Source organism: Daphnia pulex, chromosome 2, assembly GCF_021134715.1.
Source record: "Daphnia pulex isolate KAP4 chromosome 2, ASM2113471v1".
NCBI lineage: Eukaryota > Metazoa > Arthropoda > Branchiopoda > Diplostraca > Daphniidae > Daphnia > Daphnia pulex.
The window spans coordinates 2,535,293-2,605,843 of NC_060018.1; the positions used below are offsets into that span (position 1 = coordinate 2,535,293).

The window sequence follows — 70,551 nt, forward strand, 5'->3', positions numbered from 1 at the left end:
ATATTAGCCTGGGAATTATTTGATTTTCACTTGTTTCATTTATTTAATTCGTTATATAATAGTTGGTAATTTTTTTTAAATTTGAAATGGCGGACCGTGTTATATAATAAGGTCAGCATCTTAACGTCATTGCTCCCTGGCCACATCTCTCCTGGGACCTCAATATGTGCATGTAATGGAGTCGATTGTAGGACGATGTAGAACGAGGTGTATGATCCGTATCCCTGCGAGACTACGTACGTCGGCCACATGTGGGAAATGCCCCATCCGTTTTAAACAAGTTGTAGGGGGTCATTGAAATGATCTCAATTTCAATGACCCGTATTGGCGGAGTTGAAACTCCCGTCACCCTTCACCGAATTTCTCCGGCCCCCACCCTTTTAAAGAAGCAATGACCCCCTACGACTTCTCTACAGGACAATTATCAGATTAAAATCGAAAACAATGCATTAGTATATCCAGCATAATAAAATCTGTTGGGGTCGGCAAAGAGAAATGCCATCCAATATCTTCACTAATTAATTAGCGTCCCCCTCACCTGACTTTGATTCCACGCATGACAAATTATTGTTTATTAAAAAAAAAGCCAGTGAACTCTCTGTTGGGTTTGACTGGGCACCAACCTTGATCCGATATTTTCCAAGAAGAGATTCCTCAAGCGTGGAATTTTGAAGTTGTTGAAATTTGTCCTTTCTGGCTAATGAGCGGAGGTCAAATCGAGCAATGAACCTTGGAGTTCACTTTGACGTTGGAGGATCGACCGGGATGAGTTGTGGGAATCATACAGCCAACACGTGATCGACGTTTGGTCATCCTCCCATCGCCGCTTGCATAATAAACATTTAGCTGGCCGAGAAAAGAAATATATATATCGTTTTCTCATGTATACGGATCTGAATGCAATTGAGTTACGTCACGCAACCCGAAAAAAAAATACATAAAGAAAGAAAGGAAAATGAAAATAGTAATAAAAAAGAAATACATTAGGTTCGTGCAATGTAACAAAAAACAGTTGTGTCATTCAATGACGTCTGTAACGATTCATTTAGCGTCCTGCCGTGAGCTGCGTTCAGGACAGAGCGCATTGACGTCACTCTATACACGATCGTATTGTCACTTCGACGGTAAAACACGTATACACATCATCTGCTGCGCACCTGTTTGATAAGTGGCACAAATGTTCCTAACCGGAACTACCCCAGAGCTCTGGGGTAGCCACTTTGTTGCTAACTCGCATTTATCTCCTTGAATATTCGATGTGTCCTGTTTAAATAGTTATCTGAAATCAGCTGAAATTCATATAAAATAAAATAAATGATTTTTGCGAAAAAATTTAAGGGCCCACTAGGGTTATACAATACTCGAGAGAATAATTCCGGTTCCATCTCGATTGCTCCGGTGTACCTGTCTTTTTATTATTTTTCTCGCGGGAAATTCAAAAACAAAAACAAAACAACCCCTAATCAACTGTTTAATGTCGTCTTTTGGATAGAGGGTGCTTCCTAGGAAGCTCGTTATGTTGTTGTACTCGGGTCCTTCTGGTTCAGAAAACCTGCCCATTAAAAATATAAAAACCCTTCAAATGTTGTGATACTCTAAACTAGTTTCATCTTCCACTGTGGACGATTAGGCGAGAGTGCAACTCTTTCGGTGGAGGGGCAAACTTTTATTGTTACATAACTTTTCGAGTTGCACGTCCAGCATTCAAAGGAACTCGAGGGAAATCGTCTTCCGGCCGTTGAATTCGAGGTTTTTGATCTCTTGCCCAAGCTGACGAATTCCACCAAGGTCCTGAAGTAACCAGAAAAACCAGTCGATTTCCAGGAAATTTTACCTTTTACCTAAAGAATGCGACGTGCACTAGAGACATAAAAGGAGTTGCTTTATGTAACACCGTACGTACCCCTATGACCTTTATTATATGGAGGAATGTAGGCTTACGTAACTGTTACAACTGCCACACGTAATATCCACGGGGAAAAGGGAAAAATTATATGCCAATTGATTTCCACCCTGCTTATTAAAAACCATTTTGTGGAATAAAAAGAGTATGCGTCATCCATTTTTTAACCCGTATGTTACAAAACGCTTGTTATTACACACAGGAAAGAGTCATCAAGCTTGTTGCAAATGGCCCTTATACTATCTAAAACAAAGCCAACAATGCAACAAATAACGTAACGAAAAATAATTGTTCATCTCCGGGTAGTCGCGAGTAGCTGCAGCAGACGACGTGATAACCTGGAATTTTCCGAGAACTCGGTAACGAGTCAACGGAAAACGTCAAATCAAACTCCTAAAAACAGGAATTTTTAATAGATAATAGATTGAAATTCTTAATATGATAAAATGTTGTAGCTGTATAGCTCTCGATACGATTTCGGAGAAATGAACACTGTGAGAGAGAGAGAACGAGAGAGTCGTGACTATGATGTATAAATAAATATCCTTGGTCGTCGCCAGCCGGTTACCGGTTTTGCCCCCTCACCCAATGTCCCAGTAGCAGTCTCTCCCGCCCTTGTAGCAGCAATGCCGGGCCGGTAGAGTGTCGTCGTTGCTAGGCAAGTTCCCGTAGCCAATCCAAAGTGTCAAAGGCACTTTCACAGTTTTTTTCCCGACTATCGTTGGCATCTCTCTTCTCTCTCGTCTTTCAAATAAAAATCTATCCCACTAAGCTCACAGCAAAGTCGTAACGAACGTTCCCCATGAACTCGTCGGTTTTACTAAAAAACCCGAAAAGCTTTATTCTACCGGGATTTATTACCCGGGCAATCGGGTTTGCAGCTGTCTGTCAAAACAGTTGAAATGGGTTGACCTAGTGAGCAGCAGCAGAACACACAGGCCTAAATGAAGACATTTGAATGAAAATTGGCGTAAAATCTATTTCAATTTTGAGTTTACATTTTATAGTTGACGAAATGAATGACGACAACAAGGCGTAAATCGGGCGGCGGAAATGTGTTTTTCACCCCCCTCTACCACCCCCTCCTCATTTTTCGATACCCTTACCCCTCCGTTTCAAAGATGGCCGCAGGACCACGTGGTCGATACCCAAAGGGCTTTTTCGAATGAATCAAGGAATCACTCTCGTCCTTCTTTTCTTAGTGACAGTGTCGATCCCGGCGTGAGTGCATCTCTATTATCTCATCTACAGTTGTCGTCCATTTTTTGGAGGTTTTTAAATTGATTTCTTTTGTTTTAAAAAATCCGATTCATTCGCCACAAGAATTTCAGCTCTGCTCGCCAGATTTATCTGCCGTCTCATCAAGCAAGGTATTTAACCAAAAGAAAAAAGCTTATTATTTAGCTGCCATTATTTGTCTGGGGTTATTTAGATTGCAATGAACGATATGTTGTTTGGCTGGGATTTTTCTTGAGGAAGAAGAAGGTGAAATTCCTCCATTTCCCTGAAAAGATTTTTTCCCCCCTCTTTTTTATTTTTTCCCTCCAAAAATGAATGGCCGTGTGCTGCTGCTGCTAACGCGCGTTCTCCGACCTTCTTGGAGGATTAGAATTTTCCCCCCATTTTCTTTTCTTCTCCATTTTGGCGGGCTCTACAGGCCAAGGAACCTTCACCGGATGGGGGGGAAGGGGAGGGGTGTGTTTTGGTATTCCCAAGCTGCCTTGCAAGGTAGTGTTTGTGTGTGGACATTCCACCCACCCACCCTCCCACCCACCATAGTGGGCGTTAGTCTAGACTTGTATCACTTGGTGCAGCAACGATTTCTACTACGCTAAATAGATCCGCACCTTTACATTGCTAATTACCTCGATTAATTACCTGGGGGTGGATAGATTGAATCAAATCTTGCTGGCGCTTTCGAGATTTACTCATCGCTCTAAGGTGGTCGCATTTTTGGGGGGATCTGCTTTTCTTGGATGGCGGAGGGTTACATCGCATCGCTCAGTCCATAAACAGGGGCGACCCACGTTGCTCAGCATTCAGTTCCGTTGGAGCTTCTAGCCAGTTCACAACAGTGCTCTGTTTACTACTACACTTCCTCACAACCGTGGCTCATTGCTTTAGAGTGCCCGCGCTACTCAAGTTGATTGTGTAACTTGTGTGAAAATTTTGAAAAAAACTATTCTTTCGAAAAAGAAACAACTATCTTACAAATTTACAAAACATTTCCGAATTGTACATTCGGAGTCTGCTTTTTTAAATTTCCTCGATTTTGAAAAATGTTTTCCCGAAAATTGTGCAGTGTTTTGACGCCTGGTAAACGCACGGATAAAGACGACGCATACGGTAAGTCGATTTATTGACGAGATTGTAAAAGTCCAAAACTCTGAAAAGAAAACGATGAATTGTAAAATTTTTCTTCAATCGGGGGCTTGTCTTGGGCGCGCGCATTCCACTGTCTCTTTGGCGCGCGCGCTAGTAAAAGTTGTCCGAGTTAAAAGACACTGCGCGCCATCTCTTGACCCAAAACTGAGAAAACCTTGACTGACTTTTTAAATATTCTGTTTATTTACTATTATAGTTGCCATGTCAAACGGAAGTCGTCCTAGTATGTCGTCAGCGTCTTCGCAGCAGCCATTCCTGACGGACCGAGAGACCTTTGCTCGCAGCTACCGAGTTGGTCACATCTTGGGAAAAGGCGGATTCGGCACCGTCTACGCGGGAATCCGCGTCCGCGACGGCCTCCCCGTGGCCATTAAGCACGTCCCGAAGAGTTCCGTCACCGCTTGGGGCCAAGTAAGTTGTCGCAGACTTTTTTTTCTGTTCCCTCGAGTTGTGTGATTTATTAAAAACACCAGCTGTAGCGGGGGGTTTCGCTTGTTGTAACCTTTAAGAGTTAAACGATACTCTACGGGTGGTAACAGCGCACGCTCGCTATGGGGCTGTGATCGTACACGACAAGCAACTTTTTAACTAATGTCATTATTTTCTTCTTTTTGCTTAACAGGTGAACGATACAAGAGTCCCGCTTGAATATTGTCTTCTTCGTCAAGTTTCACAATGCAATGGCGTCGTCAGATTGTTGGACGCTTGCGATACGGGCGACGTCTTCGTCGTCGTCATGGAGCGGATGGAATCGTGCAAAGATCTGTTTGACTTTATCACGGAACGAGGTGCTCTACCCGAAACTATGGCCAAGAATTTTTTCCGCCAGGTGGTCGAAGCCGTCATTCAATGCCATCGTGCTGGAGTTGTTCACCGTGACATTAAGGTAAAAAAATTATTTCACTTGAATCGTGAAATATTTGAAAATAATAAAAAAAATTGTATAATTTCCAATATTAACGTAATATTTTTCTTTTTGTTAACAGGATGAAAACATTTTGGTGGATTTGAAAACTCTGACCCTTAAGCTGATCGACTTTGGCTCTGGCGCCTACGTTAAGGACACTTACTTTACCGATTTTGACGGTGAGTTTCGACTATTTGGTTTTTCTTCTTCTATTTAGAAAAGAAAAAAAGATATCGGATAAGTGTTCGCAGCGTGTTGGCAACAAGTCCACCGTAGAGCTTCCTCTTCTTGGGTTTCCGCCCCTCCCCTCTATTTCACTTATTGTGTGGAGGTTAGCTATTTTAACAGCTCAGTCACACACGCGCACATTCCCAGACCGATGACGCTTTCCCCTGACCAGTATATCGCGAGGGGGTTCTTGGAGTTTTGGTATATATACCGTTGGCTCTTCATTTCCCTTCTTCGGCTATTTATACTCACGGAACAGTTGGCGCGTCACATGATGGCTAAGCTCCTGTTGCAGCGTGTAAGTTTTTCAGGAGAAAATCACCAATTTAAAATAAAAAGAAATTGTAGAAGGGGGCGTGGTTTGAGATAGCAACACACGGACAAACTAACTAACGTACTCGTTGACCCCTGGTCCAGCCTCTCGAAACAGGAAATCTGACATCCCTTCTCTCTTATCTCTCTCTTCTCTTTGGAGCCCTTAGCAACAAGACGACTCATTCAGTTATTCATGAATGAATTGAAATTTCATTTTCCGTATTTTTGTTTATTTTGCAGGAACTCGAGTTTACTCACCACCCGAATGGATCAACCACCGGAGATACATGGGCACGCCCGCTACTGTCTGGTCGATGGGCATCCTTCTGTACGACATGGTCTGCGGTGATATTCCCTTCGAGGAGAATGAGCAAATCGTCAGCGCCATTCTCAATTTCCCAACGTCGAGTACGGGACATCAGATTGTCTCTCGACAGTGCCAGGATCTGATCCGCAACCTCCTCGAGTACTCTCCATCAGACCGACCGAGTCTGGAGCAAATCCTGTCTCATCCGTGGTTCTACCCGGACGTGGAAGTGACGAAAGTCGACGATTGTTCACCCTCTGACTGTCTTGCCGCCATGGAGTCATCCTCACCAACGACGACTTCATCCAGCGCAGGATCCATACCTGTTCCGTCACCTCGTCGGGCCTCCTTCACCTTGGGTGGCTCTTTGCCTTACTCGCTGACACCATCCGCCTCGACAGCTTCGTCTTCACGCAACAGCATGACGGAAGAGGTTGACCTGCTCGACTGCGAGTACGCCATGGAGGCCGTCATCTATCACGAGGAGCAATGGGCTCATTAACAAGAAAAAGAGTTTCTTCAACAAATACTCTCATTCTAATGATGACCCCTAACTTTAAATAACCTTCACATCCATCACCGTAGTCAGCGGTGTTAATGGACCAAAGATCTTTTCCCGTCTCCTGCAACTCTTTTGTATAATAACGAAAAATGGTGTGGTTCACTGTCGGTAACATCTCAGGCCAAATGACAGATCTTCACTCGCCTGGCAAAAATCCTATAGACGAATGTCGGAAACGAGGAAGAAGTGTTGGTAAAATAACCAATGTGCTCAGGGTAAAACAATCGAATTGTGGAGAAGAGCGGTATGTAAACGGCACGGGAGACGTCAAAAGAGTTCCTATGCAATCCTTAAAAAGAGAAGTTTCAGTCCTGGCGTGTGTATTATGTAAAAAAGAAGATATCATGTATGCCATCGTGCCTTACTCCTGTAACTGACGTGCCGAGTGTGTGATCCTCGCGATTCTCCTGTCATTCGACTTTGAATTTATTGTACAGATATTCGGTTTGTAAATATGACGTGCCGTGTCAAAATTCGCCTATTTTTCTAGCCAGAAAATCTGAAATTTTTTTTTGTGTGTGTGTCAATCCCTAAACCGTTTTTCTGCGTGTGTTTATGTGTGTGTTTGTACGAAATCAAGTGTTTTTTTTTTTCGGTTTTGCTTGTGTGTTATGTGCCTCATGATAATATAACTGATGAAATACTGATTGCCTTTTGACGTCATTATTGGGAAATTCCGCTTTACTTGAGGCCACCGCAACGTACTGCGTAGTAGCCTCGCTTTCTAACGGCAACTGCTGCACGATTGAGGCCGTCTCCGTGCGCTCCCGACAGAGAAAATGCGGCTTTCTGGCTCCGTCACGCCGCCAGAAAGAAGTAGATCAGACATCGTAGTAGTAGCTTAAAAGAAACAAGGGGAAAACAAAAAGAGAGTCCGTAAGGATCGTGGACACACCCTAATTTTCTTGGAGATAATATTTAAAAATGGGATGGAAATTTCAGTTTGCCAAATAAAGTCAATCGGGCTTCTGTGTGGTCGATTTAACTGGGCGGCAACAGCCGGTCATAATATAATTGGCTGTGTACATTTATATAAATACCTTGAGACAATAAGTATTTTTAGAATTTTTTAAACAATATAACGAAGAGCGTCAAGTCAAGTGTGAAACAATGAAAGCATTAAAAAGAAGCAAGCCCATTACACGCGAATGAAATGGAGGGCGAGCAAGCTGCTGGTTCCGCCATTGCGACTTGATTTTTACCTTGGCCTCCAACAACAACCAACACTGCCAAGTCCCGCTTTCCCTACCGACACGATTGAATACAAACACAAGAGCCCAGACAAAGTGGCGATTCTTCTAATCCGTAAAATTTTTCCAAGACAAAGATAATTATTTTTAATTTTAGAAAGTTCAAGTTCTCTCGCAACTGTCTTCTACCTTGTAATTATCAACGCTATTTTTTCTTCAACCATTTTCCGGTATTCAAGACATCCAAAACAGTTTTGTATGTATACTTATGTGAATTCATTGCTTCCTATCCCTTTAATTGAAATTCTCATATTTTTGTCAACATTTTCTTTAATCACCATTTCTTTTTTAGAATTTGGCTGCATCATTGTTACGTAAACATCTTTTCCCCAGGCTACCGTAGAGTTTGATCGGTCCAAAAATGTCACTCGTATTGACGCTTTAAGCTCTTGTTTGTGGTGATGGAGAATAGATTAGAAAAGTGATCCTTAAGGTGCGCGTTACATGCCACATTTTCACTTGACGTCAATGGATAGAGGTTAAGGTGGGTACCTTGCATTATCAATAACCTAAAAAAACGAAAAAAAAAAGTACATTTCTATTTACATAGTTTAGATTATAAACACGACGAGCTATCAATAAACAAACCCAACACGCTGTGGTTTATAACCGTAGCAAGGTTATTTTGAACGACTCCAACCTTTATGAACGCGTAATTTTTTTTGGGTATTTTTTAAAAAAGAAATTTGAAATTCACGATATCTGCCAATTTCAAACAAGTATAGACTACTTTCATGGCTTCAAGAGCATGAAACACGCGAGCAGCCTTCTGCCAGAAAATTCGGGAATATCCCGCTCGAAATCCTCGAATATAGCAGGATACGAAAGGCGTTGCTTATACGTGACCAAACTCGTAAGCAAAAAGCTATGTCATTCCACGACATCATGGTTCAATTAACGTACCCCTACGAATTTGGTACTCGAGGAATCCATTCTTTCTTGCGCTTGCTAGACTGAAGCCGATCCGTATCTGCGACCATTTCTGGAATGAGTCGGTAGATTCTAAACAAGTTTTCCTTCAATTTCTCTCAAATTGCCTGGTGAAATAAAAGAATCAAACTTAAATATACCGCCTGGATTTCAATGTGTATTAAGTAACAAAACAGAAGCGAAGGGAAAAATTTGGTGAACCACTTTATGTCATCTTCACAAAAAAATACATTATCCACGTAGGCAAATTCACCCGATTTGGACAATGGAAATAAACTTCCTAGACGAAATTTCCACAAGTGCTATTTTGATTGCTAGGTTGGGCCGCCAATGAAAATGTTTCAAGTTCGTGTAAAACAAATAACATGAAGGTTAGGGGATGGGTTTGTTTTCATTTCCAATTTTGCAAGTCAAATTTCTGTACGGCGCGGTTCTTGTTAGGAAATCAATTCGAATTTCACTTTATCGATCTGATTCCGACCGCCGTAGGGAGTGGCCGCGTATACCGTTACGGATCAATTAAAAACGAGACAAGTGCCTGGTACGAGGGAAGAGAGAGAGAGAGAAGAATAAAGAGAAAAGAGAAACAAAATTCACGCTCGGCGTGAAAGGAGCCCAAGGTACCAAACCCACACACGGGCGGCCACACCTGACCTAGACATTTTCTTTTTATGATACACACGCAAGAACAACAACAGCCGGATTCCGGCGCAGTGAGAAGCCTTTCTATCTTCTGTCTGGAAAAAGTGTGTTACCTCCCTTGGAAAGGGGAACAAGCGCAACAACAACAGCAACAACACAAGCAACGCAACTCCTTTTTTTGTTTTCACGGTGAGACCACACCAACTTCATTGTCAACTTGCGAAAGCTCATCGCTGTGATGATGTAGAAAGCACAGTTATGTCACAGCTTCGAGTTTCTTATGTATGCAGCAGTGTTCTACTATAGAGCCCGTTTTTTTTTTCTCTCCCCTCGATTACACAGGTAGAAACGGGTTCCAACGTAGCCTGTGCACTATACTTACCTTTTATGTTGTTGTTCATTATCTCCCTTCAAATACAAAGACGCCTGAATTTCTTTCAATCGTGAAGAAATGAACCATCAGACAATCAATTGTCACGATGTGATAGACTATTATATTTATTCCCATCAAAAGCCAGACAGTGTATATTTTACAAAAAAAAAATTAGGAATTGGTATAACTTGGGGAAGAAAAAAAAAAAAAAATCAAACTATACTGGCCATTATACGCACGTAAAAGTTTGATTAGTCCGAGACGGGACTTTTTTTTTCTTTTCTCTCCACCGAGATAAAGAAGCCGGATCACATTGGATAAGGCTAAAATAGCTGAGCCTCACTTTCCTTCAAAGGCCGTCTAGTCTGGCACCCATCGCGACGTCACAAGGTGGGCTCGTTCTCGGTGGCTGGTTCTGTATTTGGTTTTTCCCACCTGGAGCGGCGGGAGCCGCCGCCGTCGTCGACAGGTCGCTGCTTTCCCAAGATGCAAAAGATGAACATTTTTATTTTTTTTTCCTTTTTCTCTCCTTTCAAATGCTTCGTGCCATTCCTTGGAGGCACTAGAGCATTGGATTGTCCAAATTTCTCCGGTTTTTCCTTTTGTTGTCGTTTTTTCTCTCTATATTGCGCTGCTAACTGTTTTGATGGTGCAATGCCACCGGGCAGGCAGCCAACTTATCACAGCATTATAATTCCACTGTACCACTCGTCCGTCGATTGTTTGTTTTTTTTTTGACTCCCCTTGTAAAATTTCTTGGCTTCATTACGAAATAGCTTTCGCCAGATTACGTGGAATTAAGAGATGAACGATTCCTGGTACTGCGTCCAAAAATTTCGTCATTAAAAACAAATAATTCAAACTGTCGTGCGGCGTAGTGACAAAAACAAAACAACAACAAGGGAGAGACGGATTGCGAAGACTCTTAATGTCCTTTTTTTTTCATCATCATCCCATGGGCAGGTGGTCAGAGCAGGTGATGAGCCTTTTTTTTTCTGGAGCGAGGTTGTCGCCGAGAATCATCCCAGTTGTTTTTTCCAGGTAGTGAAAAGTCTTCTCTAACCTGTGCATGTCTGCCTGTGTGTGTGTGTGTAATGATGGTTTTTTGAACCCCCTCTTCTCTTCTCTCGTTGGAGGTCTTGTCAACCGACCATCTGCCAGTCCAGACACAGGTGGGCCGCAAGTAATGATGGCCTCGTTTACGGCACGTTACGCAAAAAAAACATTTTGTTCTCTACCAACCGATTCCTGGACACAATGCTCGCCAAGATTTTTTTTTTCTTTCTTATTTCTTTGCAGGTATACCCGACTGTACCAAGAACTGTTTGGTTATGTTTCCCAATGTTTCCCAGGAACATTGGCGATATATACGTGCAGCCACCGTCAAAACCCAAGGTCCAGTAAACCCCCCCACTCGCTACCACCCAGCAAAAATTACGTACACGCAGAAAACAAAATAAAATCCCCCCACCTTCTTTTCCTTGACAACTGTGCACCGAAAGGTGCGGACATTGGACCGGGATTAGGTGCCGATAACCTCCCAAGGTCTCTCTCCTACCTGCCACTATTACAACTTGGAATATGGAAGCCACTACGGCAGCCGCGTGCATATCCAATACGGCCGTGATACAAAAACAAAAACAAAAAAAAATTTCAAATCAAATAACTAGACACAGGTTGGTAGTTTGTGTGTGGCTTTGACTTGACATTCGTTTGATGTACACACGCCCATCAATGTCCAAGAGAATTGCGCCAGCAGCCTGACAAGGTCAATACCAGGAATCATTCTCTTGGCGCGTGAACAGATTAAGGCTCTCTTATTTGATTTCATGGAATTTCCTCGACCCCAGTTTCTCATATTCTTGTCAGTCACTTTTTCCTTCTTGTTGTCGTCATTTCAATTTTTACGAGCTTAAATAAACCTGTCAGTGGAAAATTAAAATAACCTGATTGAAACGAGTTGGAATCGAAATCTTTCTCCCTTCTCCTCGTAAATGATTTTTAAATGTAATACAAGGGTAGAAAGAAAAACATTCCACCTGCCCCTCTCTATTGACGACATCTGCTTTTTAAAAAAGTTTTTCCCCAATGAGGTAAAGAGGCCGAGGACCAACCAGTTGGGAGTCGACGGTCACGGCCGCCGGACCAATTCACCCGTCCCTTTATTTCTCTTCCAGGTAAGTGTTCCTGATATTTATACACACCTACCGGGGTTTTTTTTCTCTTGTTATTTAGTTCACCTTCCTCCTTGTCGCTTCTCTATACCCAACATGGTCAATGACGCGAGCGGCTCGACACAAACCCAAGTCAACCGTAAAACACGAGGAGAAATAAATAAATCTGGGAGCTATTGAAAAAAAAAGTAAACCATTTCGTCTTTTGTCCGGTAAAAAAACTGAATTCTCTCTCTCCTTGAGAATGAATTTCTAGTGCTCAATGAGCGGTAACGCATCCCCCCACCTTCTCTTTTTCATGTTCATGGTCGGGTTACACCATCAAAAGAAAAAGAGCAATCGATGGACGAGAGCTCGTCACAATGCTGCCGTAAGCCTCTCTTCTTTTGATCCATTCCGAGGTCTCTTTTGTCATAAAATGAAACCTGACGTGGAATATTTGAAGACTGGGGCGACATGAGTCCAACGTCCGCCAGCGCGCGCTCAGAAACAGGATTCGAATGCATGCCATTCGCGTTTTGTGGGTTCCATCCTCACAGTTCAGCACCACCACGTACGCACAAAAAGACGCCCTCGGTCTTGGCCGTCGTCGCCGACTGATGCAAGCTCGCGCGCGGCCGATGTACTCGCGGCCTTGGAGCTGACCTTCTTGTATCAAGGCTCCTTCCCAGTGTAAACCACCACCACAGAACAGCATCTTCAACTGGAGACGTGGAATGTTGTCTTATTTCAAGTCTACAGCTGATTCTTTTTTTCCTTGTTAGATCCCTTTTTTAAAACAATGGATTTTTGAACGACGGAATGTCAAAAAGATTGGACGTGTTCTGGGAAGTGAAGGGGGAATAAGCCATAAATGGCATATAGATGGCAGCATGGCGACAAGGAATATCTCAAAAATGAGGTCAACCCAAAGTAAAAGGGGAAACTATTTTTCTTTCTACACGCAGGAATTGAGGAAAACCCAAAACGGCTTTTGACGGTTCAAGGGAATTCCCCTCGTCCCTTTACACCCAAACGGCAACATAAAAGTCCGTGCGTTCAGGTGCCAGGCACGGACGGGAGAAAGGGTCACAGTCGGTTTGTTTAAGGAGCAGCGCGATGAAATGAAGCGACAAACCCTTTCTGTTTTGTACAATGAGCGAGTGTGTGTATGTGTGTATGAGTAATGCAAGACGAATGCAAGAATGGGAAAAACCAGAAAAACAAACTTCTCGCTTTCGCTCTAACGGATGCTAAATGGATCGATCAATTTATGTTACGGGACTCTTCTCGCGGCAGAATAGGATCTTCGGGTCGTCGTATGAGTGCTCATGAGTGCTTCCTGCAACTGTTGTTTGCCTCCATAAGGGAAAGCAGGCTCACTTTTGATACGCTCGCTAATTGGTCGTGCGACTCAGCGCGCGGGATGGATGGTGTTTGTTCCTAAACGCATTTAAAATAGACACGGGGGTGGGATCATATCAGATGAGAAGCGACCAACTGATCCCAGTCAATCGAGGCCTGAAAGACTTCCTGTTGTAGCCAGATCTCGTAGTGGCGCTTGAACTCGTCGGTCAACTCCACAGGGTGGCTAAGTACGCTGGTTAGCCAGTTATCTATCGGCTCGTATTCCGGATCCTGCCGATCGAATGCAGTTTTATGAACTTTCATCCCTCTTTCGTCTAATACTGTTCATACCATTACCGCACATCCAGACGAATTCTTATCGTATCGGCGACTGTTGAAGCGATCAACGGCAGAGCGCAAAGCGCATTCCTCCGCCTGGAAATCCCACGGTCTTGCATCCAAGTCTGCACAAGAAATAGAAAGGAATTCATCAGATTGAAATATATCGCAAATATTTTACTATTTTAGCATTTTATGGTCTAACCGTTGCCGAATGCCCAGTCATCGTTCAGCCGATGACGCACTTTCTGATAGATGGCACTCATTGTTTTCATATTTGACTTGCGCCACTGACGACCCAAATATTTTGTTTGCATTTTCAATAGCTTTAACACGTACAGCTGCAAGAGAGCGTGTTTGACTTTCAAGGTTCGCTTTAGAATGGGCGCTGATTTGAACACAACCAACATCTAAACAAATGGAAACAATGTAAAAATTAACAAACCAGAATGAAATCTCGCATACAAAACAGAAAAAAAAACAAGCAGTCATCACCATGACTTGAAGAATGTAAATGAATGATAAGATTAAGTCTACACGCCTACATCGATAACGTACCATGATGCGCGAATGTTTCCATTTAGTCAGCTTATTAAGGATGCGCAGAAGGTTGACGCATGAGAAGAGATTGCGCCAGCAGTAGGGAAGATTGGTACCAATTTCCAAACTCTCGGCGGTCAACTCTGGCTGATCGCCAATGACACACGAAGGGAAATCCAAGATAGCGATGCTGCAATCACGTAAACCGTTTAGCAGCCGGAAAAGAATATCGACACACTGATGAATCATCGTCTACTACTTACTTGTTTTTGGCGCCAATGTAGGCCATAATGTTCTGATTGAAGAATTTGAGTACGAGTGGGATGCAGTTTGCAAATACCAAGTGTTGAGACATGAACTCGAACTGGTAAACATGATTCATTTTCAAGTGCTTCAGGAGAAGCAACAGGATGGCGGCTACGGCTTTTACCAAGATTTCCTTGTGTCGATTCACGTCAATACCCAATTTCATCGACTGTAAAACAGTCATCCTAGAGAAGAGGCAAAAAATGGCGCATTAATAGTGAATGGTAGCCTTGAGGCGCGAGGGAAATTTTTTTCGGGGTCGGCACAAATGGATTTCCCCGTTTTCTAAAAATGGCCATCGGTACAAAATTACGTTTCTTTTCTTAGAAAAACACTTACGGCATTTCTTCGGGCAGAACGTCTGCCATAATATTAATAGAGTCTGTTTTTGCCTTGGAGGTCGGAGCGGCGGCTAGAAGAATTTTCAGAAGCGCAATCATGTATTGAGGCAAGCTCGGCAACATGGCCTGTATTTCAGATTTTGAAAAGAGAAAGAAAAGAAATAATATATATATACATATTGCAAACAGAAAGGATCAGAAATTAGACCTGATAAAGGATTTCCGCCGGAGTCAACGCTATGTCCTCCTGCCCTTTGGAAACCGGGTTTTTGTTAATGTCCTCTTCTCGTTGGATTTGGATCTCCGTCAACGAAAAGTAAGTGTGCTATGCAAAATAATATCACCATTACTCACAATGAACGGATGGAATCAGTTTTACACGTGCCTTACCTGTTTCAAGACACGCACACCCTCATGAATTGGCAAAGGAAGTCCTGCTAATGATACTCGATCGTTGGGGAGCATGAAACCTACAAATTTCATTCGCGTGGTATCGAGAAATTGATCGATATCCTTTTGACGAACTTTCGGTGTCCATGGTAGTGCTAAAAGATAGAAAGGATATATTTTTTTTTGTTTTCCGGTGCTAATTTGTTCTTTATAGTGAATGCTACCCTTTCTTGGTGCTGGTGTCGTAGGTCGTGGGCTTGGTGGCTGAGGTATTTCTCCCGATTCTTCCATGGCTCTTCGTTCTTCTATTTCCCTCAACTCATCATCGGCTTGATCGTTATTGTCCAATTCCATGGTTAGTGATTCATCTAAGGAACTCTGTTTGACTAGGGTCTGCAAAGAAAAATCAAGATTACAATTTGTCACAAATCGAATGCTAAATAAAGGATAAGAATTTACCCGTCGGAAAGGACGGGCAGCTGGACCCGGTTTCTGATTTTGAGCTTCCAACAGATCAGCAGCTGATGCAGGAGGTGAAGCAGCGCGCATGGTCCGTGTTACTTCGATGGTATCTTCTATTGGCAATGCCAGACCTGCCTCGGTACGATACTTCCCTGAAAAGATGGGAGGAAATGATAGATGGAAATGATTATGGACGAAATTACAATTGGCACAAACCTTTCAACTCTCTCTGTTCCTTCATTCCACCAAGAGATACAAGCAGCACTTTCCATAACAGCAGCAATACTTTCTTCATTGGGAAATGCGGGCAAGATCCACTGCAGAATTTTGTGACCATACTGAGAAGTTTTACAGCTAACAGTTCATCGTTGATGGGCTGAGCTAATGAAATCATCGATGATCAAAAGAAACAATGAAGGATCTAATACAGAGTAACTCAATGAATGTTTTTTACCGATTTCAGCTCGAAACTCTTCTTGAATCTTCTTGAATTCGTCACTGTCCTCTTCTTGGGAGGAGCGGAAGACTTCAACGATCGTGTAAAATACCGACAGAATTACACGAAGATCCCAGCTATCTGCAAGACTGACAGCTAATTTTCTTATGGCAGTATTTGCTGCTCCACTGTTTCTGTACTCAGAAGTTTGTTTTTAATAAATAAACTTGTAATAATAGGATATGTAGTACTCACTCAATTTCATAGTTTAGCAGTTCCAGAAATGTGTGAAAAATTCCAGTTTTGTACAGCAAGAGAACATTGCTTCGAGTCCAATGCTGTTGCTCAGCATCACTCTGGACTTCACCCCAGCAACCTTGAGCAATGTAGAGGATTGCTCGAGCTGCTTTTATCCTCAAAGCTTTGTTACTCAGCTCCAGTTGTTCTGCTAGTTTAAGCAGAACACTTACCCTAGTGGAATCATTCAAAGTTTGCCAATGGGGTCTAATGTGGAAGAGTTCCATCAACTCCTCAAATGCCTGATGAAAAAAGAATTTAGTTGATCAGCATCTTTAGGTCAAAATGCCAGGCATACTCTGATATTTGATTGGAACTCTGGTCCTTCTGTGTAACTGTAAAGCTCAGCAGTTTCATTAGGATGTTTGTCAGCATCATCATAAACGAAATCCAAGTCGGGGCAGTCAATAGTTCCCTATGACGATAAAAATTCATACGATGTATCCAATTTCATGAAATAAATTTACAAACCTCTGAATCTTGACGCTGTCTTCTAAGAATCTCTCGCAATTTAGGTGGGCCTCGCCTGGCACCGCCGGCTTCATCCATTTTCAGACTTTTCGGGCCAGTTTATTTTTATACCATGAAACAAAATTACTTTTTGACATCTCCCTTCCCTCTCCAGAAAGGATATAAACAATCTCTCAGAATGTGGGGCCACCTAGCGGCCACGATTACAACTCGACTAGGGTAAATGCATCATTGATTTTGTCTCGACAGCGTTTACGACGCTTCACGATGGAAGCAAAGAACAGACGTCGAATCCTTGATTGGAGGAGGGGGCATTCATTACGATTTATCGCCAACCGCGCGACGTCCACCAGCCAATGCCTTCCAAACCAAACCTCGGCCAAAAACCAGAGATCTCCTTGTACGGTTTGAAATCATCTGGAACTTGGTCGATGATGGCAGACAATAAAAACGGAATATGCAGCTTTAAAAAAAATTGAGCTTGCTCCAAAAGCAAAACTGCGTACATTCAAACAGGATCAAGGATAATGTTTCTGAATCGTACATTTCGGCGAACGATCGATAACAGCAGAACCAAAAGTGTAATATTGCCTATACGTGACAAAAACATGGTTCGATTTTTTGGATTTTAGAATCCAAGAGAAACCAATCGATGGAAGCCCCTGGAGTCAAAACAGGTCACCGTTACGAAAATTCGGAAATCTCTAACCACAAGGGCTATTTTCCTCCTATTATACTCTGGAATTGGAATACATAGAGCAACCACAAACGACAGCTTGCACATCGATCGTCCTGGATTTCGACGATGTTATTACTATTCAGACGGTACGTATCTTTTTTAATTACCTCCATTACAGGAGAAACTCGAAAAGGAAAAAAATATAAAATAAAAAACTGAAAAAATCTGATAACAATAAATCTCCTAAGCCCATTAGCCATGGCTCAATGCAGCCAATAGGTGGACATCGTGTCTGTGAGCGTGGACCAAATTGTAACGCGATGCTTTAACTTGGAGAGGGTTAGAAAGGAGGTTGCGAAGGTTGGAAAAGCCCCGCCTGAACTGATGAAGTTACACATACACATGGTGGCAAACGTATGTGTTCAGCCGGGACTGCCGAACATGTAAGAGCCAAAGGACGGGTATCGACGAGAAACCTTATTTGGGTCACGTATGATACTCGACCTTTATTTCGTGTGTGTGTTTTTTTTCCTCTCTCCCTGAAGTTTAAAGACCCTGGGCTTGCAGTACTGTCGCACTGAACGGATGTCGTCAGACGCCGTGTCTGGAGCTGAAAATAAAAGCCTCTACAGACGCTCACGGTCGAGCTAAAATAAAAGAGAGACTGAAGAAAGAGATGAACAACACACCAAACGAGAGTCTCCTAGTCGCGGAGTAGGAGAGTCGCTGAAATAGAGAAAACTAGGGAGAGGAGAAACCGGTGAGATTTTTCAAACAGGATGGAAAGATGAAAACAGACGAGAGAGAGAGCAAAGAAAGTCTTGACTCATCGTGACCTTCTCCCGGAGAGATCTGGCGTCGTTTCTTGGTCAAAACTTTCTCTGTTGGTCTCCAAATTAAAGTCAGCAGACCTGATCTCTTTTTTCTCTTCTTTCGATTCTCCTCTTTCTATTGGATTTCTTTTTTTTTTCGTTTCTTGTCCGATTTAGGGCAAGCGGCCGCCATCGTGTCAACACGAGCGGCGCAGCTTTCGATTTCGTTCCTCTCAATACCGGAACGACAAAGTTTACGGCCAACAAAAATGTTGCACGAATCGAACCAACGACCTCCTTTTTTATCAGATCCAATAACAAAAAGGAACGAATGAATGAACCAGCCCCTCCCCCTCCCACGAAGTCCAATGACTAGGTATACGTCAAGTTCATTTGTTGTTATATGCATTCCTTTCTTTTTTGTTCAGTCTTGAAATAAATCTTAATTTCAATGTTCAGACCCTAATCAAAACCTCGTCGGCCGTCTGGAAGACAAGTGAAAGAACGCAGCCGGATATAATTCATTCCATGGTGAAGGACTTGGCGGATAGAATTCACGCCTGTATTTTCCACAATGCACGACTGCCATCAAGGTCGTCAAACGACATAAAACTGCGGTCAAGTTAGTTTCTTTCTCATCCGGTTTGACTGCTTGTGAAAATGAAGAAAACGCAACACAATTCTTTTGGGAATTCTCTTTGCGTGGATTACAGCCGAAGCAAAAAGCAAAGGCTGTGAGCTATTGGTTTCTTAGAAAAATGACTAATGCCCAGTGACTTGGTAGCCTGACTGATTACGCAAACACACAACAATTTCGTCTTCTACTTGACGAGCTAATATGAAAAAAGTCGAACTTTCATTCGACGAAATTGGACGCTAAGAAGCAACCATGTCGTCATTTAATATTATTTCGTAAATATAATAAACAATAATAATAATTTGAAACTTGACAAGCTCTCGACCCTGAGCCGCCAGAAATAAATAGAACTGCCAACCTTCACCCAGTTTTTATCTGAAATTGGCGCCGGATCGGATGACGTCGTCAAACTCATCGATTAAGTGCGTAACGCCTCTTGCGTGTAACCAACCAACTGGACACATCTCTCTCCTTACTGCGTGGGGATGGTAGGGCGTGAGTATACGTGTCGTATCCATCAACAAAATTTAAAAAAAAAGGCAGGTGATTCATACGAGTTTTTTCTTTTCGCTGTCTTGTCGACTTAAAATCACGTTCATTACTAACATACGAGGAGGAACACAAAAGAGAATCGTAGAGAGGGAGACATAAGGGAAAAATTTGATTAAAGCACACAAGACACATGTGACACAATCAAAATCATTCACTTCATTATTATCGTCCAAAATACAAGGCCAAATACACAGCATTAGAGCAGCAATAGCAGTAGCAATACTCGGCACTTTCACGCATACACACGCACACACAACATACACACGACAGAGCGTCAATAAAAAAAACGGATACACAGAGAAAGAGAGAGAAAGAAATTGAGAGAGAGGGGGAGACAGAGAGTCGACGGTCGGGGCAAGATGATTTTCGGATCTCTAGCGAGAGTGAGAAGAGAACAACGCAATAAAAGCTTACTACGATGCATTTTGGTCATGACAACGAGGACTACGGAACAAGTTTGGAGAGACAGAGACAGATGCTTTCTGCTGGGGAGAATTGCGTGTGTGATTCCCCTCCGGGAATTTAAGATCCTTCCGCGGACTCCGAATGATCGGCGTCTTCTTCGTGCTCGGGGAAACAACATTTTGCCATGGCAACATCATGACCCCAAAAGAGACAATGGTTTTAATCGACGAGGATGCAATGACGCTAGGTATTGAAAGAGAGAACATTTTTTTCTTCAAGGTGCCATCTACAATTTACTGAGAGATGGGATTTCTGTGTGTGGATCAGAAACAAATAGTATGCAATAATACAATTTGTTCTCACGTCACACAGAATAAAGAGAGAGAACGTTCGCAGAGGAATCATTTTTGCCAACAAAACTATAATGGACAATCTAAACAATGCTACACTTGTTCCTGTTGAGTCATAACGTAGGCCGCCAATCGAAACGAGTTTTTTCTTCAGAAACAAAAACAAAAAAATGGGCAAATTACAATGGGACTGTTGCTCTCATCGACCAATCATATTTTGTTAAAAAAGGGAAAGAGGGATGCATGTCTTTTTTTTTTCTTTTTCTTTTAATTCCAGGAAAAAAAAATTTGAAACAATGCTGTGGGAGACTACAGATTCTTCGTCGCCGCTGCACTTCTGTTTGGCTATGGTCAAAAGTCATCGCCTAAAATGTCACAAAATTATTTGTCTTATTTTTTTTTTGTCTTTTTAAAATACATTTGTTATTCTTTTTCAGATTTTTGGCGTTTCCATACGGCGACGTCCAAAGTGAAAACTTCGACCCAACACAACACATACACAAAAAAAAATGAAAATAAATAAAAAAAGGTAAAAAAAAAAAAAAAAAAATGGCCAAAAGAAAAAAAGAAAACTAACAAACAAACAATAGTAAAAACGTGAAAACTAGTCCAGAAATCAACGAATGAGCAACACACCCAATCTCCCCTTTATGATTATGTGTCTTTTTTTACCACCCGGAGGAACCTAAACTTCCATAGCGATAACTTTGCAGATAACGCGAGCGAGAGATCATCACGAATGAGCGAATGGGTATGGAAGAGAGCTTCGTTTTCTTCTTCTTCTACTATCCTTTAGCCCACCCCATGTGTGACGTTCCCTGCCTCGTTCGGGAGTTGAAGTAAGAAGCAAGACAATTCGTCAACGATCCGCAGAGATCAGAATTTGATAAGGAGATAGAGATAGTCCGTTTTTTCTTCTTTATCATCGTTCTTCTTTACTCTCAAGAAGAATAGCGTGCACTAGCGAAATAGAGAGATTTCTACAGTCTTCTTTACCCGTGAGTGTTTTGCTTTCCAAAAAAAGAAAAACCATTTCAAAACAGGGTACATAAGTCGACAACGGCTGATGACTTTTATCGTTTGCTGCTCCTCGAAATAGACGCGAGGGGGTAGAGAGGCAGTTGACGAGACACAAAGTAAAAGCGTACGGGGGAGAGCGCATATGCTGTCGATGGATTCTCACGACGAGTTTTCATCCGTGTCGCGTGAAATGAGAATGCCGGGGTAAAATACATGTCAGATAAAAGAGAAAAACGAAGAGGAGAGAGAGAAGAGATTGGTTGTGAGAGCTGGGGGTTAAAAACTCTCAGTTTCATTAGGAAGAAACGCCGTTAGGGTAGCACGAGTGATCAATGACGGGTAACCGGGTAGAGTATCTTCTTTGCCCAGCCGCTGCTGCTGGACCCGTCAATGTCGAAGCTAGAGAGCCGGTACTGCCACTGTGGGGTAATTTGGTCGCTACCGACATGCCGCCAGAAGCAGTCGCTGAAGACGTTCCTTGGCCAGTCAAAGCCAGTGCTTCGTTCATGGCAGCTCTTCGGGTTCGCATGAAGACCCGAGTCGTCACCGGTGGCCAAGCTCCTCCTCCGTTCTGTTGTTGTTGTTGCTGCTGCTGTTGTTGCTGCTGACTACTTCCAGCTGCAGAGGTTGATGTACCAACAGAGGATGTCGACTGCTGAACCATGACTGTCGTCCCATTTGATGAAGTCGTATCACCGAGGACCATCAAGTCACCGGTTCCGCCACTGGAACGGTCGCTGATACAACCGCCATTACCGCCACCAGGACCTCCACCAAGACTATTGGTCCCGCTACCCACGCTACCGGTACTCGACGTTCGCCAAGGTGCCTGTCTAGCGGGGCTCTCAACGGCCGTAGATTTGGCTGGCGTTCGTGGCAACCGACGTCGCAGCCAGCCATGCCGCAAGGCCTCATCGGGAGTCATCCTGGTCTCTGGATCCCAGTCAAGGCATCGGGAGATGAAGTCAACAAAGAGGGTTTCGTCTTCGGACCATTCTGCAGCACTGATGCCATTGGTGGCCACGTTGGCTGCACTGTTGGCGGTGGTAGCCTTGTATCCCTGGCCTTTCGCTTTAAGGGCGGTGGCCAAACTTCGGTAACCGGGTGGTCCACGCGGTTTGCCCCGTCTAGACGAACCGCCTTGAAGCTCAATTGTGCCGTCCGGCCTGGTCGTGGCCATGCAATATCGGGGGTATCCCTTAGAGCTAAAGAACATTTTGGCTCGTTTCGATTGTTCGATGAGCCTCGGTGGCGGCATGCCCAATAATTCAATCATGCAGGCCAGTTGGTCCGATTCGTCCTCGCCGGGAAGAAGAGGGTATCCGAGATGGAGCTCAGCCAGGATGCATCCCAGCGACCACATGTCGATGGGTAGGCCGTAGCGCAGGCCCAGAATGACTTCGGGCGCTCGGTAGAAGCGCGACTGGATGTACGTGTAGACCCGATGGTTCTCGTAGCAGCTCGAGCCAAAATCGATAACCTACAGACACAAGGAGATACAGACGAATAGAAGCGTAAATATGAGAGAAACAAGGAGCTACTGCTATACCCTGCTCGTTATAATTACCAAGATTACATTACAATCGGTAGCTGAATCGATTAGCAACGAGGTTGCCAAGTGACAAAAGAACCAGTTCTTCTCATCGAGATACATAAAGAACCAAGGTTTCAAGGAGGTAAACAGAAACTACAGACTCATCGAGAGGATGACTTACACATTTGAATCTTTTGGATGAAATCGCTGGATCTGTTTTTCAAGTGGCTCGTAAAAGAGGCCAGCAGCTACTGCGTGAGACTTCTAAACCCCCTAAATAGACGCGCAGATGCGTCAGAAAAATAGCAGACCAAAACAAGTTCTTTTTTTTTTGTTTCGTTTAAACCGAGCAGACGTTGTTGATTAAAAAGCAAAAAACCTCGCAGGAAATGAAGAGTTCCAAATCGGGAACTTGACTAAGGCGGAAGCTCCTTGCCTTCATCCGGGGCTATACTATACACAACACACCTGACAACAAGATGGCGATATTACCCTTCACTTCTTTTCACCTCCTTGGCAGTGGCCCCGTTCTACTTCTCTTTTACCAAAAAACTCATTCACACGAATCGGAAGCACCTTAATGTCTTTCGTGTGGCTGGATCACCTGGATGACGCTTTCGACCTCATTCAGCAACGGACTAACAAGATCGTCGTCGGTTTTTATCGACGACAATTCCAATCTAGGTCATCGAGAAGGTGGAGGAAGTTGGGAATCTGCCTGGACAGTCGATTGTCCAGGCAGAACCCCCGAAAGAGAAGGGGAAAACGAACAGAAGAAAAAAGGGGAATAAGAAGTAAAAGAAGGAAGAATAATAATTCCAAGGTTGGAGGGGGGCGGCTCCTTCTTTGCTTGGCAACGTTGTGTATAGTGAAAGTCTCGAGGTTTTCTGGAGGGGTGCGAGACTTGCAGGGGCGAAGAACTTCATGGCCACTATATTCTTTAAAATTCTATGCCCTTCACAAAGTTCGACCAACCAAACACTAAAAAAATATACAATTCTTGCTGATCTGGTGAGCAACTCGCCCAACAAATATGATATACCCAAGTACTGTCGAAATGGGCAAAAAGAGTGTGCGACTTGTGGAAGACTTGCTGCTGCTGCTCGGAGCGTTCCCCAATCGGCGCCACAATGACCGCCCTTGAACTGTGACGCCGTTTCCCAGGCTTGCGCTGTTACGACCCTTGAGCGCAGTTCACTTTCCAATTAGGAAGGAAAATCATAATGAACTGAGCATCGGCAGAGAGCCTATCTACAGTTCAGCAGCCACGTCTGATTTTTACAACCTCGTTCGTTGTCACGCTGTTGTCGGCCAAGAAACGCTTCCATCTAAAGAGAAACGTGAAAGCTGGCAACCGACAATATGATTTCTCTTTCTTCATCATCATCCTACAAATACATAGACGGCACAGCAACTCCTCGTCAGTTTCTTCAAGTTTTGTCTTGCTTAAGCCCGTTCTTCCTCCGCACCTGTTGGTGTCCATTTTTTTTCCTCCTCCTCGGCTTTCTCCCAACACAGCTGGCTGGGCTCAAAAGAAACCCAACAAAGAGACTAGACGAGGGTAGAAAAACCCCACCAGGTGGCTAACCGAATGTGTTGGAGGTAGTGTAAAAAGAAAGAAAAAAAGCTAAAGCCACTCGAAACCAGTTCGGCAGCCCCTCCGGGGTCACTGCAGGTCAGAGTGTTTCCTGGGAACAAGATATAGCGACGGATTCATCCTTAGAAGAAAGAAAAAAGGAATATTTATGATTTAAATCCCACCATCACTCTACCACCCTCTTTCTTCCATAAATCCCCCTTTTCTCAACAAAAGACTCGGGTACCAACAATTGTACCTTTTCTTCCAATTTTTTTTTTCACACGCTGAATATATAGTAGTTGGCCGTTTCCTAAAAAGGGGAAACATCTTGCACATTGATTGGGAAACGCAGCATCGGTCAAGTTGCGCGTGCTGCGCAGAGACCGGACAACCCCAGAGAGAAAATCGATTGGCCATGTCACAAGGAAACCTCTCTCCGAGATAATGAACTCATGTGCCATAAAAGTCCCTTAAATTAGGACAACTACGACGACGACGAATATATTTATATTGTAGACCTGTAAACAACATTCGGTCAACGGAAATGTGCTTCGGGAGTCTATTGCTCTCTAACAATGCGGATCAAATAAAGTCACTAGCAAGAAATGAAGCCCTCCTCCTCGCACAATAAAAAATAACGCGAGTGCGGTTTTCCATCGAACCCGGAACACAGTTAATCGAAAATTTTCATCATCCCGCTATATTTTTTTCGGCTTTCGAGTCCCTAGTGAGAACGTTTCGGTTTCTTTCCCAAGAGTCCCGTTTCTATTCCGTGTACAGGGAACCGATGCCGTCCAGTTCATCCGGCTGACCATCACATATTCTTAAAAACCTAGAACTGTACGCGAGCGCGGATGAATAATACAATATTTAAAAGATGTACTCACTTTGATTCCACTGCGGCCCTGCTGCTTTAATAGGACATTTTCGGGTTTCATATCACAATGGATGATGCGGTTGCGGGCGAGAGCCTCTAAACACTGAAGGAGCGAATGGGCAAACTTGCGGACCAGCTGCAGGCTGAAGCCCTGAAACTTGTTCTTCTTAATCAACTCGTAAAGGTTGATAGAGAGCAGTTCAAAGGTGATACAGACATGATTGCGAAAAACGAAACAATCGTGCAAATGAATAACATTCATCTTGTTATCCTTGTCTTGTTTTTTTAAATGTTCCAAAATCTTGATCTCCTCCTGTGCTTGTCGATGGAAACGGGGTTGATTACGAACCATCTTCAGCGCCACGTAGACGTGGTTCTTGTGGTCGTAGGCTTTCACCACCTGGCCGAAACTGCCTTTGCCAATGACTTTGAGCACCTCGTAGCGGTAGGCAACGTGGTCATGAACAACGTGAATATATGAATCTTGCTCGTCGTCATAGCCCGAATTGTGCGTTGACATTATGGGCCGCTTTTTAGCCATGGCGCCGATGAAGTAGACGTGAGGGTAGTTGAGGATCTCCTGGCATTCGTAGGGCGTCAGCACGTTGCTAAAGTACTTGAGCACCTCTTCCGGCTGTCGTGGCTTAGCTTTGGGTTTTGTCACCACTCCATTACCCGTTCCGTTGCTCTTACTGCCAGAAGAAGAGCTCTGCTGTTGTTGGGAAGGTGGACTGTCACTCGGCATTTCGGATGATTGAACGTGCGGAGTTAAAATGGGCAAGAGAGCGACTCCTTGTTGTGGATGAGCGTTCAGATGTTGCTGCTGTCCGTTGTTACCTAACGAATTCAACGACGGGTGAGTATTGGACGAGGAAGTGGGCAGAGGTAGAGAGTGATGAGGATGAGGAGGCACGGCGACGGGTAGAGACTGTTGATGCGGTTGCCACAGCATCGACGAAGAGTCGTCGATTTGGCCTACACCACTCAGAGACGGTGGAGGTGGATAGAGAGATTTAAAATGTCCAATCGTCCTTTCGTCCAGGCCGCAGAGGTGCGGCATAGAAGGAGAAGTCAGACGGAGAGGGTCCAACGGTCCACCCGCGAGACTCAAGGCGGCTCCGAGTTCTACGGAAGGCGCAAATGAGTTGTGCGGATGATGATGGTGGTGTTGTTGTTGCTGCTGCTGATGGAGATAGGTAGGAACACCGTTATTGCCTGTCGTGGCACCACCACCACTGTTGTGGTGCTGAGGATAAGCGCCGGCAATCGATAACGGAGCGCCGTAGGGCAATGTGAAGGCGAACGGATTGCTGTTTTCCTCCGTATAGTGATGCGGGATGGCCGATGGATTGAGAGCGTTGAGTTCGTCGTTGGTTGCTTGCTGTGCCGCTACGGCTGCCGCCAGTCCGCCCCAGCGCGTGTTCATGAAATAGCCCAGCGACATCGCCAAACTAACCCACGCACACAACACCCACCCTTTTCCCCCACACACAACAACAGCTAGGACTCACTTTAGCCTGGCTGATTCCGTTGCTTCTAGCTTCTGTGTGATGGGCACAGGCAAGAGAGGAAGGTGGATGATTCTGGGTTGTTGTCGAACATGCACACAAAGAGGAACACAAACTTCGAGCCTTCTGTGGGGAGAAAAAGGCTCTATCACAGACGCCTAATCATGGCTCCACTTTCTTTCTTGGTTGATCACGCAGACATTCTCCTAGTGTGCTTAGTAGTGGTGTGGTTCGATGAATGAGGTGGCTTTGACCACATCCAGAGCTCGAGCTGCTGTAACAAAGGTTGAGGACAGCAGCATACACTGTCTCATTGACTTTTGATGTGGCGTCTTCTGTTGCACCGATCCCATCGGCGATTTCTTGGGCTAGTGTGGATATCCTTGACAAGAAAAGGTTCCTAAAACAAGACAAAGGCAGATGATCAGCATGAAAATCTTGAAAAAAAATAAACCTGGGCGTCCACACTTGAAACAATTGACCATCTCGAGACCACAAACAGCATAGAAAACCCCGTAGGGTACAGAAGGGCCTAGCCTTTCTTTAAAAATAATATATATCTAGAATTTCACCCGCCATGTTTTTCTATCCCCCTTCCCATCTCCCTTTTTTCTAGAGGGGGTATTTTTTGTGTCTGGTCCCCTCCACCCCTCCCCCATATTATTTCGTTCCCCCCTCCCCACCCCCTCACCATGGCCCTGACTAGTTGGGAATCCATTCCACCCTCCAAACACAGACACACACAAAGAGAACCCATACAGCCCGTAGATTTTCCCAAACGAAGCATCCTACACACAAAATTCTGTGTGGCGTTTCTTTACCTTCAGAGTCGACACACAAATAACTAATTTTGGGTCCTTTTGGTCGACGAGGTTAAAACTGAAGAGACTAAGAACCAAGGCGTTAGGAAACTCAAAATGTCGGACTTTTTTCAGTGCTGCACGAGAAATTCCTTCTTTGGCCCCACCACACACTCACACACACACACACTCTACAGTTTTTTTTTGTTTTCAGGGTGGGAGAAGTGTCGTCGACCGGACCCAAACGCCGAAATCACAGACACACCACACTCTGCAGGCCACACATAAAAGACTGGAAATTCTCTTGTCTGACCGTCGAGGGCGCCACTGCGCCTTCGTGGCCCCCTGGTGTTGGCTTTTTTCAATATGGCCGATCTGTGACGTCAACGAGCAAGTCACCAATCAGAAGCGAGCTGAACCCAGTCTATACAGTTTCCCCTATATTCCATTGCAACCGCATTTTCTAGCCAAAAGCGGGCTGAATTTCCTGCCCTCTCTGGCCCAAAAAATATATAGAATTCTTTTCTCGTTGCGCTGACCATGAGCATGGCCGCCTTTATGAAAAAAAGAAAATCGGGCCACGTTATTTTCCGCAAGCGCGCTGCTCCACATATTCATCAAATAGTTTACTGCATTGAGTTTCTCTCTTCTAATACACAAATGTACGCACATCCTCGCCTTGATTACAATACCGGCAGTCTGTTTGTTTTCTTAATTTATTTGCATAAAGCTTATTTTTTGTCTCTCATTTTCTTAAATTTTTCGTCATCATCAAATAGATTTATATCTGCAATATACGGGCGAGAGATAAAGAGAAGAAAGCCATTGACCTTTTCTGACATCAACCAAGAGTGTCAAGAGCAGAATAGGGAAGAGAGGGATTTAAAACAAATACACACGAAAAGCACAAGAGGTCAGTGATACAAGAAAACATATGATTTAGCTTTCAACAGACGGAATAGCTTGACGTGTTTCTATCCTACAACTAGTAGAAAAAGCTAAACGAAAACAAAAACAAAAGAACGTGACAAACGAGAAAAAAGAGTGCGAGTTATGGCCATCACATCAGCTGCTGCCAAGGTACGGGGAGACGTTAGTTAGTTCCAGCATCCGCAAAACGAAATGGAGAAAACCACGACGAAAGATATTCAAAGGCACCAGGAGGGCAAGAGGAGCATCCGCGGCTATTTTGACAGAAAAGCTGTGTAACGAATTATTACAATCCTCATTTTTTTTTTTTTTTTTTTTAAGTGATTTCTCCCTTTCTCGCTTCACTGGACTTTGAACGCGGATGAATTTTTTTTACATGATTTGGCAGCCAGTTTGCGAGAATCGGCAGTGGAGGAGACGGGGGTACAGGCAAGTTCAATCCAATTGTGTCAGTCAGACGTCATTGCGAGTCTAAATTTAGACCGAGAATCAAAGATTAACAATTTTGCATGGAAAGGACTTTCTTCTGACTCCTCCCCTGATACACGCCTCTTGAGCTCCCTGCCACTGACGGGGGGAAAAAAAAAGGAAAGCTAACACGTAGACAAAACAACTGAGGAGTCTGGGTTAACTATTGTTAGTCCCGTTCGCACTGGTCAGGTCGTTGGTTGGATCTGTCGTCATACTGTCGCGACTGCTCTGTTCAACCGGCTGCTCCTCTTGCTGCTGTTTGGTGTTATCCATCGTCTCGTCGTCGTGAGGGTCGATGGCTTCCCTGCTCTTTTTCAACTTGTCCAGATACTCTTGTTGCGATGCAGCCAGCACTTGAGCCAAAAGTCCAGCATCCTCCCAGTCTGCTAAACCTTTAGCCAATTTTAAAGCATAAAATTAAACTGAAAATATCTGTTGATATAAACGTCAGTTACCAAACATGTCAGGAGGCAACTGTCCCAGGAATGAAGCCGTTTCAGCCAATTCAAAGCCTGGCCCCAATCCCCAATCGGGTTTACTGGTGTTCACTGGGTTTGAACTTGAAGTACCAGCGGCCGGTGACGCGATAGGGCTAGTTGATGCACCTTCACGACTACTAGAGGTTGTGGCGCTGCGTGAAGTGGACGCTCTCGGTGAAGCATTTGGAGACTTCCGCTGGTGTTCAACAAAAGATGGTTTGGGCGAATTACGAGCTGAAGAGGACGTCGTTGCTGTTGTTCTTGGGGAACGGAGCTCGCAGGCATTCGAGGAAGTGGTTGCCGAATGACCGGACCGTTGCTGCTGTCGACTGCGTCGCTCGTTTTCTCTAAGCCAGTCGAGGTAACTTTCACGGGCAACTTGCTCTTCAATAGCTTCATTTGTTGCCTCCCAATCTGTGGCTTTAACTTTATCTTCTAACATGGCTTTTTCAATTAAGGTCTCTTCACTTTGTCGCATGGCATCACCCATTAATTTCTTGTCTGCTTGACCAGGGACAAATCCTGGCAATCCCAGTCCTACTCCCACAGTGGCTTTGTACGGATCAACCAAACTGTTGTAGTGCACTCCACGATGATAAGACAATCGAATAGGTTCGTCATCAGTCTGATGTTTACCATGGAAAATATTGATCGGCTCTGTAATGGGTTAAATTTAAGTAAGCCTTCTATTTAGCGAATTTTATCGAAATGATAAGGGCTTACCGACGCTGTAGCAAAATACTTCAATATGTCTGTTGTACATTTCGCTCATAGCCTGCATCTCAATGTGATTGCCATGTACATTTTCCAATCTTTTTCTACTCACATAGGCGGCAAAGTCTTCAGTCATATACTGTGAAAAGTAGTCTCCGTTTGCGTCCTTTTATGACAAATATAAATATAGACGTAATGTTTCAAATTCATAAAAATACAACAGGACAATTACTTACAATATAGTCCATACAATGTTTGCGAACCATTGAGTGCATTTCTTGATCACCGTAGATTTGATCAGAAACGGCACGAAACAAGCAGGCTCCGTCTTCACCCATCCGCTTAATAATAAAACCTCGTTTCCGCATCTTTTTCTCAAACCATCTTTCCTTCTAATAATCATATTGGCATTGATGGAGTTCTATGAATAACACTTCTGTCTTAGGAAACATACCTGTTCCCATTCTTCTTCAGAAATGGGGACATTAGAAGATGAAGATCTTGCAGGTCCATATTCATCTCCACTGTTATATCCACTTCCTGATTCATCTTCATGGGAAGAAGGATCTGGTACTGTATGGCTTGGTGTGGGAGAACTTCCTGAGCTGGATGAAGAGGCAACACTGTGCATGGCTGAACTAGTACTAGGTATGGCAGAGGTTGATGAATTCCTATCTCTGTGCTTGGGGCGGACAGCTCTAAATAAAAAAAAAATATGCCTGTCAAATTTCAATGCAACAAAATAATAACTGAGATTAAATACCTATGGGGACTGACTCTCATTCTTCTTTTTGTTTGACTAGGACCACTCTCCAGGTCATAATCTTCATAGCGAGATGATGACTGGCTGCTGTGTCCGTGGCTGTGGGGATGGCTTGATGATGTTCTTCCAGACAGCCTAGACACACTGCAAGTTTCTGCTACCTGTAAAATTTATGTAAAATACATTTTAATAAGAATCAACAATGCTGACTTTTTGTCATCTTTGTCAATAATAGTTATCAATACTATTTGCTTTTATTCATTGAGCACTGCCTAAATGGCAAGGGTGTAATGAACAAAGCACCATTTGCTTCTTGTACATAAGTACTGGTTGTAGCTGGACCGGCCATTTTGTGTGGTTGTTTCAGATGTCAATTAGAAGATGCACTGAAACTTCCAGCCATAATTTCTTCCAAAGGCTGTTTAAATACTGGGGTATATTTATAAAAATAATTTTTTTACCTGTGGTACTGGTCCAATGTGTGAAAGGTGATTATTGCTCCCAACTGAGAGGTGTTGTAGGGGAGATCCATCAGTATTACTTTCGGATTCCGACCGTGATTGAGATGACTTCTTTTTCGGCAGAATTGTCATGATGCTTGTGCAAAGATCACTCTCTTTACCGAAACGCCCTTGAAATGTACTCTTCGACGATTTCTTTTATCTATTCAACGAAAAAGACAAATTTTCCACTGAAAGATGGCCGTGTCTATTTTTCTGTCTAAATTATTTAGAGGTTGCCATGTCGATGAATAAGCGAAAACATAGAGTTTCAAAATGTTTCAAATTTTCAATGGAATGAATTTTCGGAGTGATGCTATGAATAAAAAACATAATTTTTCATGTTTGCAAAATTGTGTTGAAAAATATTTTTTAGCTAGCTTCTAGCTAATATGTATTTTTCAATTTCCGAATTTTTGCTCGAAGAAGGCAACCAAGGATGTTAATTGTATACGAACATTCTGTCTGCTCTGCCAGTATTGTGACATTGACTTCGTTTTGATCGTGTGTCTGGAATTTTACTTTTTAAGTGAAACATTGCATAACTTCTGCCAGGAAGGAATAAAATCACCCTGCATATACCTTTCAGGTAGGTGAATTAATTATTGTAGCATTATTGTAGAACCTGTCGTAGGTTCCTTCTAGCATGAAGTAAGAAAACGAGCAGAAGATGTAAAGCACAAAAAAAATAAAAATAAATACAAATCGACCGACAGAGGGTGTTGACCGAGCTCGAGTTAATATTTCGCTCAAGGCGCAGTAAGTGCCCTTGTCTCAAGTAGTTTTGAGTTTTATAATAACGCGAAGGGACAGTGAGTAGAGTCAGTGGCATCTGGCCTGTGCGAACGCTGAAAATTACTAAACGAAAAATTCTAAAAGAGTAAACAGTTGCATCAGTCCATCAGACACATCCAAGCATAGTGGCAGTCAACATGGATAGCCAAGTACTGCTGGTTGTCACTGCTTTGATTGTGTACATTGTTATGGCAATTTGTGCTTTGATTCCAGTCTGCATTGTAGCCAAGAAATCTACCAAGGACTGCAACTTTAGTCGTGGTACAGAAAGAATAATTTCATTCTGTAATTCCATGGCTGGTGGAGTCTTCATCGCAATGTGCTTTCTAGGACTACTTCCTTATGCGCAAGACAAGACGAGGAAAGTGCTTGCAGACCTTAATATAACAACTGATTTTCCTGTTGCTGAATTCACATGCATTTTAGGATTTTTCCTTATCATGTCAGTCGAACAGCTCATTCTTCAATGCCAAAATTCAAAGAACAAGACCAATGGAGACTGGGAAGTCCCAATGGCTTTTGACGAAACTGATAGATCAAGTAAACTGAATTATTATAACACAGTCAGAGATGAAAGTGCTTCAGAAGAACTGCTTGGCAAAAAAGCATTAGAAGCAGTCTCACCAGAGAGTCCTTCGATTCTAAAGGAAATCAACATCCCCAGGATTTATCAAAATGTTCCTATGGTCACCTTTAAGGAAGAAGATAGCGATGAAGCACCTAGTCCTAAAAAAGTTCTTCAATTGGAACCAGCCCAAGGCTGCAGCCACCATCAAGTAGAAAGAATTCTCAAGAACAAATCTGGGGGAACCCTACGCCTAACTCTGCTGTACATGGCTATTAGCATTCACTCATTATTTGAAGGAATGGCCTTGGGCTTGCAGACAGAACAAATGAAAATCTTTCACCTGTTTTTCGCGATCGTGTTTCATGAAGCCCTCATCGCCTTTTCAGTTGGTATCACAATGGCAAGACAGCAATTGACTCTCCAACAAGGAGTCAAATATATTCTCATCTTCTCACTGGCTGTCCCTTTGGGGATTTGTCTTGGACTGGTCGTTCAACAAGCTCCCGGTACTGGTGGATCTGTCGCTTCTGCAATATTTCAATCTCTTGCAGCTGGGATATTCATTCACGTCACATTCCTCGAACTTATTCCGGCCGAACTTGCTAGTTCGAAAGACAGAATGGTTAAAGTTGCATTCCATTTCCTTGGATTTATAGCAATGGCGCTTGTGACCATTACAATGGGATCGCACCATTAAATCCGCAAAATTCGTTCTTTCGTGATGATCTTCATTTGTTTACATACTCTCTCTGTTTTTCTTTTACTCCTCGTTGACTCTGGCATGATACTATTGTCCACGCGTTCTCCAATTTTGAATTTGATAATCTTGAAATTTTTTCATGCTGTTTGCTTTTGTTTCTTGAACACTAGTCGCCTTGTGAGTTATAAGATCTAAAAATAAGTGCAATCAAGAAAAGTACGAGGAAGGCGGAAATAAAAAGAAACTTAATCGAAAAGATGCAACTGTTTTGATGAAAGCACACAGCTACATTCACAAACATTTAAAAACAAAATCTGTATACGAATTCTAGTCTTGCAAAGAGGAAACCGCTCACAACTGCATTCGGAAAAGATAGAGAAGTTCGTCGATTGGAGCCATGTCGACTTCCTCTTGGGATTCAGTGCTGGGTTTTTTACCGAGTTTCGGAAAGTGAACGGCCCCCCGCAGTCTGTTGCGGTTGACGACTGTGATTCTTTTGAATTGGGCCGGGGCGGATGTGGCATTAGCTTGCGCTTTACGTTCGCGCTCCTCCCGATGGGCTGTATCTCGCTTTATTTTCTCGAGTTCCATAGTCTTCTTTTTGTCAATCACTACTTTTGCTATGATTTTCTTGAGCATGAGAGGATCGCAAGCATCGACCATCTGCAAGACGTAGTAAGCATAGCGTTCGAGAGCGGCCAAATTGCTTAACGCATCACAACTGCTGCTTTTCGGCGAAATGAATTGCTTGTACATGCTAAAAGGAAGATTTGACAGAATGTTATAGAACTAACGTAAATGTGAAAATAAGTAATACCGGTGAATAGTGGCAAATATTTGGTCATTTAAACCGGACTGCATTCCACCCCCACTGACACAATTCAACGTGTTTGTTGGCGTTATTTTTTCCAAATTGTCTTCGCTGACATAGCTTTCACTCTGTTCGTTGGCGGAGTCGCAACAACAATCCATCAGTTGGCATGCTTGGAAAACCATTCGCGATTGGGCGATAACATTGCGTTCCTTGTGAGCCAAGCGACAGCGAATCAAAAAAGGATTTTGCATTACTTCAACAATCTTATCATCCTCGTCTCTGGACGTAGACGTGGACTGTCGAGCGCTTCTGGGTGTTCGTGGTGAAACCTTGTGAGATATGATTTCACTGAGGAAGGATCGATGCTCTTCTAGACCATCGAGCCAATGCTTCAACTTCGCTCGTTTTCGGATCAATTCTTGGTAGAGCATTCGGCTTGTTTGTATCTCAGCTTCCAGAATTCTTCTACGTTCAGCTACGAGCCTACCTTTTTTCTGTAATTCGAGAGTTTCCTGGTCATCACGAAGTTGACGTTGATGACATGAATGAGCTCGGGCAGCTACTTCATCAGATTCACGCCTCAGCCCTTCTCTCATTTTTGTTCGTCTCTCTTCTACTTCTTGGCACGCTCTTCGTAATTGATCGGCTGTGTAGTCTAATCTTACCATTTCGCGTTTGAAATCCACGAAATTTACTAAATAATCGGGTAAATGGGGAAGTTTGGTTTGCTCCCGTTTCCCACTCGCCTCTTCCTCCGCCATTTTACTTTCGGTCCTATCGATTCAACACATTCGCTTCCTCCGTATAGTCTTGACAACGTTTGTTTGTGATGTTTTTCGTCCGGATATTTTATTTTGATAAATAACATTTCTGATGAAAATTTTCAATCACTAGATCCCGTTGGGGCTAGTCCATGGCGAACAATGCCGTCCGTTTGCCATTCATCGGACGCGTTATCTACACATTCCACGCGCAGCTGGATGGAGAGTTGAGTCTGACTAAAGGCGATTTGGTCTTGGTAACAAAATCTTTTAGTTTTCTTTCAATTCAATCTAGCTTTGTATTCAAATTGACTATTGCATTTTTAATTTAAACATTTTTTCTTGTTTTTCAATCACTTCTAGGTTAAGCAGACCGAGGATCGCTATTGGTATTATGGTCAACTGGGCAGTGAAACGGGTCGTTTTCCACAGAACAATGTCAGTGCTATCACAGACCTGCCTCCACCCTTGCCTGATCAGCCTTATTTTGCAGCGTTGGCGAATTTTAACCAACAGCAACCCGGTGATCTCTCTTTCTCACGAGGTATTCTTAGTTTTCAGACCGTTTATGCAATTTTCCTGTAATTAAATTCACGGAAAAATTTTGTAGTTGCTTGAGCTTAATGTCGTGTTCGTGATCTAGGTGAAATTCTAGTCGGCCTTAATCGTGTTGACACGAATTGGTGGTTCGGTCGCAGTACTGACGGCCGAGAAGGTATATTTCCCACTTCCTTAGCTTGGCAAGTAGATCTGCGTCCTGCCCAGGTATTCGTTCCATCCTTCTTTTAGTTCACCTATAGCACATACGTATAGCAAGTCCTTTCACCAAGATCGTGTATTAATTTTAGAAATGTTTACTGTGTATTTCAGAATATATTAAATAGCACGCCGTTGGTCAGAAGAAGGGCTAGAGTCTTGCAACATTTAGTTGCCCAATTGCCTGAAGAATTGGATCTGAAAAAAGGAGATGAAGTCATCGTTACTGGCGAGGCAGAGGATGGTTGGCTCCGAGGAGAATCTCAAGGAAAGACTGGAATTTTTCCTTCCGGTTTTATTTCGTTCATAACAGAAGATTCACCAAGAACTTCTTTTTCCCAAGAAATCTCAGCTAAACCTGTCGTCATTATACCCGCCACCACATCCTACCCGATTCAAAAAGTCGATGACCACTTAAATAGAAGACCTTACGGCATCGCCAGTTATGACTTCCGGGGTCAGCAGTCCGACGAACTCAGTTTTTCAGTTGGTCAGACTGTCTTTTTATTTCGACATGTCAACGCTGAATGGATGGAAGGCGAAGCCAATGGTCGTAAAGGAATCTTTCCTACCTTGTTTGTTGACATCGTCGTTGACTGCGATGGCCCAACAACACACGAGCAATTCGACAAATCAAACAATTTTTTGCTAGATTATAATAAATCTAATAACTTGCTATTAGATACAGCTAAGAAATCGAATAACTTGTTATTTGATTTCGATCCTCTAGTAAATGGTGATAATTATTCAACGCTTAACATTTCCTCCAACGAAACAAACAACCGAGAAAGCAATCACTCTACAGCAACCTGGGGGGCCTCCGCTGGCAGTGCGCACACGAGCTTAGACAGTTTAATCGCTCGAAATCTGAACCTATTAGGATCGACTTCATCTAGCCAGGCCTGTGAGAAACAAAGACCAGCGTCGTGGTCCCAAACGCTGAATAAGCTGCAAATTGAATACTCAACCCAACCCGAGCGAAAACTGCCTCCTATTCCGCCTCGACGACAGGAAACTGAATCTCTTAGCCAAACGATACATCATCATGCCCCATCGTTACAACCGACCATAGAAAATTTGGAACTCGAGGTTGTTGGAAATGAACCAATTATAGGGATGGATAATTATGCCAACAGCGAAGCGTGTGGAAGCATCTCATCAGGAATGAGCGATAGTGGCGCCTCGCGACGAAAGAGCTACACAAGACCAGCTCCACCGCCACCCGCCGATTCGCCGAATCTGGGCCTCAGCCGTCAGGATTCGTCGGATTCCATCGGAAGTCACTTTCACTCAGGCCCGCAACCACTCAGACCCGCGCCTCAAATTCCGTGTGATAGTAAGTGGCTATAATTTTTTATATCGACGATTTATTTACAGTTAGATTTATTAAGGACGCTCGAACATTTTTACGAATTCTTTTTGTTATGTTAGCCGTTGTAAAAAGAAGTGTAAGGCGAAAGCTCTTATTTTTACGTAAAAACCACATTGTGAATTCAGCTGGTAACAACTGTTGTGCGAGAAATAGAAATGGTGGACAGAGAAGACAAGATAATAAATACCGAATCTATGACGATAAGGGGCGTGATAAAAAGTAAGCCAAAGCCAAGCAGCAGACCGTATCGCTTGGCACAGAACGTGGATAGAAAGATAGTGAGGTGGTTGTCGACAACAGAGTGACGTCGCGCAATTCTTTAATATTACAAATTTAAAAAAAAATCACATTTTTGAAATATGTCCTTGGATAAAAACGACTTCGAAAGTTTGCATCTCTCTAATAATGCGATTCTTAAAAAATCAGGTATTAAATACTTATCAATTATCTATCAATAAAAAATCGTTATGGTATGAACCTGTTAATTTTCTAGATGATAAACACTAATCGATAATAATTTTTTTTTGCAGGTGGTGATGAACGCGTGGAAGGTCGTCGACAGAGAATCGAAAAAGCAAAGCAGCGCAAAATGGAGGAAGAACAGCTACGTGATTTAGAGATGAGGTAAGCTTCAGTGATTAGTCAGTCTGATAGACCATTTTCAACTATTTATTTTCTCCCTATTTCATTAGAAAAAAAGTCAGAGAACAGCGGGAAAAAGTTGTAACGGAATTACTGGTGACGGAGCGCGAATATTGCCGTGATTTAAAGTTAACCTGCGAAGTTTTCAAGTTAAACGATCCTCAGTACCTGGAGATGAAAGGTGTTGATGTAGCAACCCTTTTCGGAAATATTTTAGAAGTATATTTTCATTTTATTTTAACCAAGCTTTTAAAGAAATACGTTAACTTATACTTTTTAAAGGTGATAGCCCTTTCCGAAGCTTTCATCGATGAATTGAACCGATGTAACGTAAACACTGAAGAATCGAATTCAACGAATCAATCAATCGGCAAGAGTTTTATTCAGACGGAACCTGAATTTCGTCGCGTATATAGCCTTTATTGCATTAATCATGATAACGCGCAGTTTCTTTTGGAAAAAGTAATTGTTGTTGTTGCTTTTTGCGCAACTTCTTATCTCAACAACTTACCCCTTAATCTTTTTTTTACTGCAGTACGAAACTCTGCCCAGCGTCCATAAAGTGTTGGATGAAGGGATCGCCACTCTTCGAAACGAAATAGTTTGCTTCAATGTGGGTTCAGTCATTATTAAACCTGTTCAACGCATACTGAAATATTCCTTGATATTGGGAGAACTGATAAAGGTGATCTATTTTTCTACTGTTATCTACGACAAAAATTTGATCACAGATGACTGAAGTATTTGTTTTTGTTACACAGCATACCGAGAATGATCACCCCGATAAAAGCAACTTGGTATTAGCCTTGGGACTGATGACTAATGTTGCCTCGCATATCAACGAAAGCAAGCGCAAAAAAGAAATTGTGCTCAAATATCGTGATTCTGGATTGGAAGAAAAGCTCAGTGCGAGAATCTCTCGTTTTAACATGGTAAACCGTAGAATTAAAAAATTAGCTTTACTGAATTATAATAACGTTGTTTCATTGAAAAGCACTCTGTGGCAAAAAAATCTTCTCGAATTGGCATGCTCTTGAAAACGTCACTTGGCATGGCTCCCACGGTCAGTTTTCTTCAAATGCCTCTAAATTATCGTCTGCCATTTCCAGATAATTGTTTGTTTAGTGTTAAGTACCCTTCTTTTATTTACAGACGAAGGACATAGCTTTCGAGGAAGTAGAACTTCGTTTCGGAGAACTGTTTCGTGTCATCCAGGCGGCTTTGCGAGATATCACTGCCGTATGTGAGCAACTCAAGGGCACTTCACAAATACAGTTCAATATATCAGAAGCTTTTGCTTCTTTCTACGGTGAAGCAAACAGAGTCCCACTGATCGACAACTTCCGTACAGCCCAACGTATAATTTACACACAGCACTGGAACTCATTTGTGAGTGCAAAAGTGTTTTTTTACGCCATCATTAGAATAATATAAGTAAATAATGTTTTATCATCTTAGGACGCTTACGTCATACAACATGTACGTAACCCTTTAACGGCTTTGTGCGACGCCTGCGTGGGTCCTGAAAGGCTAATTGTTAAGAGACGAGACAAATTGCTCGATTCAAACATCGCTAGCGAGCGGTTGGCTAGAAATAGAGATCCAGCAATGAGACGCACCGTGAGCTTTTTGTTTATCTATGCATGAAGTGATGTGACTTATTAATAGATGATTTGAAATTTAGTTGGAGGAAGAAGAAAACCTAGCTCGAAATACCCATTTAGCTCTTAATAGTCAACTTATGGAGGAGCTTCCAATCATTACAGAGCACGGATATAATATATACCGACGCTGCGTTTCGTCGTTTTTATATGCCAGGAAGCTTTTGGTTGGACGGATTACTAAATCTTTATTAGATTTAAATGAGGTATAGAAGTCTATTAGAATATTTGGTCGTTTTCTCCAACAAAAATTATTATTTCTTACCGATATTATATTTAGATTTCAGATATCGCCAGTCTTCAAGGAGAAATAGAGGAGGATTTCCAACTTTCCTACGGCAAAGCCGTGGATCGCTTATCTAGAATTACTTTTATTAATAAATCCTTTCGCCGTTCATCCACCAATGTTGTGTCAACCGATGGATCTGTTTCTCCCAATGATCCTGTGCCAGTACGGAATAGGCTTTCTTCTGCTTTAGGCAATCATAGCCCCGGAGAAGGAATTGTAGGTTCCATAATCATTAATATTTAGTCGATCTTTTGTATTTATTTGTCATGAATCAGGTTGTTCAAAGTCGAGAAACGGTCAATATTCTTCGCTCAAAATATCAACCCGAGCAATTGTACATGGTGACAGGTCGTTGTGAAATTAGGGATCCAATGGACTTGTCAGCTAATTCCGGTCTAATTGTCAGTGTCGTCAAACGAGAAGATCCAATGGGCAATACTGGCCGCTGGTTTGTTGATGCCGGAGGTAAAATCATATTTATAATTACAGGGAAATATATAAATTCTTATTTAACTAATAAGTTAATCCCTTTATATGTTTCGTCAACGTCAGAAGTGCGAGGTTTCTTACCTGCTAAACATCTAAATCTTTTTTCGCCACCTGCATCGACTCATTTAAGACCCGAATCCACTACGTCGGTGGCATCGAGTGTTGTGAGTGTTACCTCTTGTAATTCTAGCTCATTGGAAAAACTCTATTTCGATGAAGAAGAAGAACCAAGTTCTACAAACGGAGAAAATGTATATGATTTACCTCCTTCGTATGAAGAAGCTTTGGGAAACGAAGAAGCACAGTCTCCCCATCGTTACTGCGAAATAGATGATTTATTAGTTGACGAATCCAATTCTAAAGAGATGAACGCAGCGTATTACTCTCCTGATGAGAAGGCTGAGAGTCCTATTTACGCTATCATAGAAGACATCATTCCATCAAGAGAAAGCAAAGAGAAGTTATCCTCAACGGAGAATAATGTGCGTAATCATTTTGATAGCACATAGCTTTATCACATAATAATGCTACTGATAAATTGTATTTTTCAGATTTATAAAGTGGAATTTACATTCCAAAAAAGCACAATCTTAGAGATTGATTTGCTTGAAAATGAACTCGTCACTGTCCTTGCTAAGCACGATGAAGGTGGAAATGAAGGTGAAATAATATTTTTATTTATCCTAGAAAACAGTCAAATGGCAATATACTTTTTTTTCTAAAAAAACTCAGAATGGTGGTTGGTAGAAAACGATTCAGGAGCTCAAGGATACGCACCCGCTGCATATCTAACAAAATGGCCACAGACGTTGTAGTTCCTCATTTGATGAAACTCAAATGTTACATTTCGCATTTTATATGAAACTTCAAAATAACTGGTATAACATTTTATTTTGAAAAATTTATCTGTGTAATTTACCGGTATATTTACTTCTTCGTACGCAGAAAAAAAAACAATTCATATTACATATTTAACCAAACTGAAACAAAACTTTTTCATTAATCCCTCTAATAAGTATAATCACTAATAACCAATTGGAAGCAACTAATCATCAAGTTGAAATCGGGGTTCTTAAATGGCTGTCTTGATAAGGGAGAGAAGAGAATAACGAATTTAAAATTGCATCAATTCGCTATCACTTTGATAGAGCGTATTCGAATATCTCGTTTCCCAATTTGCACGATTTTTTTCTTGTGTAAAACTGCCAGTTGTGCCTTTAAAGATATAAATAAATTGAAAATCCACCGATCTCTGCTGCGAGAGCAAGTTTCTCTCTAGAACTAATTAACCTGCTTGTTTTGAAATCTCCTATTAATGTAAACAAAAAAAAATTTAAAATTACGGTGTCTTTTTGATTCGGTTTTAGCCCAACTATTGTAACCTTTATCTATTTTTTTTTCATCCAATACCTGACGTAAAAATTCATTACATGTGACAGGTTGCATTGGTGTTGAAGAAATACCAAAAAACGTCCCAAACATCTAGCCTGAAATATTTCCAAATCGTGGTAGAGACCTTTTCTATCACATATATTAGTATTTTTCGTGTTGAATCAGTGAAGAATACTCTATTTTACAATAATTAAAAGAGAAAACTCATTACACGTGTTAGGTTGCATTGGTGTTGAAGAAATACCAAAAAAAACGTCCCAAACATCTAGCAAGAAATATTTCAAAATCTTGTTGGAGACCTTTCCTATCACATATAATGGTATTTTTCATGTTGAATCAGTCTATAATACTCTGTTTTACAATAATTATAAGAAGAAACTCAGTACATGTGACAGGTTGCATTGGTGTTGAAGAAATACCAAAAAAACATCTATAGCCTGAAATATTTCCAAATCGTGGTAGAGACCTTTCCTATCAAATGTAATGGTATTTTTCATGTTGAATCAGTGTAGAATACTCTATTTTACAATTATTATAAGAGAAAACTCATTACATGTGACAGGTTGCATTGGTGTCGAAGAAATACCAAAAAAACGTACAAAATATCTAGCCTGAAATATTTCCAAATCGTGGTGGAAACCTTTCCTATCACATGTAATGGTATTTTTCATGTTGAATCAGTGTAGAATACTTTATTTTACAATAATTATAAGAGAAAACTCATTACATGTGACATGTGGCATTGGTGTTGAAGAAATACCAAAAAACGTACAAAACATCTAGCCTGAAATATTTCAAATCGTGGTGGAGACCTTTCCTATCACATGCAATGGTATTTTTCATGTTGAATCAGTGTATAATACTCTATTTTACAATAATTATAAGAGAAAACTCATTACATGTTGCATTGTGAGCATTTGAAGTTTTTTCTGACATCATTTTGTGATTTCAAGACTTTACGGTCACACCACAGGCTTAATACTCAACAACAAAATAAAAACTAAAGCTCAAAAGATTCAAAGGACTGTCCTCTATTACCTAGGTTTCAAATATTCAAACACCAAAATAAATTTCAAAAGTTATGAGCATTTGAAGTTTTTTCTGCCATCATTTTTGTGATTTCAAGACTTTACGGTCACAACAGGCTTAATACTCAACACCAAAATAAAAACTAAGTCACAACAGATTCAGGGGACTGTCCTCTATTACCAAAGTCTGAAATATTCAAACACTAAAATAAATTTTAAAAGTTATGAGCATTTGAAGTTTTTTCTGTCATCATTTTGTGATTTCATGACTTTACGGTCACACCACAGGCCTAATACTCAACACCAAAATAAAAACTAAGTCTCAAAAGATTGAAGAGACTGTTCTCTATTACCTAGGTTTCAAATATTCAAACACCAAAACAAATTTCAAAAGTTATGAGCATTTGAAGTTTTTTCTGCCATCATTTTTGTGATTTCAAGACTTTACGGTCACACCACAGGCTTAATACTCAACACCAAAATGAAAACTAAGTCTCAAAAGATTGAGGGGACTGTTCTCTATTACCTAGGTTTCAAATATTCAAACACCAAAACAAATTTCAAAAGTTATGAGCATTTGAAGTTTTTTCTGCCATCATTTTTGTGATTTCAAGACTTTACGGTCACACCACAGGCTTAATACTCAACACCAAAATGAAAACTAAGTCTCAAAAGATTGAGCGGACTGTCTTCTATTACCTAGGTTTCAAATATTCAAACACCAAAACAAATTTCAAAAGTTATGAGCATTTGAAGTTTTTCTGCCATCATTTTTGTGATTTCAAGACTTTACGGTCACACAACAGGCTTAATACTCAACACCAAAATGAAAACTAAGTCTCAAAAGATTGAGGGGACTGTCCTCTATTACCTAGATTTCAAATATTCAAACACCAAAACAAATTTCAAAAGTTATGAGCATTTGAAGTTTTTTCTGCCATCATTTTTGTGATTTCAAGACTTTAGGGTCACACAACAGGCTTAATACTCAACACCAAAATGAAAACTAAGTCTCAAAAGATTGAAGGGACTGTCCTCTATTACCTAGATTTCAAATATTCAAACACCAAAATAAAATTCAAAAGTTATGAGCATTTGAAGTTTTTTCTGCCATCATTTTTGTGATTTCAAGACTTTACGGTCACACCACAGGCTTAATACTCAACACCAAAATGAAAACTAAGTCTCAAAAGATTGAGGGGACTGTCTTCTATTACCTAGGTTTCAAATATTCAAACACCAAAACAAATTTCAAAAGTTATGAGCATTTGAAGTTTTTTCTGCCATCATTTTTGTTATTTCAAGACTTTACGACTTTTCTTCAACACCAATACAACCTGTCACATGTTCTGAGTTTTTTCTGATAATTATTGTAAAATAGAGTATTCTTTACTTATTTAACACAAAGAATACTAAAACATGTGATAGGAAAGGTCTCCACCACGATTTTGAAATATTTCATGCTAGATTTTTGGGACGTTTTTTTGGTATTTCTTCAACACCAATGCAACCTGTCACATATAATGAATTTTCTCTTATAATTATTGTAAAACAGAGTATTATACACTGATTCAACATGAAAAATACCATTATATGTGATAGGAAAGGTCTCCAACACGATTTCGAAATATTTCAGGCTAGATGTTTGGGACGTTTTTTTTGGTATTTCTTCAACACCAATACAACCTGTCACATGTTCTGAGTTTCTTCTGATAATTATTGTAAAATAGAGTATTCTTTACTTATTTAACACAAAGAATACTAAAACATGTGATAGGAAAGGTCTCCACCACGATTTTGAAATATTTCAGGCAAGATGTTTGGGACGTTTTTTTTGGTATTTCTTCAACACCAATGCAACCTGTCACATATAATGAATTTTCTCTTATAATTATTGTTAAACAGAGTATTATACACTGATTCAACATGAAAAATACCATTATATGTGATAGGAAAGGTCTCCACCACGATTTCGAAATATTTCAGGCTAGATGTTTGGGACGTTTTTTTGGTATTTCTTCAACACCAATGCAACCTGTCACATATAATGAATTTTCTCTTATAATTATTGTAAAACAGAGTATTATACACTGATTAAACATGAAAAATACCATTATATGTGATAGGAAAGATCTCCAACAAGATTTTAAAATATTTCATGCTAGATGTTTGGGACGTTTTTTTGGTATTTCTTCAACACCAATGCAACCTGTCACATATAATGAATTTTCTCTTATAATTATTGTAAAATAGAGTATTATACACTGATTCAACATGAAAAATACCATTATATGTGATAGGAAAGGTCTCCAACAAGATTTTGAAATATTTCATGCTAGATGTTTGGGACGTTTTTTTGGTATTTCTTCAACACCAATGCAACCTGTCACATATAATGAATTTTCTCTTATAATTATTGTAAAACAGAGTATTATACACTGATTCAACATGAAAAATACCATTATATGTGAAAGGAAAGGTCTCCACCATGATTTCGAAATATATTATGCTAGATGTTTGGGACGTTTTTTTGGTATTTCTTCAACACCAATGCAACCTGTCACATATAATGAATTTTCTCTTATAATTATTGTAAAACAGAGTATTATACACTGATTCAACATGAAAAATACCATTATATGTGAAAGGAAAGGTCTTCACCACGATTTCGAAATATTTCAGGCTAGATGTTTGGGACGTTTTTTTTGGTATTTCTTAAACACCAATACAACCTGTCACATGTTCTGAGTTTCTTCTGATAATTATTGTAAAATAGAGTATTCTTTACTTATTTAACACAAACAATACTAAAACATGTGATAGGAAAGGTCTCCACCACGATTTTGAAATATTTCATGCTAGATGTTTGGGACGTTTTTTTGGTATTTCTTCAACACCAATGCAACCTGTCACATATAATGAATTTTCTCTTATAATTATTGTAAAACATAGTATTATACACTGATTCAACATGAAAAATACCATTATATGTGAAAGGAAAGGTATCCACCACGATTTCGAAATATTTCAGGCTAGATGTTTGGGACGTCTTTTTTGGTATTTCTTCAACACCAATACAACCTGTCACATGTTCTGAGTTTCTTCTGATAATTATTGTAAAATAGAGTATTCTTTACTTATTTAACACAAAGAATACTAAAACATGTGATAGGAAAGGTCTCCACCACGATTTTGAAATATTTCAGGCTAGATGTTTGGGACGGTTTTTTGGTATTTCTTCAACACCAATGCAACCTGTCACATATAATGAATTTTCTCTTATAATTATTGTAAAACAGAGTATTATTCACTGATTCAACATGAAAAATACCATTATATGTGAAAGGAAAGGTCTCCACCACGATTTCGAAATATTTCAGGCTAGATGTTTGGGACGTTTTTTTTGGTATTTCTTCAACACCAATACAACCTGTCACATGTTCTGAGTTTCTTCTGATAATTATTGTAAAATAGAGTATTCTTTACTTATTTAACACAAAGAATACTAAAACATGTGATAGGAAAGGTCTCCACCACGATTTTGAAAAATTTCAGGCTAGATGTTTGGGACGTTTTTTTGGTATTTCTTCAACACCAATGCAACCTGTCACATATAATGAATTTTCTCTTATAATTATTGTAAAACAGAGTATTCTACACTGATTCAACATGAAAAATACCATTATATGTGAAAGGAAAGGTCTCCACCACGATTTCGAAATATTTCAGGCTAGATGTTTGGGACGTTTTTTTTGGTATTTCTTCAACACCAATACAACCTGTCACATGTTCTGAGTTTCTTCTGATAATTATTGTAAAAAAGAGTATTCTTTACTTATTTAACACAAAGAATACTAAAACATGTGATAGGAAAGGTCTCCACCACGATTTTGAAATATTTCAGGCTAGATGTTTGGGACGTTTTTTTTTGTATTTCTTCAACACCAATACAACCTGTCACATGTTCTGAGTTTCTTCTGATAATTATTGTAAAATAGAGTATTCTTTACTTATTTAACACAAAGAATACTAAAACATGTGATAGGAAAGGTCTCCACCACGATTTTGAAATATTTCAGGCTAGATGTTTGGGACGTTTTTTTGGTATTTCTTCAACACCAATGCAACCTGTCACATATAATGAATTTTCTCTTATAATTATAGTAAAACAGAGTATTATACACTGATTCAACATGAAAAATACCATTATATGTGATAGGAAAGGTCTCCAACAAGATTTTGAAATATTTCATGCTAGATGTTTGCGACGTTTTTTTTTGTATTTCTTCAACACCAATACAACCTGTCACATGTTCTGAGTTTCTTCTGATAATTATTGTAAAATAGAGTATTCTTTACTTATTTAACACAAAGAATACTAAAACATGTGATAGGAAAGGTCTCCACCACGATTTTGAAATATTTCAGGCTAGAAGTTTGGGACGTTTTTTTGGTATTTCTTCAACACCAATGCAACCTGTCACATATAATGAATTTTCTCTTATAATTATTGTAAAACAGAGTATTATACACTGATTAAACATGAAAAATTCCATTATATGTAATAGGAAAGGTCTCCAACAAGATTTTGAAATATTTTATGCTTGATGTTTGGGACGTTTTTTTGGTATTTCTTCAACACCAATGCAACCTGTCACATATAATGAATTTTCTCTTATAATTATTGTAAAACAGAGTATTATACACTGATTTAACATGAAAAATACCATTATATAAGAAAGGAAAGGTCTCCACCACGATTTCGAAATATTTCAGGCTAGATGTTTGGGACGTTTTTTTTGGTATTTCTTCAACACCAATACAACCTGTCACATGTTCTGAGTTTCTTCTGATAATTATTGTAAAATAGAGTATTCTTTACTTATTTAACACAAAGAATACTAACACATGTGATAGGAAAGGTCTCCACCACGATTTTGAAATATTTCAGGCTAGAAGTTTGGGACGTTTTTTTGGTATTTCTTCAACACCAATGCAACCTGTCACATATAATGAATTTTCTCTTATAATTATTGTAAAACAGAGTATTATACACTGATTCAACATGAAAAATACCATTATATGTGAAAGGAAAGGTCTCCACCACGATTTCGAAATATTTCAGGCTAGATGTTTGGGACGTTTTTTTTGGTATTTCTTCAACACCAATACAACCTGTCACATGTTCTGAGTTTCTTCTGATAATTATTGTAAAATAGAGTATTCTTTACTTATTTAACACAAAGAATACTAAAACATGTGATAGAAAAGGTCTCCACCACGATTTTGAAATATTTCAGGCTAGATGTTTGGGACGTTTTTTTTTGTATTTCTTCAACACCAATACAACCTGTCACATGTTCTGAGTTTCTTCTGATAATTATTGTAAAATAGAGTATTCTTTACTTATTTAACACAAAGAATACTAAAACATGTGATAGGAAAGGTCTCCACCACGATTTTGAAATATTTCAGGCTAGATGTTTGGGACGGTTTTTTGGTATTTCTTCAACACCAATGCAACCTGTCACATATAATGAATTTTCTCTTATAATTATTGTAAAACAGAGTATTATACACTGATTCAACATGAAAAATACCATTATATGTGATAGGAAAGGTCTCCAACAAGATTTTGAAATATTTCTTGCTAGATGTTTGGGACGTTTTTTTTTGTATTTCTTCAACACCAATACAACCTGTCACATGTTCTGAGTTTCTTCTGATAATTATTGTAAAATAGAGTATTCTTTACTTATTTAACACAAAGAATACTAAAACATGTGATAGGAAAGGTCTCCACCACGATTTTGAAATATTTCAGGCTAGATGTTTGGGACGGTTTTTTGGTATTTCTTCAACACCAATGCAACCTGTCACATATAAATGAATTTTCTCTTATAATTATTGTATAACAGAGTATTATTCACTGATTCAACATGAAAAATACCATTATATGTGAAAGGAAAGGTCTCCACCACGATTTCGAAATATTTCAGGCTAGATGTTTGGGACGTTTTTTTTGGTATTTCTTCAACACCAATACAACCTGTCACATGTTCTGAGTTTCTTCTGATAATTATTGTAAAATAGAGTATTCTTTACTTATTTAACACAAAGAATACTAAAACATGTGATAGGAAAGGTCTCCACCACGATTTTGAAAAATTTCAGGCTAGATGTTTGGGACGTTTTTTGGTATTTCTTCAACACCAATGCAACCTGTCACATATAATGAATTTTCTCTTATAATTATTGTAAAACAGAGTATTCTACACTGATTCAACATGAAAAATACCATTATATGTGAAAGGAAAGGTCTCCACCACGATTTCGAAATATTTCAGGCTAGATGTTTGGGACGTTTTTTTTGGTATTTCTTCAACACCAATACAACCTGTCACATGTTCTGAGTTTCTTCTGATAATTATTGTAAAATAGAGTATTCTTTACTTATTTAACACAAAGAATACTAAAACATGTGATAGGAAAGGTCTCCACCACGATTTTGAAATATTTCAGGCTAGATGTTTGGGACGGTTTTTTGGTATTTCTTCAACACCAATGCAACCTGTCACATATAATGAATTTTCTCTTATAATTATTGTAAAACAGAGTATTATACACTGATTCAACATGAAAAATACCATTATATGTGATAGGAAAGGTCTCCAACAAGATTTTGAAATATTTCTTGCTAGATGTTTGGGACGTTTTTTTTGGTATTTCTTCAACACCAATACAACCTGTCACATGTGCTGAGTTTCTTCTGATAATTATTGTAAAATAGAGTATTCTTTACTTATTTAACACAAAGAATACTAAAACATGTGATAGGAAAGGTCTCCACCACGATTTTGAAATATTTCAGGCTAGATGTTTGGGACGTTTTTTTTGTATTTCTTCAACACCAATACAACCTGTCACATGTTCTGAGTTTCTTCTGATAATTATTGTAAAATAGAGTATTCTTTACTTATTTAACACAAAGAATACTAAAACATGTGATAGGAAAGGTCTCCACCACGATTTTGAAATATTTCAGGCTAGATGTTTGGGACGGTTTTTTGGTATTTCTTCAACACCAATACAACCTGTCACATGTTCTGAGTTTCTTCTGATAATTATTGTAAAATAGAGTATTCTTTACTTATTTAACACAAAGAATACTAAAACATGTGATAGGAAAGGTCTCCACCACGATTTTGAAATATTTCAGGCTAGATGTTTGGGACGTTTTTTTTTGGTATTTCTTCAACACCAATACAACCTGTCACATGTTCTGAGTTTCTTCTGATAATTATTGTAAAATAGAGTATTCTTTACTTATTTAACACAAAGAATACTAAAACATGTGATAGGAAAGGTCTCCACCACGATTTTGAAAAATTTCAGGCTAGATGTTTGGGACGTTTTTTTGGTATTTCTTCAACACCAATGCAACCTGTCACATATAATGAATTTTCTCTTATAATTATTGTAAAACAGAGTATTATACACTGATTCAACATGAAAAATACCATTATATGTGAAAGGAAAGGTCTCCACCACGATTTCGAAATATTTCAGGCTAGATGTTTGGGACGTTTTTTTTTGTATTTCTTCAACACCAATACAACCTGTCACATGTTCTGAGTTTCTTCTGATAATTATTGTAAAATAGAGTATTCTTTACTTATTTAACACAAAGAATACTAAAACATGTGATAGGAAAGGTCTCCACCACGATTTTGAAATATTTCAGGCTAGATGTTTGGGACGGTTTTTTGGTATTTCTTCAACACCAATGCAACCTGTCACATATAAATGAATTTTCTCTTATAATTATTGTATAACAGAGTATTATTCACTGATTCAACATGAAAAATACCATTATATGTGAAAGGAAAGGTCTCCACCACGATTTCGAAATATTTCAGGCTAGATGTTTGGGACGTTTTTTTTGGTATTTCTTCAACACCAATACAACCTGTCACATGTTCTGAGTTTCTTCTGATAATTATTGTAAAATAGAGTATTCTTTACTTATTTAACACAAAGAATACTAAAACATGTGATAGGAAAGGTCTCCACCACGATTTTGAAAAATTTCAGGCTAGATGTTTGGGACGTTTTTTTGGTATTTCTTCAACACCAATGCAACCTGTCACATATAATGAATTTTCTCTTATAATTATTGTAAAACAGAGTATTATACACTGATTCAACATGAAAAATACCATTATATGTGAAAGGAAAGGTCTCCACCACGATTTCGAAATATTTCAGGCTAGATGTTTGGGACGTTTTTTTTGGTATTTCTTCAACACCAATACAACCTGTCACATGTTCTGAGTTTCTTCTGATAATTATTGTAAAATAGAGTATTCTTTACTTATTTAACACAAAGAATACTAAAACATGTGATAGGAAAGGTCTCCACCACGATTTTGAAATATTTCAGGCTAGATGTTTGGGACGGTTTTTTGGTATTTCTTCAACACCAATGCAACCTGTCACATATAATGAATTTTCTCTTATAATTATTGTAAAACAGAGTATTATACACTGATTCAACATGAAAAATTCTATTATATGTAATAGGAAAGGTCTCCAACAAGATTTTGAAATATTTTATGCTAGATGTTTGGGACGTTTTTTTGGTATTTCTTCAACACCAATGCAACCTGTCACATATAATGAATTTTCTCTTATAATTATTGTAAAACAGAGTATTATACACTGATTTAACATGAAAAATACCATTATATAAGAAAGGAAAGGTCTCCACCACGATTTCGAAATATTTCAGGCTAGATGTTTGGGACGTTTTTTTTTGGTATTTCTTCAACACCAATACAACCTGTCACATGTTCTGAGTTTCTTCTGATAATTATTGTAAAATAGAGTATTCTTTACTTATTTAACACAAAGAATACTAAAACATGTGATAGGAAAGGTCTCCACCACGATTTTGAAATATTTCAGGCTAGAAGTTTGGGACGTTTTTTTGGTATTTCTTCAACACCAATGCAACCTGTCACATATAATGAATTTTCTCTTATAATTATTGTAAAACAGAGTATTATACACTGATTCAACATGAAAAATACCATTATATGTGATAGGAAAGGTCTCCAACAAGATTTTGAAATATTTGGATGTCTTAATAGATTCATTGATTTTAAAGACTTTAAATAGTGTATTGGACATCGAATTAACATATCATCTAACAAGAAATTTGTTTAAACTTGTAAAACAATTTATATCGTCATTTCAAATTCATTGAAGTTGTGTTTTCAGTTCCTGGAAGATTTTCTATCAACTCTTATTTCTATTTCTTTTCCATCATGGATGTCTTAATAGATTCATTGATTTTAAAGACTTTAAATAGTGTATTGGACATCGAATTAACATATCATCTAACAAGAAATTTGTTTAAACTTGTAAAACAATTTATATCGTCATTTCAAATTCATTGAAGTTGTGTTTTCAGTTCCTGGAAGATTTTCTATCAAATCTTATTTCTATTTCTTTTCCATCATGGATGTCTTAATAGATTCATTGATTTTAAAGACTTGAAATAGTGTATTGGACATCGAATTAACATATCATCTAACAAGAAATTTGTTTAAACTTGTAAAACAATTTATATCGTCATTTCAAATTCATTGAAGTTGTGTTTTCAGTTCCTGGAAGATTTTCTATCAACTCTTATTTCTATTTCTTTTCCATCATGGATGTCTTAATAGATTCATTGATTTTAAAGACTTTTAATAGTGTATTGGACATCGATTAACATATCCTGTAACAGGGAAACCCTTGAAATTTGTAAAACAATCAGAATCGTCATTTCAAATTCATTGAAGTTGTGTTTTCAGTTCCTGGAAGATTTTCTATCAACTCTTATTTCTATTTCTTTTCCATCATGGATGTCTTAATAGATTCATTGATTTTAAAGACTTTAAATAGTGTATTGGACATCGAATTAACATATCATCTAACAAGAAATTTGTTTAAACTTGTAAAACAATTTATATCGTCATTTCAAATTCATTGAAGTTGTGTTTTCAGTTCCTGGAAGATTTTCTATCAACTCTTATTTCTATTTCTTTTCCATCATGGATGTCTTAATAGATTCATTGATTTTAAAGACTTGAAATAGTGTATTGGACATCGAATTAACATATCATCTAACAAGAAATTTGTTTAAACTTGTAAAACAATTTATATCGTCATTTCAAATTCATTGAAGTTGTGTTTTCAGTTCCTGGAAGATTTTCTATCAACTCTTATTTCTATTTCTTTTCCATCATGGATGTCTTAATAGATTCATTGATTTTAAAGACTTTTAATAGTGTATTGGACATCGATTAACATATCCTGTAACAGGGAAACCCTTGAAATTTGTAAAACAATCAGAATCGTCATTTCAAATTCATTGAAGTTGTGTTTTCAGTTCCTGGAAGATTTTCTATCAACTCTTATTTCTATTTCTTTTCCATCATGGATGTCTTAATAGATTCATTGATTTTAAAGACTTTAAATAGTGTATTGGACATCGAATTAACATATCATCTAACAAGAAATTTGTTTAAACTTGTAAAACAATTTATATCGTCATTTCAAATTCATTGAAGTTGTGTTTTCAGTTCCTGGAAGATTTTCTATCAACTCTTATTTCTATTTCTTTTCCATCATGGATGTCTTAATAGATTCATTGATTTTAAAGACTTGAAATAGTGTATTGGACATCGAATTAACATATCATCTAACAAGAAATTTGTTTAAACTTGTAAAACAATTTATATCGTCATTTCAAATTCATTGAAGTTGTGTTTTCAGTTCCTGGAAGATTTTCTATCAACTCTTATTTCTATTTCTTTTCCATCATGGATGTCTTAATAGATTCATTGATTTTAAAGACTTTTAATAGTGTATTGGACATCGATTAACATATCCTGTAACAGGGAAACCCTTGAAATTTGTAAAACAATCAGAATCGTCATTTCAAATTCATTGAAGTTGTGTTTTCAGTTCCTGGAAGATTTTCTATCAACTCTTATTTCTATTTCTTTTCCATCATGGATGTCTTAATAGATTCATTTATTTTAAAGACTTTAAATAGTGTATTGGACATCGAATTAACATATCATCTAACAAGAAATTTGTTTAAACTTGTAAAACTATTTATATCGTCATTTCAAATTCATTGAAGTTGTGTTTTCAGTTCCTGGAAGATTTTCTATCAACTCTTATTTCTATTTCTTTTCCATCATGGATGTCTTAATAGATTCATTGATTTTAAAGACTTTAAATAGTGTATTGGACATCGATTAACATATCCTGTAACAGGGAAACCCTTGAAATTTGTAAAACAATCAGAATCGTCATTTTAAATTCATTGAAGTTGTGATTTTCAGTTCCTGGAAGATTTTCTATCAAATCTTATTTCTATTTCTTTTCCATCATGGATGTCTTAATAGATTCATTGATTTAAAAGACTTTTAATAGTGTATTGGACATCGATTAACATATCCTGTAACAGGGAAACCCTTGAAATTTGTAAAACAATCAGAATCGTCATTTCAAATTCATTGAAGTTGTGTTTTCAGTTCCTGGAAGATTTTCTATCAACTCTTATTTCTATTTCTTTTCCATCATGGATGTCTTAATAGATTCATTGATTTTAAAGACTTTAAATAGTGTATTGGACATCGAATTAACATATGATCTAACAAGAAATTTGTTTAAACTTGTAAAACTATTTATATCGCCATTTCAAATTCATTGAAGTTGTGTTTTCAGTTCCTGGAAGATTTTCTATCAACTCTTATTTCTATTTCTTTTCCATCATGGATGTCTTAATAGATTCATTGATTTTAAAGACTTTAAATAGTGTATTGGACATCGATTAACATATCCTGTAACAGGGAAACCCTTGAAATTTGTAAAACAATCAGAATCGTCATTTTAAATTCATTGAAGTTGTGATTTTCAGTTCCTGGAAGATTTTCTATCAACTCTTATTTCTATTTCTTTTCCATCATGGATGTCTTAATAGATTCATTGATTTTAAAGACTTTAAATAGTGTATTGGACATCGAATTAACATATCATCTAACAAGAAATTTGTTTAAACTTGTAAAACTATTTATATCGTCATTTAAAATTCATTGAAGTTGTGTTTTCAGTTCCTGGAAGATTTTCTATCAACTCTTATTTCTATTTCTTTTCCATCATGGATGTCTTAATAGATTCATTGATTTTAAAGACTTTAAATAGTGTATTGGACATCGATTAACATATCCTGTAACAGGGAAACCCTTGAAATTTGTAAAACAATCAGAATCGTCATTTTAAATTCATTGAAGTTGTGATTTTCAGTTCCTGGAAGATTTTCTATCAACTCTTATTTCTATTTCTTTTCCATCATGGATGTCTTAATAGATTCATTGATTTAAAAGACTTTTAATAGTGTATTGGACATCGATTAACATATCCTGTAACAGGGAAACCCTTGAAATTTGTAAAACAATCAGAATCGTCATTTCAAATTCATTGAAGTTGTGTTTTCAGTTCCTGGAAGATTTTCTATCAACTCTTATTTCTATTTCTTTTCCATCATGGATGTCTTAATAGATTCATTGATTTTAAAGACTTTAAATAGTGTATTGGACATCGAATTAACATATCATCTAACAAGAAATTTGTTTAAACTTGTAAAACAATTTATATCGTCATTTCAAATTCATTGAAGTTGTGTTTTCAGTTCCTGGAAGATTTTCTATCAACTCTTATTTCTATTTCTTTTCCATCATGGATGTCTTAATAGATTCATTGATTTTAAAGACTTGAAATAGTGTATTGGACATCGAATTAACATATCATCTAACAAGAAATTTGTTTAAACTTGTAAAACAATTTATATCGTCATTTCAAATTCATTGAAGTTGTGTTTTCAGTTCCTGGAAGATTTTCTATCAACTCTTATTTCTATTTCTTTTCCATCATGGATGTCTTAATAGATTCATTGATTTTAAAGACTTTTAATAGTGTATTGGACATCGATTAACATATCCTGTAACAGGGAAACCCTTGAAATTTGTAAAACAATCAGAATCGTCATTTCAAATTCATTGAAGTTGTGTTTTCAGTTCCTGGAAGATTTTCTATCAACTCTTATTTCTATTTCTTTTCCATCATGGATGTCTTAATAGATTCATTGATTTTAAAGACTTTAAATAGTGTATTGGACATCGAATTAACATATCATCTAACAAGAAATTTGTTTAAACTTGTAAAACAATTTATATCGTCATTTCAAATTCATTGAAGTTGTGTTTTCAGTTCCTGGAAGATTTTCTATCAACTCTTATTTCTATTTCTTTTCCATCATGGATGTCTTAATAGATTCATTGATTTTAAAGACTTGAAATAGTGTATTGGACATCGAATTAACATATCATCTAACAAGAAATTTGTTTAAACTTGTAAAACAATTTATATCGTCATTTCAAATTCATTGAAGTTGTGTTTTCAGTTCCTGGAAGATTTTCTATCAACTCTTATTTCTATTTCTTTTCCATCATGGATGTCTTAATAGATTCATTGATTTTAAAGACTTTTAATAGTGTATTGGACATCGATTAACATATCCTGTAACAGGGAAACCCTTGAAATTTGTAAAACAATCAGAATCGTCATTTCAAATTCATTGAAGTTGTGTTTTCAGTTCCTGGAAGATTTTCTATCAACTCTTATTTCTATTTCTTTTCCATCATGGATGTCTTAATAGATTCATTGATTTTAAAGACTTTAAATAGTGTATTGGACATCGAATTAACATATCATCTAACAAGAAATTTGTTTAAACTTGTAAAACTATTTATATCGTCATTTCAAATTCATTGAAGTTGTGTTTTCAGTTCCTGGAAGATTTTCTATCAACTCTTATTTCTATTTCTTTTCCATCATGGATGTCTTAATAGATTCATTGATTTTAAAGACTTGAAATAGTGTATTGGACATCGAATTAACATATCATCTAACAAGAAATTTGTTTAAACTTGTAAAACAATTTATATCGTCATTTCAAATTCATTGAAGTTGTGTTTTCAGTTCCTGGAAGATTTTCTATCAACTCTTATTTCTATTTCTTTTCCATCATGGATGTCTTAATAGATTCATTGATTTTAAAGACTTTTAATAGTGTATTGGACATCGATTAACATATCCTGTAACAGGGAAACCCTTGAAATTTGTAAAACAATCAGAATCGTCATTTCAAATTCATTGAAGTTGTGTTTTCAGTTCCTGGAAGATTTTCTATCAACTCTTATTTCTATTTCTTTTCCATCATGGATGTCTTAATAGATTCATTGATTTTAAAGACTTTAAATAGTGTATTGGACATCGAATTAACATATCATCTAACAAGAAATTTGTTTAAACTTGTAAAACTATTTATATCGTCATTTCAAATTCATTGAAGTTGTGTTTTCAGTTCCTGGAAGATTTTCTATCAACTCTTATTTCTATTTCTTTTCCATCATGGATGTCTTAATAGATTCATTGATTTTAAAGACTTTAAATAGTGTATTGGACATCGATTAACATATCCTGTAACAGGGAAACCCTTGAAATTTGTAAAACAATCAGAATCGTCATTTTAAATTCATTGAAGTTGTGATTTTCAGTTCCTGGAAGATTTTCTATCAACTCTTATTTCTATTTCTTTTCCATCATGGATGTCTTAATAGATTCATTGATTTAAAAGACTTTTAATAGTGTATTGGACATCGATTAACATATCCTGTAACAGGGAAACCCTTGAAATTTGTAAAACAATCAGAATCGTCATTTCAAATTCATTGAAGTTGTGTTTTCAGTTCCTGGAAGATTTTCTATCAACTCTTATTTCTATTTCTTTTCCATCATGGATGTCTTAATAGATTCATTGATTTTAAAGACTTTAAATAGTGTATTGGACATCGAATTAACATATGATCTAACAAGAAATTTGTTTAAACTTGTAAAACTATTTATATCGCCATTTCAAATTCATTGAAGTTGTGTTTTCAGTTCCTGGAAGATTTTCTATCAACTCTTATTTCTATTTCTTTTCCATCATGGATGTCTTAATAGATTCATTGATTTTAAAGACTTTAAATAGTGTATTGGACATCGATTAACATATCCTGTAACAGGGAAACCCTTGAAATTTGTAAAACAATCAGAATCGTCATTTTAAATTCATTGAAGTTGTGATTTTCAGTTCCTGGAAGATTTTCTATCAACTCTTATTTCTATTTCTTTTCCATCATGGATGTCTTAATAGATTCATTGATTTTAAAGACTTTAAATAGTGTATTGGACATCGAATTAACATATCATCTAACAAGAAATTTGTTTAAACTTGTAAAACTATTTATATCGTCATTTAAAATTCATTGAAGTTGTGTTTTCAGTTCCTGGAAGATTTTCTATCAACTCTTATTTCTATTTCTTTTCCATCATGGATGTCTTAATAGATTCATTGATTTTAAAGACTTTAAATAGTGTATTGGACATCGATTAACATATCCTGTAACAGGGAAACCCTTGAAATTTGTAAAACAATCAGAATCGTCATTTTAAATTCATTGAAGTTGTGATTTTCAGTTCCTGGAAGATTTTCTATCAACTCTTATTTCTATTTCTTTTCCATCATGGATGTCTTAATAGATTCATTGATTTAAAAGACTTTTAATAGTGTATTGGACATCGATTAACATATCCTGTAACAGGGAAACCCTTGAAATTTGTAAAACAATCAGAATCGTCATTTCAAATTCATTGAAGTTGTGTTTTCAGTTCCTGGAAGATTTTCTATCAACTCTTATTTCTATTTCTTTTCCATCATGGATGTCTTAATAGATTCATTGATTTTAAAGACTTTAAATAGTGTATTGGACATCGAATTAACATATGATCTAACAAGAAATTTGTTTAAACTTGTAAAACTATTTATATCGCCATTTCAAATTCATTGAAGTTGTGTTTTCAGTTCCTGGAAGATTTTCTATCAACTCTTATTTCTATTTCTTTTCCATCATGGATGTCTTAATAGATTCATTGATTTTAAAGACTTTAAATAGTGTATTGGACATCGATTAACATATCCTGTAACAGGGAAACCCTTGAAATTTGTAAAACAATCAGAATCGTCATTTTAAATTCATTGAAGTTGTGATTTTCAGTTCCTGGAAGATTTTCTATCAACTCTTATTTCTATTTCTTTTCCATCATGGATGTCTTAATAGATTCATTGATTTTAAAGACTTTAAATAGTGTATTGGACATCGAATTAACATATCATCTAACAAGAAATTTGTTTAAACTTGTAAAACTATTTATATCGTCATTTAAAATTCATTGAAGTTGTGTTTTCAGTTCCTGGAAGATTTTCTATCAACTCTTATTTCTATTTCTTTTCCATCATGGATGTCTTAATAGATTCATTGATTTTAAAGACTTTAAATAGTGTATTGGACATCGATTAACATATCCTGTAACAGGGAAACCCTTGAAATTTGTAAAACAATCAGAATCGTCATTTTAAATTCATTGAAGTTGTGATTTTCAGTTCCTGGAAGATTTTCTATCAACTCTTATTTCTATTTCTTTTCCATCATGGATGTCTTAATAGATTCATTGATTTAAAAGACTTTTAATAGTGTATTGGACATCGATTAACATATCCTGTAACAGGGAAACCCTTGAAATTTGTAAAACAATCAGAATCGTCATTTCAAATTCATTGAAGTTGTGTTTTCAGTTCCTGGAAGATTTTCTATCAACTCTTATTTCTATTTCTTTTCCATCATGGATGTCTTAATAGATTCATTGATTTTAAAGACTTTAAATAGTGTATTGGACATCGAATTAACATATGATCTAACAAGAAATTTGTTTAAACTTGTAAAACTATTTATATCGCCATTTCAAATTCATTGAAGTTGTGTTTTCAGTTCCTGGAAGATTTTCTATCAACTCTTATTTCTATTTCTTTTCCATCATGGATGTCTTAATAGATTCATTGATTTTAAAGACTTTAAATAGTGTATTGGACATCGATTAACATATCCTGTAACAGGGAAACCCTTGAAATTTGTAAAACAATCAGAATCGTCATTTTAAATTCATTGAAGTTGTGATTTTCAGTTCCTGGAAGATTTTCTATCAACTCTTATTTCTATTTCTTTTCCATCATGGATGTCTTAATAGATTCATTGATTTTAAAGACTTTAAATAGTGTATTGGACATCGAATTAACATATGATCTAACAAGAAATTTGTTTAAACTTGTAAAACTATTTATATCGCCATTTCAAATTCATTGAAGTTGTGTTTTCAGTTCCTGGAAGATTTTCTATCAACTCTTATTTCTATTTCTTTTCCATCATGGATGTCTTAATAGATTCATTGATTTTAAAGACTTTAAATAGTGTATTGGACATCGATTAACATATCCTGTAACAGGGAAACCCTTGAAATTTGTAAAACAATCAGAATCGTCATTTTAAATTCATTGAAGTTGTGATTTTCAGTTCCTGGAAGATTTTCTATCAACTCTTATTTCTATTTCTTTTCCATCATGGATGTCTTAATAGATTCATTGATTTTAAAGACTTTAAATAGTGTATTGGACATCGAATTAACATATCATCTAACAAGAAATTTGTTTAAACTTGTAAAACTATTTATATCGTCATTTCAAATTCATTGAAGTTGTGTTTTCAGTTCCTGGAAGATTTTCTATCAACTCTTATTTCTATTTCTTTTCCATCATGGATGTCTTAATAGATTCATTGATTTTAAAGACTTTTAATAGTGTATTGGACATCGATTAACATATCCTGTAACAGGGAAACCCTTGAAATTTGTAAAACAATCAGAATCGTCATTTCAAATTCATTGAAGTTGTGTTTTCAGTTCCTGGAAGATTTTCTATCAACTCTTATTTCTATTTCTTTTCCATCATGGATGTCTTAATAGATTCATTGATTTTAAAGACTTTAAATAGTGTATTGGACATCGAATTAACATATCATCTAACAAGAAATTTGTTTAAACTTGTAAAACTATTTATATCGTCATTTCAAATTCATTGAAGTTGTGTTTTCAGTTCCTGGAAGATTTTCTATCAACTCTTATTTCTATTTCTTTTCCATCATGGATGTCTTAATAGATTCATTGATTTTAAAGACTTTAAATTTTGTATTGGACATCGATTAACATATCCTGTAACAGGGAAACCCTTGAAATTTGTAAAACAATCAGAATCGTCATTTTAAATTCATTGAAGTTGTGATTTTCAGTTCCTGGAAGATTTTCTATCAACTCTTATTTCTATTTCTTTTCCATCATGGATGTCTTAATAGATTTATTGATTTAAAAGACTTTAAATAGTGTATTGGACATCGATTAACATATCCTGTAACAGGGAAACCCTTGAAATTTGTAAAACAATCAGAATCGTCATTTCAAATTCATTGAAGTTGTGTTTTCAGTTCCTGGAAGATTTTCTATCAACTCTTATTTCTATTTCTTTTCCATCATGGATGTCTTAATAGATTCATTGATTTTAAAGACTTTAAATAGTGTATTGGACATCGAATTAACATATCATCTAACAAGAAATTTGTTTAAACTTGTAAAACTATTTATATCGTCATTTCAAATTCATTGAAGTTGTGTTTTCAGTTCCTGGAAGATTTTCTATCAACTCTTATTTCTATTTCTTTTCCATCATGGATGTCTTAATAGATTCATTGATTTTAAAGACTTTAAATTTTGTATTGGACATCGATTAACATATCCTGTAACAGGGAAACCCTTGAAATTTGTAAAACAATCAGAATCGTCATTTTAAATTCATTGAAGTTGTGATTTTCAGTTCCTGGAAGATTTTCTATCAACTCTTATTTCTATTTCTTTTCCATCATGGATGTCTTAATAGATTTATTGATTTAAAAGACTTTAAATAGTGTATTGGACATCGATTAACATATCCTGTAACAGGGAAACCCTTGAAATTTGTAAAACAATCAGAATCGTCATTTTAAAAATTCATTGAAGTTGTGATTTTCAGTTCCTGGAAGATTTTCTATCAACTCTTATTTCTATTTCTTTTCCATCATGGATGTCTTAATAGATTCATTGATTTTAAAGACTTTAAATAGTGTATTGGACATCGAATTAACATATCATCTAACAAGAAATTTGTTTAAACTTGTAAAACTATTTATATCGTCATTTCAAATTCATTGAAGTTGTGTTTTCAGTTCCTGGAAGATTTTCTATCAACTCTTATTTCTATTTCTTTTTCATCATGGATGTCTTAATAGATTCATTGATTTTAAAGACTTTAAATAGTGTATTGGACATCGATTAACATATCCTGTAACAGGGAAACCCTTGAAATTTGTAAAACAATCAGAATCGTCATTTTAAATTCATTGAAGTTGTGATTTTCAGTTCCTGGAAGATTTTCTATCAACTCTTATTTCTATTTCTTTTCCATCATGGATGTCTTAATAGATTCATTGATTTTAAAGACTTTAAATAGTGTATTGGACATCGAATTAACATATCATCTAACAAGAAATTTGTTTAAACTTGTAAAACTATTTATATCGTCATTTCAAATTCATTGAAGTTGTGTTTTCAGTTCCTGGAAGATTTTCTATCAACTCTTATTTCTATTTCTTTTCCATCATGGATGTCTTAATAGATTCATTGATTTTAAAGACTTTAAATAGTGTATTGGACATCGAATTAACATATCACCTAACAAGAAATTTGTTTAAACTTGTAAAACAATTTATATCGTCATTTCAAATTCATTGAAGTTGTGTTTTCAGTTCCTGGAAGATTTTCTATCAACTCTTATTTCTATTTCTTTTCCATCATGGATGTCTTAATAGATTCATTGATTTTAAAGACTTTAAATAGTGTATTGGACATTGATTAACATATCCTGTAACAGGGAAACCCTTGAAATTTGTAAAACAATCAGAATCGTCATTTTAAATTCATTGAAGTTGTGATTTTCAGTTCCTGGAAGATTTTCTATCAACTCTTATTTCTATTTCTTTTTCATCATGGATGTCTTAATAGATTCATTGATTTTAAAGACTTTAAATAGTGTATTGGACATCGATTAACATATCCTGTAACAGGGAAACCCTTGAAATTTGTAAAACAATCAGAATCGTCATTTTAAATTCATTGAAGTTGTGATTTTCAGTTCCTGGAAGATTTTCTATCAACTCTTATTTCTATTTCTTTTCCATCATGGATGTCTTAATAGATTCATTGATTTTAAAGACTTTTAATAGTGTATTGGACATCGATTAACATATCCTGTAACAGGGAAACCCTTGAAATTTGTAAAACAATCAGAATCGTCATTTCAAATTCATTGAAGTTGTGTTTTCAGTTCCTGGAAGATTTTCTATCAACTCTTATTTCTATTTCTTTTCCATCATGGATGTCTTAATAGATTCATTGATTTTAAAGACTTTAAATAGTGTATTGGACATCGAATTAACATATCATCTAACAAGAAATTTGTTTAAACTTGTAAAACTATTTATATCGTCATTTCAAATTCATTGAAGTTGTGTTTTCAGTTCCTGGAAGATTTTCTATCAACTCTTATTTCTATTTCTTTTTCATCATGGATGTCTTAATAGATTCATTGATTTTAAAGACTTTAAATAGTGTATTGGACATCGATTAACATATCCTGTAACAGGGAAACCCTTGAAATTTGTAAAACAATCAGAATCGTCATTTTAAATTCATTGAAGTTGTGATTTTCAGTTCCTGGAAGATTTTCTATCAACTCTTATTTCTATTTCTTTTCCATCATGGATGTCTTAATAGATTCATTGATTTTAAAGACTTTAAATAGTGTATTGGACATCGAATTAACATATCATCTAACAAGAAATTTGTTTAAACTTGTAAAACTATTTATATCGTCATTTCAAATTCATTGAAGTTGTGTTTTCAGTTCCTGGAAGATTTTCTATCAACTCTTATTTCTATTTCTTTTCCATCATGGATGTCTTAATAGATTCATTGATTTTAAAGACTTTAAATAGTGTATTGGACATCGATTAACATATCCTGTAACAGGGAAACCCTTGAAATTTGTAAAACAATCAGAATCGTCATTTTAAATTCATTGAAGTTGTGATTTTCAGTTCCTGGAAGATTTTCTATCAACTCTTATTTCTATTTCTTTTCCATCATGGATGTCTTAATAGATTCATTGATTTTAAAGACTTTAAATAGTGTATTGGACATTGATTAACATATCCTGTAACAGGGAAACCCTTGAAATTTGTAAAACAATCAGAATCGTCATTTTAAAAATTCATTGAAGTTGTGATTTTCAGTTCCTGGAAGATTTTCTATCAACTCTTATTTCTATTTCTTTTCCATCATGGATGTCTTAATAGATTCATTGATTTTAAAGACTTTAAATAGTGTATTGGACATCGAATTAACATATCATCTAACAAGAAATTTGTTTAAACTTGTAAAACTATTTATATCGTCATTTCAAATTCATTGAAGTTGTGTTTTCAGTTCCTGGAAGATTTTCTATCAACTCTTATTTCTATTTCTTTTCCATCATGGATGTCTTAATAGATTCATTGATTTTAAAGACTTTAAATAGTGTATTGGACATCGAATTAACATATCACCTAACAAGAAATTTGTTTAAACTTGTAAAACAATTTATATCGTCATTTCAAATTCATTGAAGTTGTGTTTTCAGTTCCTGGAAGATTTTCTATCAACTCTTATTTCTATTTCTTTTCCATCATGGATGTCTTAATAGATTCATTGATTTTAAAGACTTTAAATAGTGTATTGGACATTGATTAACATATCCTGTAACAGGGAAACCCTTGAAATTTGTAAAACAATCAGAATCGTCATTTTAAATTCATTGAAGTTGTGATTTTCAGTTCCTGGAAGATTTTCTATCAACTCTTATTTCTATTTCTTTTCCATCATGGATGTCTTAATAGATTCATTGATTTTAAAGACTTTAAATAGTGTATTGGACATCGATTAACATATCCTGTAACAGGGAAACCCTTGAAATTTGTAAAACAATCAGAATCGTCATTTTAAATTCATTGAAGTTGTGATTTTCAGTTCCTGGAAGATTTTCTATCAACTCTTATTTCTATTTCTTTTCCATCATGGATGTCTTAATAGATTCATTAATTTTAAAGACTTTTAATAGTGTATTGGACATCGATTAACATATCCTGTAACAGGGAAACCCTTGAAATTTGTAAAACAATCAGAATCGTCATTTTAAATTCATTGAAGTTGTGATTTTCAGTTCCTGGAAGATTTTCTATCAACTCTTATTTCTATTTCTTTTCCATCATGGATGTCTTAATAGATTCATTGATTTTAAAGACTTTAAATAGTGTATTGGACATCGATTAACATATCCTGTAACAGGGAAACCCTTGAAATTTGTAAAACAATCAGAATCGTCATTTTAAATTCATTGAAGTTTTGATTTTCAGTTCCTGGAAGATTTTCTATCAACTCTTATTTCTATTTCTTTTCCATCATGGATGTCTTAATAGATTCATTGATTTTAAAGACTTTAAATAGTGTATTGGACATCGAATTAACATATCATCTAACAAGAAATTTGTTTAAACTTGTAAAACTATTTATATCGTCATTTCAAATTCATTGAAGTTGTGTTTTCAGTTCCTGGAAGATTTTCTATCAACTCTTATTTCTATTTCTTTTCCATCATGGATGTCTTAATAGATTCATTGATTTTAAAGACTTTAAATAGTGTATTGGACATCGAATTAACATATCATCTAACAAGAAATTTGTTTAAACTTGTAAAACAATTTATATCGTCATTTAAAATTCATTGAAGTTGTGTTTTCAGTTCCTGGAAGATTTTCTATCAACTCTTATTTCTATTTCTTTTCCATCATGGATGTCTTAATAGATTCATTGATTTTAAAGACTTTAAATAGTGTATTGGACATTGATTAACATATCCTGTAACAGGGAAACCCTTGAAATTTGTAAAACAATCAGAATCGTCATTTTAAATTCATTGAAGTTGTGATTTTCAGTTCCTGGAAGATTTTCTATCAACTCTTATTTCTATTTCTTTTCCATCATGGATGTCTTAATAGATTCATTGATTTTAAAGACTTTAAATAGTGTATTGGACATCGATTAACATATCCTGTAACAGGGAAACCCTTGAAATTTGTAAAACAATCAGAATCGTCATTTTAAATTCATTGAAGTTGTGATTTTCAGTTCCTGGAAGATTTTCTATCAACTCTTATTTCTATTTCTTTTCCATCATGGATGTCTTAATAGATTCATTAATTTTAAAGACTTTTAATAGTGTATTGGACATCGATTAACATATCCTGTAACAGGGAAACCCTTGAAATTTGTAAAACAATCAGAATCGTCATTTTAAATTCATTGAAGTTGTGATTTTCAGTTCCTGGAAGATTTTCTATCAACTCTTATTTCTATTTCTTTTCCATCATGGATGTCTTAATAGATTCATTGATTTTAAAGACTTTAAATAGTGTATTGGACATCGATTAACATATCCTGTAACAGGGAAACCCTTGAAATTTGTAAAACAATCAGAATCGTCATTTTAAATTCATTGAAGTTTTGATTTTCAGTTCCTGGAAGATTTTCTATCAACTCTTATTTCTATTTCTTTTCCATCATGGATGTCTTAATAGATTCATTGATTTTAAAGACTTTAAATAGTGTATTGGACATCGAATTAACATATCATCTAACAAGAAATTTGTTTAAACTTGTAAAACTATTTATATCGTCATTTCAAATTCATTGAAGTTGTGTTTTCAGTTCCTGGAAGATTTTCTATCAACTCTTATTTCTATTTCTTTTTCATCATGGATGTCTTAATAGATTCATTGATTTTAAAGACTTTAAATAGTGTATTGGACATCGATTAACATATCCTGTAACAGGGAAACCCTTGAAATTTGTAAAACAATCAGAATCGTCATTTTAAATTCATTGAAGTTGTGATTTTCAGTTCCTGGAAGATTTTCTATCAACTCTTATTTCTATTTCTTTTCCATCATGGATGTCTTAATAGATTCATTGATTTTAAAGACTTTAAATAGTGTATTGGACATCGAATTAACATATCATCTAACAAGAAATTTGTTTAAACTTGTAAAACTATTTATATCGTCATTTCAAATTCATTGAAGTTGTGTTTTCAGTTCCTGGAAGATTTTCTATCAACTCTTATTTCTATTTCTTTTCCATCATGGATGTCTTAATAGATTCATTGATTTTAAAGACTTTAAATAGTGTATTGGACATCGAATTAACATATCACCTAACAAGAAATTTGTTTAAACTTGTAAAACAATTTATATCGTCATTTCAAATTCATTGAAGTTGTGTTTTCAGTTCCTGGAAGATTTTCTATCAACTCTTATTTCTATTTCTTTTCCATCATGGATGTCTTAATAGATTCATTGATTTTAAAGACTTTAAATTTTGTATTGGACATCGATTAACATATCCTGTAACAGGGAAACCCTTGAAATTTGTAAAACAATCAGAATCGTCATTTTAAATTCATTGAAGTTGTGATTTTCAGTTCCTGGAAGATTTTCTATCAACTCTTATTTCTATTTCTTTTCCATCATGGATGTCTTAATAGATTTATTGATTTAAAAGACTTTAAATAGTGTATTGGACATCGATTAACATATCCTGTAACAGGGAAACCCTTGAAATTTGTAAAACAATCAGAATCGTCATTTTAAAAATTCATTGAAGTTGTGATTTTCAGTTCCTGGAAGATTTTCTATCAACTCTTATTTCTATTTCTTTTCCATCATGGATGTCTTAATAGATTCATTGATTTTAAAGACTTTAAATAGTGTATTGGACATCGAATTAACATATCATCTAACAAGAAATTTGTTTAAACTTGTAAAACTATTTATATCGTCATTTCAAATTCATTGAAGTTGTGTTTTCAGTTCCTGGAAGATTTTCTATCAACTCTTATTTCTATTTCTTTTTCATCATGGATGTCTTAATAGATTCATTGATTTTAAAGACTTTAAATAGTGTATTGGACATCGATTAACATATCCTGTAACAGGGAAACCCTTGAAATTTGTAAAACAATCAGAATCGTCATTTTAAATTCATTGAAGTTGTGATTTTCAGTTCCTGGAAGATTTTCTATCAACTCTTATTTCTATTTCTTTTCCATCATGGATGTCTTAATAGATTCATTGATTTTAAAGACTTTAAATAGTGTATTGGACATCGAATTAACATATCATCTAACAAGAAATTTGTTTAAACTTGTAAAACTATTTATATCGTCATTTCAAATTCATTGAAGTTGTGTTTTCAGTTCCTGGAAGATTTTCTATCAACTCTTATTTCTATTTCTTTTCCATCATGGATGTCTTAATAGATTCATTGATTTTAAAGACTTTAAATAGTGTATTGGACATCGAATTAACATATCACCTAACAAGAAATTTGTTTAAACTTGTAAAACAATTTATATCGTCATTTCAAATTCATTGAAGTTGTGTTTTCAGTTCCTGGAAGATTTTCTATCAACTCTTATTTCTATTTCTTTTCCATCATGGATGTCTTAATAGATTCATTGATTTTAAAGACTTTAAATAGTGTATTGGACATTGATTAACATATCCTGTAACAGGGAAACCCTTGAAATTTGTAAAACAATCAGAATCGTCATTTTAAATTCATTGAAGTTGTGATTTTCAGTTCCTGGAAGATTTTCTATCAACTCTTATTTCTATTTCTTTTTCATCATGGATGTCTTAATAGATTCATTGATTTTAAAGACTTTAAATAGTGTATTGGACATCGATTAACATATCCTGTAACAGGGAAACCCTTGAAATTTGTAAAACAATCAGAATCGTCATTTTAAAAATTCATTGAAGTTGTGATTTTCAGTTCCTGGAAGATTTTCTATCAACTCTTATTTCTATTTCTTTTCCATCATGGATGTCTTAATAGATTCATTGATTTTAAAGACTTTAAATAGTGTATTGGACATCGAATTAACATATCATCTAACAAGAAATTTGTTTAAACTTGTAAAACTATTTATATCGTCATTTCAAATTCATTGAAGTTGTGTTTTCAGTTCCTGGAAGATTTTCTATCAACTCTTATTTCTATTTCTTTTTCATCATGGATGTCTTAATAGATTCATTGATTTTAAAGACTTTAAATAGTGTATTGGACATCGATTAACATATCCTGTAACAGGGAAACCCTTGAAATTTGTAAAACAATCAGAATCGTCATTTTAAATTCATTGAAGTTGTGATTTTCAGTTCCTGGAAGATTTTCTATCAACTCTTATTTCTATTTCTTTTCCATCATGGATGTCTTAATAGATTCATTGATTTTAAAGACTTTAAATAGTGTATTGGACATCGAATTAACATATCATCTAACAAGAAATTTGTTTAAACTTGTAAAACTATTTATATCGTCATTTCAAATTCATTGAAGTTGTGTTTTCAGTTCCTGGAAGATTTTCTATCAACTCTTATTTCTATTTCTTTTCCATCATGGATGTCTTAATAGATTCATTGATTTTAAAGACTTTAAATAGTGTATTGGACATCGAATTAACATATCACCTAACAAGAAATTTGTTTAAACTTGTAAAACAATTTATATCGTCATTTCAAATTCATTGAAGTTGTGTTTTCAGTTCCTGGAAGATTTTCTATCAACTCTTATTTCTATTTCTTTTCCATCATGGATGTCTTAATAGATTCATTGATTTTAAAGACTTTAAATAGTGTATTGGACATTGATTAACATATCCTGTAACAGGGAAACCCTTGAAATTTGTAAAACAATCAGAATCGTCATTTTAAATTCATTGAAGTTGTGATTTTCAGTTCCTGGAAGATTTTCTATCAACTCTTATTTCTATTTCTTTTCCATCATGGATGTCTTAATAGATTCATTGATTTTAAAGACTTTAAATAGTGTATTGGACATCGATTAACATATCCTGTAACAGGGAAACCCTTGAAATTTGTAAAACAATCAGAATCGTCATTTTAAATTCATTGAAGTTGTGATTTTCAGTTCCTGGAAGATTTTCTATCAACTCTTATTTCTATTTCTTTTCCATCATGGATGTCTTAATAGATTCATTGATTTTAAAGACTTTAAATAGTGTATTGGACATTGATTAACATATCCTGTAACAGGGAAACCCTTGAAATTTGTAAAACAATCAGAATCGTCATTTTAAAAATTCATTGAAGTTGTGATTTTCAGTTCCTGGAAGATTTTCTATCAACTCTTATTTCTATTTCTTTTCCATCATGGATGTCTTAATAGATTCATTGATTTTAAAGACTTTAAATAGTGTATTGGACATCGAATTAACATATCATCTAACAAGAAATTTGTTTAAACTTGTAAAACTATTTATATCGTCATTTCAAATTCATTGAAGTTGTGTTTTCAGTTCCTGGAAGATTTTCTATCAACTCTTATTTCTATTTCTTTTCCATCATGGATGTCTTAATAGATTCATTGATTTTAAAGACTTTAAATAGTGTATTGGACATCGAATTAACATATCACCTAACAAGAAATTTGTTTAAACTTGTAAAACAATTTATATCGTCATTTCAAATTCATT

The 70,551-nt window shown here is 37.0% G+C and overlaps 7 protein-coding genes and 1 long non-coding RNA gene across 14 annotated transcripts; 4 read left to right on the forward strand and 4 right to left on the reverse strand.

The window, feature by feature from the left end:
- The first annotated feature begins 3,104 nt into the window (after positions 1-3,104).
- Positions 3,105-6,697, forward strand: LOC124208625 (serine/threonine-protein kinase pim-3-like). 2 transcript variants are annotated; one of them, XM_046606468.1, is made up of 5 exons: positions 3,105-4,249; positions 4,485-4,699; positions 4,911-5,174; positions 5,275-5,374; positions 5,979-6,697. In XM_046606468.1, exons 1-5 carry the CDS (start codon positions 4,183-4,185, stop codon positions 6,545-6,547), a joined length of 1,215 nt encoding a protein of 404 aa, XP_046462424.1. In that variant the 5' UTR covers positions 3,105-4,182; the 3' UTR covers positions 6,548-6,697. The 2 variants fall into 2 exon arrangements, with proteins under 2 accessions (XP_046462424.1, XP_046462430.1); XM_046606474.1 differs by having other exon boundaries at positions 3,105-3,273.
- Positions 6,698-10,298: 3,601 nt separating this feature from the next.
- LOC124208657 lies at positions 10,299-11,744 on the forward strand. The gene is made up of 2 exons (XR_006880544.1): positions 10,299-10,843; positions 10,939-11,744. It is a non-coding gene; the product is annotated as an uncharacterized LOC124208657 (long non-coding RNA).
- Positions 11,745-13,116: 1,372 nt separating this feature from the next.
- Positions 13,117-17,133, reverse strand: LOC124208586 (striatin-interacting protein 1 homolog). Of its 5 annotated transcripts, none has more exons than XM_046606429.1 (15): positions 16,885-17,129; positions 16,712-16,828; positions 16,372-16,655; positions 16,135-16,310; positions 15,897-16,061; positions 15,678-15,832; positions 15,443-15,611; positions 15,219-15,373; positions 15,037-15,153; positions 14,827-14,954; positions 14,445-14,672; positions 14,137-14,371; positions 13,847-14,051; positions 13,654-13,766; positions 13,117-13,593 (listed from the first exon to the last, which is right to left on the reverse strand). In XM_046606429.1, exons 1-15 carry the CDS (start codon positions 16,960-16,962, stop codon positions 13,432-13,434), a joined length of 2,487 nt encoding a protein of 828 aa, XP_046462385.1. In that variant the 5' UTR covers positions 16,963-17,129; the 3' UTR covers positions 13,117-13,431. The 5 variants fall into 5 exon arrangements, with proteins under 5 accessions (XP_046462385.1, XP_046462394.1, XP_046462403.1 ...); XM_046606438.1 differs by having other exon boundaries at positions 14,200-14,371; positions 16,885-17,117; XM_046606447.1 differs by having other exon boundaries at positions 13,660-13,766; positions 14,200-14,371; positions 16,885-17,109.
- A 2,423-nt stretch (positions 17,134-19,556) lies between these two features.
- LOC124208576 (dual specificity tyrosine-phosphorylation-regulated kinase 2-like) lies at positions 19,557-27,963 on the reverse strand. The gene is made up of 3 exons (XM_046606405.1): positions 27,659-27,963; positions 25,340-27,237; positions 19,557-22,819 (listed from the first exon to the last, which is right to left on the reverse strand). Exons 2-3 carry the CDS (start codon positions 26,771-26,773, stop codon positions 21,635-21,637), a joined length of 2,619 nt encoding a protein of 872 aa, XP_046462361.1. The 5' UTR covers positions 26,774-27,237; positions 27,659-27,963; the 3' UTR covers positions 19,557-21,634.
- A 372-nt stretch (positions 27,964-28,335) lies between these two features.
- Positions 28,336-31,738, reverse strand: LOC124208615 (OTU domain-containing protein 5-B-like). The gene is made up of 7 exons (XM_046606459.1): positions 31,456-31,738; positions 30,995-31,155; positions 30,686-30,929; positions 30,468-30,623; positions 30,241-30,397; positions 29,494-30,174; positions 28,336-29,430 (listed from the first exon to the last, which is right to left on the reverse strand). The coding sequence occupies exons 1-7, from the start codon at positions 31,585-31,587 to the stop codon at positions 29,195-29,197; spliced, it is 1,767 nt and encodes a 588-aa protein (XP_046462415.1). The 5' UTR covers positions 31,588-31,738; the 3' UTR covers positions 28,336-29,194.
- Positions 31,739-31,934: 196 nt separating this feature from the next.
- LOC124208563 (dynamin-binding protein-like) lies at positions 31,935-41,590 on the forward strand. 2 transcript variants are annotated; one of them, XM_046606389.1, is made up of 19 exons: positions 31,935-32,083; positions 35,266-35,389; positions 35,496-35,676; positions 35,776-35,897; positions 36,003-37,224; positions 37,791-37,884; positions 37,953-38,121; positions 38,185-38,364; positions 38,438-38,587; positions 38,664-38,834; positions 38,897-38,965; positions 39,055-39,291; positions 39,361-39,522; positions 39,587-39,769; positions 39,844-40,068; positions 40,128-40,317; positions 40,405-40,823; positions 40,893-41,001; positions 41,074-41,590. In XM_046606389.1, the coding sequence occupies exons 2-19, from the start codon at positions 35,285-35,287 to the stop codon at positions 41,154-41,156; spliced, it is 4,071 nt and encodes a 1,356-aa protein (XP_046462345.1). In that variant the 5' UTR covers positions 31,935-32,083; positions 35,266-35,284; the 3' UTR covers positions 41,157-41,590. The 2 variants fall into 2 exon arrangements, with proteins under 2 accessions (XP_046462345.1, XP_046462353.1); XM_046606397.1 differs by lacking the exons at positions 31,935-32,083; positions 35,266-35,389; positions 35,776-35,897 and having other exon boundaries at positions 35,541-35,676.
- Positions 32,166-33,813, forward strand: LOC124208645 (zinc transporter ZIP1-like). Its single transcript, XM_046606498.1, has one exon. The coding sequence runs from the start codon at positions 32,427-32,429 to the stop codon at positions 33,552-33,554; it is 1,128 nt and encodes a 375-aa protein (XP_046462454.1). The 5' UTR covers positions 32,166-32,426; the 3' UTR covers positions 33,555-33,813.
- LOC124208638 lies at positions 33,807-35,305 on the reverse strand. Its single transcript, XM_046606485.1, has 2 exons — positions 34,375-35,305; positions 33,807-34,314 (listed from the first exon to the last, which is right to left on the reverse strand). Exons 1-2 carry the CDS (start codon positions 35,130-35,132, stop codon positions 33,909-33,911), a joined length of 1,164 nt encoding a protein of 387 aa, XP_046462441.1. The 5' UTR covers positions 35,133-35,305; the 3' UTR covers positions 33,807-33,908.
- Positions 41,591-70,551: the final 28,961 nt, after the last annotated feature.

Coding starts and splice junctions, on each gene's coding strand:
- LOC124208625 (XM_046606468.1), top strand. CDS start 4,183: ATGTTTTCCCGAAAATTGTGCAGTGTTTTGACGCCTGGTAAACGCACG. Junction 4,250..4,484: donor GGATAAAGACGACGCATACG/GTAAGTCGATTT, acceptor TTACTATTATAG/TTGCCATGTCAAACGGAAGT. Junction 5,375..5,978: donor TTACTTTACCGATTTTGACG/GTGAGTTTCGAC, acceptor TTTATTTTGCAG/GAACTCGAGTTTACTCACCA.
- LOC124208615 (XM_046606459.1), bottom strand. CDS start 31,587: ATGACAATTCTGCCGAAAAAGAAGTCATCTCAATCACGGTCGGAATCC. Junction 30,624..30,685: donor CTGAAGAAGAATGGGAACAG/GTATGTTTCCTA, acceptor TATGATTATTAG/AAGGAAAGATGGTTTGAGAA. Junction 29,431..29,493: donor GTTGCCTCCTGACATGTTTG/GTAACTGACGTT, acceptor AATTGGCTAAAG/GTTTAGCAGACTGGGAGGAT.
- LOC124208586 (XM_046606414.1), bottom strand. CDS start 16,962: ATGGATGAAGCCGGCGGTGCCAGGCGAGGCCCACCTAAATTGCGAGAG. Junction 14,955..15,036: donor CGGCGGAAATCCTTTATCAG/GTCTAATTTCTG, acceptor TCTGAAATACAG/GCCATGTTGCCGAGCTTGCC. Junction 13,767..13,846: donor TGACTGGGCATTCGGCAACG/GTTAGACCATAA, acceptor TTTCTTGTGCAG/ACTTGGATGCAAGACCGTGG.
- LOC124208563 (XM_046606389.1), top strand. CDS start 35,285: ATGGCGAACAATGCCGTCCGTTTGCCATTCATCGGACGCGTTATCTAC. Junction 38,588..38,663: donor TATTGGGAGAACTGATAAAG/GTGATCTATTTT, acceptor TTTGTTACACAG/CATACCGAGAATGATCACCC. Junction 38,966..39,054: donor CACTTGGCATGGCTCCCACG/GTCAGTTTTCTT, acceptor TTTTATTTACAG/ACGAAGGACATAGCTTTCGA.
- LOC124208576 (XM_046606405.1), bottom strand. CDS start 26,773: ATGTCGCTGGGCTATTTCATGAACACGCGCTGGGGCGGACTGGCGGCA. Junction 22,820..25,339: donor AGGGCCGCAGTGGAATCAAA/GTGAGTACATCT, acceptor TTGTGTCTGTAG/GTTATCGATTTTGGCTCGAG.
- LOC124208645 (XM_046606498.1), top strand. CDS start 32,427: ATGGATAGCCAAGTACTGCTGGTTGTCACTGCTTTGATTGTGTACATT.
- LOC124208638 (XM_046606485.1), bottom strand. CDS start 35,132: ATGGCGGAGGAAGAGGCGAGTGGGAAACGGGAGCAAACCAAACTTCCC. Junction 34,315..34,374: donor ATATTTGCCACTATTCACCG/GTATTACTTATT, acceptor TCTTCCTTTTAG/CATGTACAAGCAATTCATTT.